The 60948-nt window shown below is 34.0% G+C and overlaps 2 protein-coding genes and 2 long non-coding RNA genes across 6 annotated transcripts in view; 1 reads left to right on the top strand and 3 right to left on the bottom strand.

Moving 5' to 3' along the window:
• Positions 1-419: 419 nt before the first annotated feature.
• LOC113699374 (uncharacterized) lies at positions 420-5313 on the bottom strand. Of its 3 annotated transcripts, none has more exons than XR_003450408.2 (3): positions 4915-5313; positions 1267-4174; positions 420-859 (listed from the first exon to the last, which is right to left on the bottom strand). It is a non-coding gene; the product is annotated as an uncharacterized lncRNA (long non-coding RNA). The 3 variants fall into 3 exon arrangements; XR_003450409.2 differs by having other exon boundaries at positions 1267-1409; positions 4915-5034; XR_003450411.2 differs by having other exon boundaries at positions 1267-1421; positions 4915-4929.
• A 1416-nt stretch (positions 5314-6729) lies between these two features.
• Positions 6730-7739, bottom strand: LOC113698399 (uncharacterized). Its single transcript, XR_003450194.2, has 2 exons — positions 7458-7739; positions 6730-7253 (listed from the first exon to the last, which is right to left on the bottom strand). It is a non-coding gene; the product is annotated as an uncharacterized lncRNA (long non-coding RNA).
• A 2817-nt stretch (positions 7740-10556) lies between these two features.
• LOC113698988 (uncharacterized) lies at positions 10557-21199 on the top strand. The gene is made up of 14 exons (XM_027219002.2): positions 10557-10972; positions 11351-11427; positions 12081-12239; positions 12775-12988; positions 13692-13778; positions 13862-14001; positions 15374-15454; positions 16937-17001; positions 17929-18104; positions 18538-18668; positions 18762-18849; positions 19540-19753; positions 19932-20038; positions 20289-21199. Exons 1-14 carry the CDS (start codon positions 10805-10807, stop codon positions 20790-20792), a joined length of 2211 nt encoding a protein of 736 aa, XP_027074803.2. The 5' UTR covers positions 10557-10804; the 3' UTR covers positions 20793-21199.
• Positions 21200-58849: 37650 nt separating this feature from the next.
• The window catches only part of LOC140010505 (homeobox-leucine zipper protein ATHB-16-like), a 3158-nt gene continuing 1059 nt past the window's right edge, over positions 58850-60948 (bottom strand). The window contains exons 2-3 of the mRNA XM_072057762.1: positions 60439-60812; positions 58850-60290 (exon numbers count right to left, since the gene is read on the bottom strand). Of these exons, the coding sequence (XP_071913863.1) occupies positions 59646-60290; positions 60439-60812 (1019 nt within the window). The 3' untranslated portion in view covers positions 58850-59645. The remainder of the gene's footprint in view (positions 60291-60438; positions 60813-60948) is intronic.

Below are 60948 nucleotides of genomic sequence, written 5' to 3'. Positions count from 1 at the left end.
GTAAACCCTGATGACACAAATTGAAATAAGTTAAAAGACTAATAGCATCTGTAACTAACACTTCTAGGCTAACTTGTGAATGAAACTATCAATGCAACTAACATCAACGTTCAATAGGTTAATTGTATTGACTAGTGCATCGATGAACAAGTAACTAAACTTGTAATATATGGACATCATTTGTTGGGTAAACATGTTCGTGGAACCAATAACAAGAAACCAATTTTCTTAGGCAAGTCTGGCAGTCTACAAACGAGTCAAATTTGAAAGAATTAAAGGGAAAACAGAAAGGAAAAACTAGAGGCCAGTGCAGCAGAGCAAAGTATGAAACGAATGGCAAAAAAAAGGCTCAAGATCGACCAGCCCAAAGCCTTTGATTAGCTTTATTAAAGAAGGAAAAGACGAGCTTTCCAATCAGCTACAAGGAAATCGTGTGTAATTTATTTCATTGTGAACAAGGGCATACATAGAAGGAACAGAGGGTCCTAATGTCAAATAACACTCGGAAGCCGGGACATAATAAGGGACCATGAATCAGTATTCATAAATCCCACTCCCCCTTCTTTTTCCTAGGGATGAGTAGAGATAACGTTTACAACTTTTCCGTTTGGTGTACCGGACAAAAGTCTAAATCCTTAGTTACTTAACTATACTAATCATATGAATACAACCTCTGTAATACATTGTCCGGAAGAACATACTGCTGGTTCAGATCACGCATCTCATATTTCATGGTTTCCAGCCGAAGATGATTCCACACTTTTCTGCACACCTGGGCTGGCAGAAGAATGATTTGTAACATCAGGATCCAAATCCAATCAATCATGTCTCAGAATTCTTGATCCCCCCTCCTTTACTCCTGAAATTTTTACGTACATATATATATACACATTAGCTCCCAGAAGCCAAAACCAGATGATAAAGGAACCACACCGCGTATGAGTAACATTTCTGACATCAGCTAAGGTTCAGCAGCTAACGTGGTTGTCAATTTTGATTGCAAGTCAATCTTGGTTACATCCATGCACGTATGCTTGTTCTTTTTTCTAGTCAATGAATGACAGAAAACTAGGAAAATTTTTATAAACACGAGTCATATAAAGAAGTAGAGAAGGGCAAGAGAGATTTGAACCAGAACCTCTAATTCCCGAAATCTTAACCCCAGGAAATGAGCGAGTCTTACTTATATCTACAATCAAATACGTGCATGCCGGAAATGTAATGAAGTTTTGGATTGTGATTGATGAATTTAGAGAGAGTACGTACCAGTTATAAGGACTCAATGATGAAGTCCAAAATGTAGAATGCAATACAACTCACAGCTGAACTTTTGCTGTGCGCCTAAACTGTGCTTCGGACCGGAGTGCCTTTTATAGGCCTCTGAGTGGACTTCAAAGCCCGGATTTCATCTGCACCATACACTAACAGCACCAATAATGTAGCACAACAATATAATAATTTGGATAGCGATTTTATTTATGAAATAGACCAGTTTCCCGTGTGCGCAGTATTATTATTTTTTTTATGTGGACAGTATTAAAGGGCTCGTCCCTGTCGTGCCTCTTGGCTTATCTGCATTTACAATGATGAGTTGGTGAACTTCCTCCCACTCAAATATAAAGGAGGGAAACAAAAAGGTAGTGATTCCTAATATATTCAAGTTTTCTTAATCTCTCGTAATGTCCTCTAATTTTTTCTGATCCGCAAAGTCCGATTCTTTATTCTACGCAAAATTTCGGGTTTATCCGGTCCTATGAATTCTTGTCGCGTCCATTTTAGTCCATCCCACATTTTTTAATTGAAACCGATATTAAAAATTTTTAACAAAAACAAAAAAGTTAAATGAACAACAAAGATGAAGCATAAAAGAACATCATGACGAGTTAATTCATTAATGTAGAAACTGTTAATTTGAGGGCGAGCTAATTCATTTTTTCGAGCTTTCATTACGAATCTGTCGGTTTCGAAAGGACAGCTTCAATCATCAGACCACTGGGCCCGCTTGATAAGAGATCTGAATTTTGAAATATTAAAATGAAGTGCGGAAGATAGTATATTAAGTTATTGAATTGATTAGGTTATATAGTACCTGTTTAATAGCTAACTGAATTATAGTGAGTTTGTTTGGATAAGAGTTTATTTGGATGATTTATTTGAGATATTTACTGTAGCACTTTTTGTGATGTGATGTATGTGAGATAAAAAGGTGATTGGGAAGATAAAAAGGTGATTGGGATTTGTGAAAACAAATTTTGCAAACCAAATTTGGCTTGTCCAAACAAACTCAGTGTTGAATTGAAATATCGCAAAAATACTACTATATATTTATGTCTTGAAAAATTACATTTATTTGTGCATTTAGAGAGAAAGAAATGTGTGTGTGCGCGTGTTTGAGAGAAATAGAAACTTGTGCATATCCCATTTCGATTAATGTAATTTAATTTTGAATTGAAAGCAATTAAGATTAATGATCATTGATTTAGCAATGTTAAAGTAGTGCAACTTCAAGTATTAAATCTATTCATCAATCAAACATAGCTACACATTAAATAGTACAATTCATGAAACTAAATTATTGCACTCAAGTAGCTATTCTAAAGAGTATAAGTCTCTTTTTTTTTTTTTTTGGAAACTAAGGAATATAAGTTCAATTTATACATGTAACTAATGATAAGATCCATTTTTTTTTTAATAATGAATCACTAAGATGTTCAAAGTACTGACTTTTCCATGCTAAACTTTTAATTTAATACAAAAAAATCAATTCAACCATCTATATTACTTCAAGCAACTATTAAACAGTTGTAAAAAATATTAGGTTTAAGCACACCATTGGAGGTTCAAATCCAAAGGATTGAGGAAAATTAACTTGAAACTTGGAGCTTTTATGCATTTATTAATTGGTTATGTATTTAGAGAGATTTGAGTTAAGAGAATAAGTTTTTCTCGGGATAACTAAATAATAACAAGATGAAGGTAAAAGTACGTTGTATGGGCTCACATTTGGATAGACCTGGTTTTTAAAAATTCAATGATTCAAATTATGCTACATTATTTGATGAAGTGGTGTGGCACAATTTAGACTATTGAATTTTTGAAAATCGAATTTACCCAAATTTTAGCCCACTAACATAACTATGGGCAGCCAACTTGGATAACACATACCAGAAAGAGAGCCTAGATTCAACTTAATATATAATTATCAAAGACTCAAATATCATCCCAATAAGTACAGATTATAGAAGAAACAAAAGGTATAATTGACTTATAAGATTAACGTAGTCGCAAAAAATATTTGGACCATATTCTGTCTCACATGATCAGAGTTGAAACTAACCTTGACCAATAGCATACACAATTGAATTCACAAAATTGTCCATCCACTCACTATCATCCCAATCAGCACAGAGTGTAGAAGAAACAAAAGGTATAATTGACTTATAAGGTTAACGTAGTCACAAAAAATATTTGGACCATATTATGTCTCACATTATCAGAGTTGAAACTAACCTTGAACAGTAGCTTACACAATTGAATTCACAAATTGTCCACCCACTCAATATCATCCCAATCAGTAGGGAGTGTAGTAGAAACAAAAGGTATAATTGACTTATAAGGTAAACATAGTCACAAAAAATATTTGGACCATATTATGTCTCACATTATCAGAGTTGAAACTAACCTTGACCAATAGCATACACAATTGAATTCATAAAATTGTCCATAGGGGACCAAAACCATTGGGTTAGTTTGGACAGCTTTCTATATCCGTAATTTTATTTGCTTACACCATCTTCACAATTTCCAATACACCTTTTTATTTTCCCAATTACTTTTTTATCTCACATATATCACATCACAAAAAGTGATACAGTAAAAATATTCCAAATAATCTCAAATAACTTACCATCCAAATATTGCTAGACTAAACTCCCTTATTTTATATGTAAGATTAGGATTTCTCTTGACTTAATATTTCATGAATAGAACTTGTAAAGCTTTTCTGGCAGCACATACTCGGGAGCCAGGCCTTCCATCTCATATTGGATAATCATCCGCTGAAATCGTCTCGACGCTTTTCTAAGTGCCAAAGCTGGGGTTGTTAGAATTATTTTCAATACAATTTGCCAAAGCCGAGGCATGATGTTTCAAAATGCTTGATCGGCTTCTTTACCTAATCGTTAATAAACACCACCTTATATAAGTAACTAATACAACAAAACATAACTGTACTGAAAAAAAATTATTATGACTGTGTGGATAACACGGCCATGGTTGATTGTTAAGAGAAACGAAACTTGTACGAAGATGCAACCTCATCTCGAAATCATTACTAATTCTCATCCAAACGCAATTAGCTAGCTAAGATAGAATGCAGAGAATTCATATTGTTTTGAGCTTAAAATTCAAGTACGCTCTTGATACGCATAGTTTGTCGTCGTCGCCCTCTTAATAAAGAATGGCGTGAAATCTTCATTTTTTATTTGTTGGAATTTAGGAGCGAAGGGAAAGGTGAGGATTGGATCGCATGTACAAAAAATGATAAGAAAATTACGAGTAAATGAATTGTTTGGAACGCAAGGGGAGAGAGGTGGCGGGAGAGAGGGGAGAAGAGAGGGAGAGGAGAAAAAGAAAAAAAAAAAAAAGAAAAAGAAAAACTGTCTCTGCTGCTGTCAGCACCGGAACCTCTGCTGGCCGAGTTGTGAGGTGATGGAGAAGGAGGAGAGAAAAGAAAAGAAAAAAGAAAAATCTAAAAATTTTTTCTACCTTTTAAGACAAGTTGCAATAAAATTTTAAACAAACATAAAAAAAAATCCATTCGGCAAACGGGGCCAAAATTTGGTCAATCACATCTAACTAGTAGTCGTACAACTGAATTTTGTGACGTCCACTGAGTTTAGAAAGGAATCGTACCTGCAAGAGCCAAGTGTAGGTAACGACGGTCTTTGAAATGAACGGACAACAAGTTTAGAGAGACAGGTTTGAATCGACACGGTTGCTCTTCTTGGCAGAAACTGTTAGTATAAGAGAACAGTAAGAGGGCCAGCGGGGAAAAGGATCATCCAACTATATGCAGACATGTAGCCTCAATCGGTACGGAGCTCCTCAGCGGACTCCAAATTCCGGACTTCACCCTAAGTTTTAACCGCATTTTCTTGATTTGGCTTTTGCATCAATGGTCCATAACTGCCCGGACCTACTCCTTGTCCTGTGGCTTTTAAGCAATTGGATTGGGACACGGTTAGAAAGAGACCGGGAGATGAACGCCGCGTGAGGCGCGGTGGGATTATATGAGGTTGGCAATTTGGCATGCCCCGCCGAATGAAATTTTTGCAACCTGAAATCATCGTGATTAAATGAAATGGAGTAAATATCTTGTGTAAATTGTGGCTCATTTTGGATCCATCAATTTTTCAAAAACTCGTTTTTTAAATACTATATAAAAATTTTTAAAAAAAATACTCTAAAAAATAATCTAATTTTTTTAATGTTTTAAAAAATTTCCAAAATATATTCTAAAAACTTTGTTACAGTTAAATTTTCCAAGAACACCCCAAAAATTAGCTATCCAAACGGATTAGAACATTTTGTTAAAAAATATATCGTAATAATTTAATATATGTAAAACAAAAAAGGTAATTGAGTAATATGTCAACAAAAAATGTAAAATTTTCTTCAAAAAATCACAATCCAAACAAACAATTGAAGGGCTCAATTCAACGTGCTGGTTGCTTTTTTTTTTTTTTTTCTTTAGAATTATTTATTGAGATAAATCACCAATTTAATCCTCAAACTTCTTTATTTAAACCAATTTCATCCTTCATTTTTTATATAGATGTTTTTAGTCTTTCAACTTAAATTTAGTAGCCAATTTCATCCTTCTGTGGCAGTACTACTTTTTGACATAAAAATCACCACCAAATTAAGGGCAATATAGAAACTACAAGTTAAAGATCAAAACAAAAAAAAAATTATTAGATTATAAAGTTGAAATCATCTCATCTTCTTCAATGAGCAGCCGCATCTCTGATTTTTCTTCTTCGGCTAGCTCTTGCCAAACTTCCAAAGACAATATTTTTTTTTATATATAAAAAAAAGACCTTCATAAACATTTTTGTTTTTGTATATCATATGTCTTGTAATTTTAACCTACAATTAAGACTTACTAACATATAAATTTTTTTTTGATAAACTCAAGAAAAGTATTCAAAATAGCAAATGGATTAGCTGCTTTCTAAACATTCCCTTGTCGATAACTAATCGTCATCGTCTCATCAGACCTTGGAAACAGCTTCCTTAAAACCATCATTTTAAATTGCATTGTCACTTTGAATTTTCAATTTCCAATTCAAACTTTTTCATCGACCTCTTTACATCCTTATCCATCCCCTCCTGTTGCAGTGAATTTTGTTGGAGTGGATTTTGGTTGCAAAAAATAAGGGTTGGCTTTTGCAGTTTGGTGCCAGTCAGAGGTCGAGAAGAAGAACAATTTGATTTATTGCACTTCTTGTTTTACTTTCCAAATTAATGGACAATTGGTTTTCTCCCCAACGTAACAGAAAATATTTTGCATTCATTGTTTTAAATATGATTCCTATTTCATAATTTCTATATTACCCTTGACTTGATGGTAATTTTTCCATCGGAAAGAGTTTTACTGGCGACGCCATTGACTTTAAATTAAAGGACTAAAATTACCTAAATAAATAGATGAAGGATGAAATCGCCTTGAGAGTTAAAATGTTGGAGGACTAAATTGACCATTTCCCCTTCTTCTTTATTGCAATGATGAGTAGACAATTTTGTCGTAAACCCAAAAAGAAAAACGGTGTTGCTGCCGAACGCGGATCACGGGAATCCACCCATACAGTGGCACTATAGTAGCTAGAAAAGTCACATAACTCTGTCTGCGAATTAAACTCCATTAACGCTGTACAACGAAGAAGAAGAAGAAGAAGAAACAAATTCTTCTTGGCGTTATTTATTATTTCTATTGACTTTTATTTTCATGCATAGATCTTCTCTGGCAGAACATATTCGGGATTCAGGCCATTCATCTCATATTGAAGAATCATCAGCTGTAGTCGTCTCGCAGCTTTTCTAAACGCCCAAGCTGGAGGTCCTAGAATTTTTTGCAATACAATTTGCCAAAGCCGAGCCATGAGATGTTTCTAAACGCTTGATCGCCTTCTTTACCTAATCGTTAACAAACACCACTTCACATAAGCAGTACCTAATACACCAAAACAAAACTGTACCCAAAAAAACAAAAAAAAAATTTATTATGAATGTCCGTCACATAAAAAGAAAATTCCAAGTTAACGAATTGTCATTACATTAACATAAACTCTGCCAGAATGAAATTCGATCAAGCATATTTTTAAGTAGTAGTAGTTTATTACTACACCTAAACCTAAATTTTGTGATGTCCATTGAGTTTATAAAAGGAAGCATACCTGCGAGGACCAGTTGTGGTGTGGAGGGAGACAGCAACAGTTTCGAATTGAATGGACTGCAAATGATGGGGAAAGGATGATGCGCCCATATGTATATATATGGACCACTCGTACACCTACCATCGGACTCCAAATTCCGGACTTCACCTTAAGTTTTAAGTTTTAACAGCATTTGCTTGGTTGCCGAGACCCAACCCTTTTCCCCAGAAGCTTTTAGTTATTGAATGGAAAACACTTTTCACGTTGATGATCCCATAAAACGCTTAACGGTGTGGATACGGTCGAATGAAAGGGGTTGTCGTCTTCCCATTTACTAGATCTCGATTCTGCCTGTCAACGCCCGGGTCTAGACCCGGTTTCGAATCGGATCCATCAAATTATTTTAGATACGAACAGGAATTTAATTTTGTTATCGAGATCCGGACCCAGATCCATTTTGTCAAATAAAAAAATGGATTAATTATAGTATTTCGATCATTCGATCCAGATCCAAATATAAATGGATTAATTATTTAAAAAATATATATTTATCAATATAATTTGATTAGGCGTGATGTATTTGAATAAAATCAATTTGATTTCTTTTCTTATTTAGTTTTTTTGTATTAGTTAGAAATTAGTTTACACATATATTTTTCTCATTTTTGTTGCAGAAAATTGCGAAACTTGACATGATGTATTTGATATTTAATATTTGAATGGACCTTTTAAAAGTTGTAATTTGTTGGATTTCATATTGACTTTGTCGTTTTGGAATGACTTTTGTAGATAGATTTGTGGTTCACTTTGAAATGACTAACTATTGTGAGTGATTTGTGATTTTACTTTGTAATTTGTGACTTAGATTTGTGATTGACTTTGAATGTGTTTGTAATTTGCTGCAAAACATGCTTCGTTTTAAATTCTTGGCAAGTTTCATTTTTAAATTGTTGCAAAACAAGTTTTGATAGATTTTTTTTTTCGGATAGACCTGACGCGGATCTGAGACCCGTCAGATCCGAATTCGAAATATAGAGTAGAAGACCCGCTGGATAAACGGGTCGAATCCATATTCAATATAGTAGGCGGATCCGGATTCGAAATAATGAATTCTGGTCCGGACCCGACCCGTTGACAAGCTTATTAAAGTGCTCCGCACTATTTGACTATATGAAATTGATCCTCCTTTAATAAAAAAAAAAAAAAAAAGATACAAAAGTTTTTAAATTTGTTTTTAGAGTTTATTAGTGTGAATGTGAAAAACAAAAATAATTTAAAAAAAATGTTAAATCCAACAGAGCCTGTACATCCTTAAAGTTGGACTATAATTATGTGGCAGCCCAACCTTTTCCAAGTCCAATTGAATGGGAAAAAAAAGAGGCCAACTACACAACTCCAATAAATAAATGGGCATGAAAACGAAAAAGCAATTCTGCAATTGCTCAAATATGAGAACTCTACATGTTTGTGCGCATACGAATAATCAAAGATTCACGTTCGTTGGTAACGTGGTATGGCAACCGATTCGTGTTCAGCTAGACCGACATCTGAATGACAAATATACAAATTTTAAGAGCAATATAAAATGAACCAGGTTAAGTAAATATAAAATTGTTAAATATATACGGCCATGGATATAGTACCAACACCCAATGTTGGTCACAATTGTCAATTTTAATCAAATGGATAGCCAGCACAAAAATCTAGTATTGTTTGGATTGCAAACTTTTCATAAAAAATTTTTATGCTTTCCGTGAATAAATTTGCTAATTATTTTTTTAGCTCGCATACATTAAATTAATACAAAAAATATATTTTCTGTAAAAACTCGAAAAAACAACAATCCACAAATGGTTCTGATGCATTTTGGATTGTAGTTTTTCAGAATTTTTTTATAAAAAAATATACTATAACAATGTATTATTTATAGAAAAATATACTATAACAATGTGATGCACGTCAAGCAACAAAGTGAATGAAAAAGGCGTCAAAAGATTGCTCCTAAAATTTTTCTACGAAAGCAAAGGTGATGACTTCATGCATTTGGAAGGAATAAATATGTTGACTTTGAGAAGACAACTTCTTACATGTACTTGGTCGGCGTTAAATTAATTTTAACTTGCTTTTTTTTTTTTTTTAAAACACAAACTATGATTGACGTTATTATCATCTACACGATATTGACACAAATCTAAAACTTAATTTGACTTGTTCGAATCTGAAATATGCAACTCATTGACAAATGGGGTGTATGAAGAATTCATTGCCCACATGATATTGACACAAATCTAAGCTTAGAGCCCGTTTAGATTGTATTTTTTTTTTTTAAATTTTGGGAAAAATTTATTGTAATAATTGTTCAGAATGCGATATATGCAAAGTAAAAGGATAATTTAAAAATGTGTAGAAGGAATATTTACGTAAAACATTCCTCTAAAAAATGGCAGCCAAATAAGGCTTTCCCTTTTGAGAAGATGTTTGGTATAATCAAGCACTTAACTTATCAATTGTTGGTAGATCTGACCGTTAACATTGAATAACATTTTTAAACATGCGGTTCAAGGTCCAAACACATGCTATGTTTATTTATGTAGCTTTAATCTTTTAAATAAATTAGTTTGACAAAATGATTTTTAAGTTGACAATTGACAATTACCGTTTAAGGGTATTTATATTGAAAAAATATGTTTAAACAATAAACTAAAAAATGCTTATAGCTAGTTACGGGGACAATACGTATTTGAGCTAGTCAGTGTAATCAAAATTAGTTTGTATGAGAGTAAATATGAAAATACATAAAGTGGGAATAAAATGTTTATACTAAACCCTCTCCACTCCCTTTCTTTATATATACTGTAGTAAGTATAGATATTTCTTCACCTGTAATTAAGGGGTTCTTTTCCCTTTTTTTTTTTTTTTGTAAATAAAAAAGTTAATTTGATCACATTAGGATACAAACCCACGACTAACATTTACTTGCTGCTGAAGTTGTCATAAACTCGTGTGGACGCTACCGCTTTACTTTTTGCAATAAAGTCGTTCAAGCGTCTGCACGACTTAAAAGGAAACTAGCATTCCCGGTTGGGATTCTTAAAATCCCAGTAAAGTCCCGGGAACGTGGAGTGTGGGAGACGCGTAGACTGCGCGCCAGGCCCACTGTAGACGAAATAGAGTAGCAACGGAGGCGCAGGATTGCGTCCGCCGTCGGCGACACGGCACACATTAGCTAAACTCAGCTGCACCGGAAATTCACAGTGATCACCGACAAATTCAAGCAGAAAACGGGATTTTAAACTCTAATTTTCACCTCCAATTTTGTAAAAAGCCAGTTCAATTTCAGGATCATTGTTAGAAAAAGAAGTAGAAAAATGTGGGTATTCTATTTGATCTCCTTGCCGCTAACCCTAGGCATGGTGATTTTAACACTAAGATATTTCGCCGGTCCAGACGTGCCCCGATACGTGTACTTTACAGTAGCGTACACCTGGTTTTGCTCAATTTCCATCATCATCCTCGTCCCAGCCGATATTTGGACGGTAAATTTTTGTGCCCTATTCTGATTTGGAAAATTTGCGTTCTTTTCTTGCTTTTCTGTATGGAAATTTAGCTTATGTTATCGATCATGTCAATTAGGGATCAGTTACTTGTTAGAAACATGTTATTCTAGCTCGAATTGCATGTAGTATTTATGAGGAAGGTTATTGTTTTTCTTCCTTATTTTTTATTTAGTTTTTTTTTTTTTTGTGTTATTCATCTTCCCTAATTTCTTGCCTGTCTCAGCTGGAGCATTTAGCTTTCTGGTTTCTCACTCTGCTTTTCACTCACCATTATAGGATTTAGCAATGCTTTTTGGTTATTGCGTGGTCGGTCTAGTTTTATTAATCTTTTTTTTTTCTTATTTTTTTCCGGTACAGACTATTATTGGCCATTATAATGGAGGAATCTCTTTCTTTTGGAGTTGGTCATACTGGAGTACATTCTTACTCACTTGGTATGCCACTTTGAAGTGTTACAGCCTTGTTACATTGGCTCTCTCTTTCGCAGATCGTTTGGAGCAAAAACTTAATCTTGATTTGTAGTGTATAACTGTTGAATAATTCTGATTTTGATTTATAATCCAATTCTGGAGCTATTACCTTTTTAGTATAGTGCAAATTGTTGAGTTAGTTTCCTGGCCCAAGAAAAAAGAAGTGCAACTAGCAAATAGCGGAAAAAAGATATCTTGGGGTTATCAGCAATCTTCCCTTTCACTTTTACATAATTCTGATACTAATTACCAAAGACTTCTTGTTCGGGATGACTATGCATCATTTTTTGAAAAGTAGGAAAGATGTTTATTGAAGCACCTCATCTTTCTTTACTTGTTGACATCCTGACTTCTTAATTCAATTGTATGTCTTTCTAAATCTTTGTCTGAAGTGATTTCTACAATTTGTTGTTGAGGCAGGATTTGAGCTCCAATCTAACCGATCATTTAATGTTGACATGCATTTAGCTAAATGCCTTGGGAACCAAAATTGTAGTGGTTTAGTTTTATTGATGAATAGGTTTTCTCTTCTCCATTTAATAGTCTATACTTTGTTCCGCTGACTCTTTTTGATTTGTCTGTCTAACTTGATCATGCTCTTTTATATCACTGAGTAGGATTGCAGTGCCCCTTATTCAGGGTTTTGAGGATGCCGGGGACTTTACAGTTACAGAAAGATTGAAGACCAGCATTCATGTAAACTTAGTGTTCTATTTAATAGTGGGGTCCATTGGCCTTCTTGGGCTTATTCTTCTTGTTACTATGAGCAAAAATTGGTACGTTCTTCCTCTTGAGTATCCCATTTGTTTTTTCGTCTACATTCTCTCCTGTGTCTTGCTTTAGGCGTGTGTCCTGTTGTTTAACAATCTAGGTCTATAAAAGGTTCAGTTTCTTGGAAAATTACCCATGGATATGCCAGCCAAAGCCTTGGGAAAGAAATTGTGTATCTCTTTCTACCACGTATTAGTATATAAAATTCTTGTGTTCTATATGCTTTTCTATCGCCTACTTCAGGAATTTATGAGGAGGAAATGACCTAGTTTGCATATTATGTAGTTTCATTGTTTGAGACAATGAGTATGGTTACTTAGTAGAGCATTTCCAGTTCGGGTGGGTTCAATGACATAATTGATTAATAGTAATCTTTTTAGTGGTTATTATGTTTCTATTACTTGATTTCCTTGGATTAAAAACTTGGTTCAAGCATCTTTGTTTAGGCCCTTAATTTTAGTGACGTGCTATTGATTTTACTTACAATCGGTCTTGGCTCTTGTGCTGTTGAATGTTTCTTAACAATACTTTCACTGATAGGGACCGAGACTTGCTAGGTTTTGCCATGGCATGCTCAAATACATTTGGGCTTGTAACTGGTGCTTTTCTTCTTGGTTTTGGTTTGAGTGAGATTCCTAAGGGCATTTGGAGAAATGCTGATTGGACAACTCGCCAAAAGGTTCTGTCCCATAAAATTGCCAAAATGGCTGTGAAACTTGATGATGCTCATAAAGAGTTATCAAATGCGATAGTGGTAAGTGTTTTAGTACCAGTTGTGTGTATATAATTTCAATTAGGCTTTGTATTTCTGTGGCATTTCTATTGGATGGTACAATGTTTATAAATGAGTTTGTTTGGATAAGAGTTTATTTGGATGATTTATTTGAGATATTTACTGTAGCACTTTTTGTGATGTGATGTATGTGAGATAAAAAGGTGATTGGGAAGATAAAAAGGTGATTGGGATTTGTGAAAACAAATTTTGCAAACCAAATTTGGCTTGTCCAAACAAACTCAATGATACTCAAGATTCTGACCCTTGAGCAGCTGCAAACCATGTGTTCTGGTTGTACTGTAGAAATACTATTTGGAATAATTTGAAAATGTTGGGGAGTAGTATACTAGTGTAAGTGACTAATTGAGGAGAAAATGAAAAACTTAGACAGAATTGCGAGTTCTGTTGCTGTGGCTAGTGGCTACCCTTTCTGAGAACTAAGCACATAGAAATACACTCACATAGCACATTTATGCTAGTAGAGAAACAAGGTTAACTTCCTTCTTCTGCTTTTTATGGGAAGCAAGTAGCAAATCATATATAAAGTTATATCATGGTAAAACATTTTTAAAATTTATCAGAAGTGTTTTTGAATTTATGAAAACGGATTAAATTTCTAATTAAGATCTGTTGTTGTTGATGGCATATTTTCCAAATTTCTTGTGAATGGTCGTTTCATTAGGTTGCTCAGGCAACATCAAAACAGATGTCCAAGCGTGATCCCCTCAGACGTTACATGGATGTTATCGATAATATGTTGGTGCAGATGGTATTTCTTCTCCTCTACTTTCCCACGTAATGAAGTTATTGTGCAGATTTTTTCTTTCAGTTTTTACATATTTGATATTTCAGTTTAGGGAAGACCCATCCTTCAAACCACAAGGTGGTAGACTGGGTGAAAATGACATGGATTATGATACAGATGAAAAATCAATGGCAACATTAAGGTGTCATCTTCGGGGGGCTAGAGAGGAGTATTATCGGTGCAAAAGGTAAAGTAAATACTTTGATTGCTCAGTGAACATCCTGGCGTTGTCTTCTTGCATATTTTTCCCTGCTTTATTACCTCTTGCTCTGTCACTCTTTCTGTTTGTCACATGATTGCCTGCTTGTTGCAGTCCCTGTGGCTATGTTTTGAGTTCTTAAGAAGCTCAACTTACGTGAGGATGAGATTAGATGGAACGACAGAGAATACTTCAGGAAACATTATAGAAGTCACAAATGAACCTCTTCGTAACACATCTGCATATTTGTTTTATGAGCCAATCTATGCAGAAAACCGGAATTACATTTATCAGATCTCTTTCAGAAAAAGATAAAGCAATGGAGGAACGAAAGGAGACTGTTTCCGAAATTTAAAGTTTCAGCCAAAAAATTTGAGGATTGGGGGATATGTGCGCATTACTGAGAACCACATAATTTGGGGAATAACATCATACTGGAAATGGAAATAAATCAATTTAAAAATTAGTTGAAGATGTGGAAAAAATAGAAAAGTAAGACAGCTCGGAGGTGGAGTTTTGAACTCCCATGTTGATTAAGAAACAACAGAGTAACATTCAGCCAATGAGGCACGATACATTTAATTCTACCAAACCAAACAAGTTAAGATGATGTTTAGAAGATGTGTCTAAATTTATTGGTTCAATGAGGATTGGAATCAGTCATTGGTAGATAGTTAGCTGTAACTTCTTCAAAAATTGGGATTATGGAGTTAGAAAATAGCAGTCAAAGTCCCTTGAAGCAAAATGGTGGAAAATGAAGTGAAGATACCAAAGAGAGATCTCAATGTGTTAAATTAAAAGTTTTCGTGTTCAAGATGAGTGCTTCTGTTAATTGTGCAATAACAAATTCTTTATTCTGGCAAATGGAGAAAAGAAGATGTAGGAGATGCAACATCACAATCCAGCTCTCGCACCTGGTTTCTCTCTCCCCCACCCCACCCTTCCGTTATTCTGGTCCTTCTCCTCTGGTTGGCATTTTAAAAGTGTCAGATAGAGCTTTTCACAAGGATCCTATGATGTTTAATTTCTCATTGTCTAATGTTGGAAGGAGCCCTTAACTGTTTTTTGTGACTTTTTAGGATATTTATCTCTTGACCTAACAGGACAATCATTTTGATTTGAAGCTTGATTTACTTTAACTCTGAATATTCAGATGAAACATTTAACTCCAGATTGGTTACTTAAGTGAACTAAAATTATGCTATTTTTCTCCTGTTCCTTCTCTGATCCCATTTCCTTTTTCTGTATCAATTGGCAATATCAGAACCATTTCTGTTCTGTTGTTATCATGACATGAGGTATTGACTGTTGGCATATCACCTAGTTGAATTGGAATGAATTTTTTATTCTTGTGTTGCAGTGAGTACATGACTTTTGTCTTGAAGGCTCTTGAATTGGAAGATACCACAAAGAATTATGATCAACGGAGTGCAACTGGATGGTTTGTCCTACTCCTCCTTTTTTATCTTAATGAATTACGTATACGTTTGTGTCTAAAATTACTTACGGGTTATATTGTGCAAAATTGAACTCCAAGAAGAACAAGGGCTCACAGACTGAGACGTTATTGTGTGTATATGCATTTGTCTAAATGTATCCGTACAGACGTGTGTATTTATCCAAGTAATTTAAAGTATCTACACGACATGAATATGTGTAGATGCTTTGATTTTGGTTCCTTATTCAAGCGTTTCCGTCAAAGCTCTTGGGCTTTGTTGTGCTTTTTCACTTAATATAGTTGGTTGCAAATTCACAATCAGCTGAGCAAGTAGTATTGGACTGCTTTTTTATGTACTGACTGCAATGGCTTCTTGTCTACATTTTTAATTACTAATTAACATAGATAAGTTCGGTGAGTGTGCATGACTGGCTCTGAAAATAGCTTTAGATATTCTTTGCAGGATTTATTATCTTGGACTATGGTACTTCTTTTGTCCATGGAATGGCTTGCTTGACTATCATAAGGATTCTTTTTATCAAGCTTTGATTATACTAGAATGTTGAGCTTCAGTAAATAAGCCATGCAGATTCCTGGGAGGGTTAGGTTGTCATACTGTTAGCTCTGCACTAGAGAGATTTCTGTGTGGTAAACCTGATTTCCAACCATGCCTTTGGATCTTTCATGTGAGGTGCTTTTGGTTTTATGTTGGACATAGTTTCTGCACTCTAGCACTGGTATGCAAAAGCATGCCAAACTTTTTATCCCCAACAGCCCACTTGTCTGACCTTATAGTATAGTATATTGGATACTTGGACTAATTTTTGGATGATTGAGAAGATTGTACTCATTCTTATGCTAATAAGTGAGAATATGACAGCCTGTTGTGACATCTGTTTAGAAATTTTGTTATTACATTATTTTGTGAAAAAGGTTTCTGCTTGCAACTTACTATACTCTTTGACATGCTTCCCTGTTATTCCAGGTCATTTATCGGATTAAGCTACGTACTTCCTTTTGATGAATCCAGATAATCTTAGATTAATCAATATATAATTTGATATTTTAGATTGGGTGTATTTAAGTTTCTGAATCTCATATTGCTTAATGAGAAATGGTTAGTATTCTGATGCCTTTAATTGTTGATTTTCTTTATTTTTGTAATACATATGCAGTTGATTTGAATGAAAATATAGCTCTCATTGTGATTTGGCTCTAATCTCCTTATTGAGTTTAGCAAGATATGTCTCTTTTGCATTCCTTGCTTAAATGTCTCATCTTGCAAGGTGAAAATACCCGTTTTTCTTGTCTTGCTAGTGCTAGTGTTTTTTTCCTTTGCATTATATTTATGGCAAGTGTTATTGTGCATGTTTAAAATCACATGTTATCTTTGAATTTTGTTATCAATTTTATATACTTCTAAGTGGTTCATATTTATGTCTATAAAGCTGAAATGTGAACACCGGTTGTTTGTTGTTGTTGCAGGAAGTATGTCTCCAGCCTCAGACCTGAGCGGAATGGATCATTTGGATCCTTTCTTGATACCTTGGGTAATTGTCATGAAAGTTCAGTTTGTCTTTTGAATTTGCTCTTATACCCAGTTACTGAAAGAAATCAACGAAAAATAGCATTTGGGAATTGGTGTACTATTTCTAGGACAGTAAGGATTAGTTTTGAGGTGCATTTGTTATTGCTTTTAAGATTTGTTGTTAAACTTCATGTAATGTGTTTGAGAAATTTTCATTTAACATTAATGGAATAAAAGCATTCTTTTATTAGAATAAGGAGTTGAATGAGATTTACTTGTGTATACAAAATGAGCAAATGATTGAAGGAGTGTATTCATATAATGGGAGTGAGGGATATTTGAACCACTTCACTGATAAAATATCTTTCATAAAAGGTGAAAATCAAATTGACAAATATATCTAACGAGTATCATTTTGTGATGATCCAAGTTATACTTGGTAGAAATTTAATTTTTTGTTCTTTTCTTAATTTTTAGTGAGTCTTTATTTCTTCTAATTGGAGTGTTATACTGTTTGCAAAGTGACCTTGTAACAGGTGCATTCTTACCTCTGGATTTTGAAATTAAAACGACTTATGAGATTGACAGAATTGGAAAGAGTGGAGATTAAATTGTTAACAATTTAACCTATCTTCTTTTGGAAATAAGATTCTTTGAACATGTATAAAGATATGATAAAATGGATTCACAATCTGCTTTATAATAAATCAAATGATTTTATCATTCGATAGTATTTTGATCTACAATAGGCACAGAGAGTTGAGAATCATTAGGAATTTCAATCTGGCAGGAAATTAGGCAAAAGAAAACCTAGAAATTGAAAGTCCTGACAATTTCCAAATTCATATTTGAACTCCGCACAGAGACGGACTATTGGAGTTGGTATTTCTGTTTGTTGGTTACACCTTGTTGTTAGTGTTAGGTTGAAACCTTGACCATGTTTTTGCAGAATTTATCTGGCGGTGCATCCTGGAAAAGCAATTTGAGAAAGTTTTGGCTGTCATTCTTGGTTGCATGTCTGCGGCTATTCTTTTGGCGGAGGCAACCATGTTGATTGGAGGAGTAGATTTATCTCTATTCTCAATACTGATAAAGTCTGCAGGAAATCAAGAGGTTCTTGTGCAGGTGCCAATTTTATTTTCTATAGTGTTCTCTAATTGCACCAAAAGTGTTCAAAATAGTCTCAGGGGGATTCCTTCTAATAGCATCAGATCCTAACTAACAGCTGCGCTTTTAGTCTGCTTAACTTCTTACTAAAGAAATATTGTAGAATCATTTGTAGCATGAGGTTGTGAGCAGCTGTCATAGTAGCAATATCTTCAACTAGCTTGCATTCTCTGAAGCACAATTTCATGATTTTTTTCCCTGCCAATTGGTAGTGTTGATTCCTTGTGTGCCTGTGCATGCATGTCACACCTGATTTTGTTCAGATTGAGCATAGGATTTTCCCTCCTGCCCCAGCCCTCCATGTCCCCTGGCCACCAAAGAAAGTAAATTGCCACCTGAATGCATGGTCTTCACATGAACTGTAGTCTAATTCTTTCTTCTCCATCATCAGGTCTTTGCATTTGTTCCTTTGATGTATATGTGCATTTGCACTTACTATTCACTATTTAAAGTTGGGAGGCTGATGTTCTATTCATTCACACCAAGTCAAACAAGCTCAGTCAGTTTGCTAATGATATGCTCGTAAGTTTTCTTGTGGCAATACTAGAATAATCATGCTTGACTAATACCCTTAAAAAAGTTGTTCCTAACAAGACTTCCTTGCATGTCTCTCAGGATGGTTGCTCGATATGCGCCTCCGATCTCGTATAATTTTCTCAATCTCATTAGTCTTCACGGGGATAAAAAAACTATATTTGAGACGGTGAGCTTCCTTATAGCCAGTAAACCTTTTTCAACATTTATTTGCCTTTTGTTTTTGTATATGATCAGATTTTTCAGACACCAAACTGTGTGTGATACTATTTTGTTGTTCGATCTTGCCTGCAGAAATGTTTATTTATTTATTTATTTTTTTGCCTGCATTCCTTTTATATACATTAGAAAGCCTCGAAGTAAATTAGTTTGAGGCATGGTCAAAAGTTGTGATGAAGAAGCTTTATTTTATTATAATGTGCTATTTTCTATTTCTTCAGTTCCTGAATTGTCAAATTGGTTTTGCTTATAGATGATAAATTCAACGTGCAGGGAGCTCACTCATTTATGTAAATCTTCTTTGCCATCCATTCTTTCACTTTAGTTATCGTACAAGGTCTGTTTCTAGAAATCAAAATTAACAATAATGGGAATTAATTAACAGCCTTGGGCTTCGTCCCCTTTCCAAGAGTGGTGGAATGGTTTGCCTTTTGATATGTTGATGTGATATTAATGTAACATATTCTTTATTAGCCTCTTTCATGGTCTCTGCATCACTGGGTATTTACTCCTTTTGTTTCTTCCTTGAGTTCATGAATAATGGCATATCCCATAGCAATGTCAAATTTGGTTTTGATATGATCTAAATCTCCATCACTGTTGAATAGTTTGTTGACATGGAACAAATTTCTGATTGCAGCGGATGGGAACCATTGACAGTGCTGTCCCATTCTTTGGTAAAGGATTTAACAATATATATCCTCTTATCATGGTTATATACACGCTGTTGGTTGCTAGCAATTTCTTTAACCGTGTCATTGCTTTCTTTGGGAGCTGGAAGAGACTTAGACTTCAGACTGAAGAAGATGATGTGGATGGTTTTGACCCATCAGGATTGCTTATACTGCAAAGAGGTGAACAGAGTTCATATGCATTTATTTCAACTGCTGGATATCAAAATCAGATTCTTGTCTATTTTCTGTAGAATTGCCTCTCCCTCTCCCCTTCTCTCACTCAGATACAATACAGCTTATTGTTTCTTTACGAATGTCATTACCCTGTGTACACCAATTTAACTTCCTACTTTTACAGAACGAACTTGGCTTGAACAAGGCCGCAAAGTTGGTGAGCATGTTATTCCTTTGGCCAGGAACTTCAATGGCATGAGCACGGATTTGGAGTCTGGCAGCCATGACATGGTATGTTGTCTTCCCTGTTATAGTGGCTTTTGTGGGTCACTTCTTCAGGATAACCTCCACTATATGTCTTTTAATATAGAAGATGAATGTGAATCTGATGAATTTGGATATCGAATTGCTCCAACTTGTAAAGTTTCTCACTTCAGAACCAGCATAGTCAATATGTCCTATCAGTAAATCTTGTCTGCTCTCCTGCTAGGACTACTTGGTTGTATCTAACTAAGAGCTAATGCAAACTAAAATGTTCCAGGACAGGAGTACTGTTGAAATGAAGGTTAAGACAGATGTGATCGAGGATGATCTGAAGGGAAGTTCATCAAAACCTTTGAAGGAGGAGGCCCGTAGTAAGTATGGGGGGAGCAAAGAAGCCATTAGCAGCAAATATGCTTCCATGAGGGAACAGAGCAAACAAATACCTAACCAGAAGCTAGCAGAGAATATGGCATCTGCAAAAGTCTCTTTGCTTGATGCCGGAAGCTCGAAATCTGGGGGCTCAAGTGGTATTAAGTCCGGTTTAACCTCGAGGTGGGCATCTATGAAGGCAGGTTTTCAAACTTTTAAAGCAAACATGGAATCAAAAAAATTTCTGCCTTTGCGTCAAGTTCAAGAGACCCAAATTTTATCTCGTGCATCCTCGTCAGAATCTCTTGATGACATATTCCAAAGACTGAAGCGACCTTCTGCTGAACATGGAAATCATAGCGATGAAGATGAAGCTGGAATGGAGATCAGAGTTGATGGTCCTACAAGATAACATTGTTGGTTGTCCCAGTATCCGGGGTACATATTATACTCATTGACGTTGTAAATGAAGACACCAAAGGAACCAACATGATGTACAGGTTGGGAAAATGTTTGACCAAGTTCTTTTCCATTGTTGTAGAATTCAACAGAAGTGGCTGTGCAAGAGGAAAGTTGATGAGGGTGGTAGTGTCAAGCAATATAAATGTCCAAAAGCTGATGGCAGAATTGTCGGCCTGCAATCCGATACCTGACATACATGTATTTTCCACTAGGTGCAGAACATGGATGCAGGGTGTAATTTTTTTTTTCTTTGGTACTGAATTGATGTTCTAGCATATTTAGTGACGTACCTTACAAGCTCAATGCCAACGTACTTTTTTCTTGGTTGAATATAGAAATGGAGGGTTTTATGTCTAACATCTATGTAGTCATATACATTGTAAGAAAGAATTACGGCTTCGGGTTCAAAAAAAAAAAGAAAAAAGATGTGTTGATTTTGTGGTATCCCATGAGGAGATGATAAAAGCTAAGGAGGCAGAGGTTTAGGTATATCAATATGAACAGGTAAATGAATTACAATCTTTTAGTATATGATTACTATAACATGTTACACGTAACGTTTGGTCGACCAGTTACTAGTCTTGATTTCTCCGCTTAAAGAAGGAATTTGGTATTCACCTGTCACCCTACCCAACCCTCTTCCTGATTCTTCCTTGATGCCCTTTGCTTTTGAATAGCAATCAGACGATGGGGTGGCTTGTTTGTTGCATGTGGAATAAGTACCAACTACAATAGAGGTCCACCAAACGGAGGCTTAATTAAGTGAAAGCAACATCAACGACTTTCAGATTGACGTTGAATAAAAACATGCATATGCCCATTGGAGTAGTCTAGCAGCCACAATCTACTTTACAAGCCTCGTTTATGTTGCTTTCGATCACTAGGTCAAGGGTCAGATTGCTAACGTGCCTCGACTAAACTGTGAATCTTCTCTACCTCAAATACTAATTCGATCAAACATATCCTGATGGAACTTCGTTTTCGACAACAGAAAATTTTAGGGTCAAATGCCGAGGGAGGGAGGGTTTTTTTTTTTTTTTTTTTTTTTTGGAAATAATTGGAAGATCTTGAATTCAGAACCTCTTATCTACAATTCTTTCCACTTTATCATCCAACTCAGCCTTCCTTCAAACTAAAGTAAATTTGGCACGGTATATTTCTGACTCACAATTCTAAAATATGAAGGCCTCCTCCCTCACGAGTCACAACTACTTGTATAAGACAATGTCTAGTGATGTATGCACGGACTAAAGCATGGAAGTATGAACTTCAAGATTCAATCGATGAAACCCTTTTACACTCTGAGTATTTTCAAAGCATCAAACACGCTTGAGATGATCAAAATCTAGGTATTCAACTAAATAAACGAAAACAACAGAATTTAAATGATGAATTAACAATAAGTAAAGAAAAGAATAAGTTGGCCTGTGATAATTTCCCAGAATTCTCATCTTATTTAAGATGTCAAAGATACGATATACACTAGAACAAAGATCTCCATTTCTATTTGAAGCTTTGATTTGTGATTTTTGCAAATAAACACAGGTTAGATCCTCAGGTTGAGCCCCGAAAATAGAAAGGTAAAACTAGAAAATATGAGTCTTCTTTCTCCCTCTTATGATATCCCATCACTGATGCTCAAATCTTTCTTTACCAGTCTTGGAACGCACTAAAACCCCTTTAGTCTTCACACTCGTGGATCGGATCAACTTGGACCAAAACCCTTCTTTCTTCTTTCCATCCAAGCCACTTCTAGCTCGTCTTCTCGCAACATAAGCTATTGATTTGCTCTTTCTCATCAGCCCATGTTTGCCATGAATCATAAAGGGATTAAACCCTGTTGAAGTGGTTCGATGATGATGATTTGCACGATGATGAGTTGGGGATGTACATGTGGATGAAGATGCAGAAGAATTGAAGGCAGGTGATGAAGAAAGTGAAGAAGAAGAACGTGAAGGAGCCATGGAAAATGTAAAAGATGGCAGCTTGGCAAGTCTTTCGTTTAAACAAGATGAGCAAAATCCGGGCTGTTGCCTTTGATTTGGATGCTTCTCGCACATAATTTCTGGTTCACACCAAGCCATTTTTTGAGCAAAAAACCCACGAAAAATTTGGAGAATCTTGTACTAGAAATACAACTGATGCATGCAACAGAAAATGGATGAATAAAGAGCAGTATATCTATATATATACTAGGTACATGGGATGTGCATAGATAAACAAAAAAACCACAAAAATACGTGTTTCCACGATCGTTCATTGGCTAATGTGAATTTTAGAAAATTTATAAGTGGACAATTGGGGCCACGTGCGGCAGCAGGCGCCTTGTCCAAATCCAAGAACTGGACAACTCTTACCACCGTAAGGGGCAAAACCCCTTGAGAAGAAGGTTGCATAAATCTTGAATGGAATTTCAATAGATGGGTGCCAAATGGGATTTGTTAATGGTCGTGATTTTGTGACACCAACCGAAAGATTTAATTATGGTTCAAGAGGTGACATTTAATTAATTGGTTGACTAATAATCAGTTTAGCAACAAAATACAAGTCAAACAAGCAGAACTATCCAGCACACACGGCCTGGTTTTTGGTTTTGTTTTCCAGTATGGGTTTCACATTTCACAATCGTGTAGTGAGAATGATGCCAGTCGATTAGCCAACAATACAAACGATTGCCGTCTATATGATGATGGTGATTGAACATTTGTGTTTGGATGGTCGAATGGGAGCAGAACAAGGGAAATATATAGATTATTTTCCAAGTTGGTAGTTTCAATATTATGATGAGATATCCTTTAGCATATTAACTAGTATTGGGAAAGAAAATATATGCAATCTCGTTGGATATACCTCAGAAGTTCAGTAGCATAATTGATATCCAGCACAGTTTTTTGCTTAATAAAAGAAATATCCAGTACAGCTCACTTATAATTCTTTTTGGATTTAGCTATACATGGTGGATTAATATAGTGAAGACAATTAGCATAATCCCTTTTGCATTAAGTAGTTAGGTGATAGGTGCATCCAGTCTTTAGCATGCCTAATTAAGATGATATATAAAAAATATTTGACACACAAACCATATTTTTATTTTTCTTTTCCACTCGGGCCGCATTTTGTCTTAATTCTTTTTTCAATAGCATGTCGGTCCATAACATCTACACATGTAGTTGTTGCAACTTGCAACGCGTTTTTCTAGTAATTGTGGGAAGCATTCTGTTTGGTTTGCAATTAAATTTGTGGCAGAGAACATACATCAATATGAAGATATTATATATTCAAGATATTGATTGTCTTTTCAGAATTAATAGACTTGAACTGTAATAAAGGTGCAATGGAAGTCCTACGTAGTTCAATATTCCCTCTACAAATGTTGAGTTATCCAGCTACATATATATATATATTTCAATTCTTGTAGTCACTAGAAAATTTAATGAACTGTTTCAAAATTGTTATCTTGGCATTTTCATCTTCCGCGGGTTAATACCAATTTTGATGCCCACTACTTACTTAGGTTCGGTTTGATAAAAACCGAATCCGAATTTTAAAATCTGAATACTGAAACAATTAATTTGCTAAATTTTAAGCACTGAAAAGAAATAGATAAATATTTGAATTTTAATGCTAAACCTATTTATATTGTTTGATAAACCTTTATAATTGAATGCTTAATAAGTTAAATTTGACAATTTTGCCCTTATATCTTTTCATCCAAAAAAGAAATAGAACCTATGATTTAATTAGTTTAACATTGTTAGGTATGAAAATGACAATATTTATTTTTAAATCAAATTAATATAAAAGATGAAATATATTATATGAAGAGTATGGAGAAAATATGAAAGTCAATAAAAAGGGAGAAAAGAGAAATAGAAAACCCTTAGATAGAGAATATCAGATTGTTTAATTAGATAAGAATTTTGAATATAATTAATAAACAAGGGTAGATTTGGTAGATAAGATAAGATAGATGAAATAATTCTATTAATTCTTATCAAAATTAAGCATTCAACTAGGATTCTTGTGTTGAAAAAAATACACATAACTTCAGCACTGCTTCACAAGTTCAGCAGATGGATTTTCATTTATCAAACACTCAAAATATCTGAATATCTGATAAAGTTTAGTTTCAGCACTTTTTAATGTTATCAAATAGAACCTTACAAATATCTTATTTTGCTCCCAAGTGCCAAGTGTGGTCTGAGGAGATCCTGGTTGTGGCTAGTTTTCCCTCTCTGGCAGTATATTTCGTATTTTTCTTTATACTTATGCCCAATGAAGTGCATGCAAAGATATAAGACGGTAGCAACACTTTTGTTAGGCCCAAAGACAGCAGCAAGATTTACTAGAACGAATTATTTAATAAAAAAACAGATTTGCTGTCATTGGAATAATATAAGAAGCAGTACAAGAACGAATTTGCTGAGAATCTTCGCTGAACTCGAAATAGATGCTTGGCCTAGTATTGATAAGTTGATATTTTGGGTGATAATTGATGAGACAAAATTTAGTGGTAAGCCGATTTTGATATCACCTATGTTTTCCTCAATGCCGACTTCGATTGTTGATAGTCCAAATTATGGAAACAAACTACCAAAAAAAAAAAAAAAATCTTGAAATAACGAAAAAAGAACTTCTCATAAGGCAAGAGGAGATTTGATAACTTATGATTGAAATTAATCAGAATATTATCTTGATTCTAGAACAAATGACAAAATCCGTCGTCTATGATTCTTGAGAACATTAAATATCGTGACAATATATATATATATATATATATATATATATATATATATATATATATATATATATATATCATTCACAAGAAAATATTGGAATGATAAATCAAAAGTGGAATGGTTGAATGATCAAGAACATTCATCAACTTAGAAGCCTAGCATAATTGTCAAACACATGGTTCATCTAGAGGTTTCAACATTCATGTTCATGAATCATGACTTGAATTTGGCTGCCGCTCGAATTCTGTATTATAATATTTAGGAAGACAAGACATGCAATTCAATGGAGAAATGCATTAAATCTAAGATGCGATCATATTGCAAAAATCAGCCTACGGCCGCACGAGCGGTTGTCTTATGAACCAGCGACCGTGGGAATGATGGAAGATCATATTGAATTATTGATTGTTGTTGGTGATGGTTCAAACAGTGTGGAAATTAATACAAATTGTTGTAATCTCAGAAACCGTGCTAAATGCTAAGTAAGTACCTCTTCATCAGTTTGTCCTTTCTTCACTCTTTTTTTCTTCATTATTTTTTTTTTGGTAAGTTTTTTCATTTTTTGTATTATTCAAAGAAAAAATGGATTTGGGAAAAGAAGAAGCAAGAAAAAAAGAAAGATTAAACAATTATCTGGTTAATGGTTGTATCCGTACAGCCTAATTGATGCTCCTATAGTATGAATATTTTGGTATAACTTGGAACATAAAATTTCGAATCCGTTACCTTTTCATTCTACGCAGAATTTTAAAAAAAAATATGGAAAACACATAAAACTAAGCAATTATTTGGTCCAAGATTTCGTGAAGCTTCAGTTTTCATCTTTTATTTTGTTTTATCTTTTTGGTTGTTGTTGTTGTTTTTAAAATGGATTTTGAGCGTGGTTCAATGCACATTGGGACTCGTGTATGGTGGCACATTGCGGGGCATCCCCGTTGTTTTAATGGGGTTTTGATACTCATAGACTACCGATCCTCATTTTATTTTATTTTTTTTTTGCTTGGGAATATTCTTTGCAGTTTGCACCCCTAGTTTTTTTGGTTTGTTTGTTTGATTAATTTTAAAAGAAGATGCTGTTTAAGCCAAAAGTTGTTTTTTTTTTTTATAAAAAAAGATCATTTCATCCAATAAATCAGTAATAATAGAAAACATATTGAGATTAAAAACTAGTTCAAGTTTAAAGAGGAATTTAGATCCAGCAATAATGGAGAATTGCATATTTCAGAAATTATAGATCTACAAAATATCAAAATTTTCAAAAAATGATTAAAAAAAAAAAAACTCTCCCAACGAAAACCTCAGGAGATAATAAAATTCCCACTAAGAGATTTTAGGAGAGAAGATCTCTCACTAGGAAACTTTAGCAGAGTATTTATTCAAATAAAAAAAACTAAAACATAAAGAAAGACTAGATTGTCTCTTTCCCATCCCATGGGAAAGATGAATGAGTGGTTGCTTGGAAGTTCTACGTTGGAGGAAGAGAAGGATTCTAGAGAGAAGGAGGAGAAGATAATTCTGCAAGAACTAGAACAATCCAAAAATTGTTAGGTGCACATCTCTCTCAAGGGTGGATTAGTCAGTAATTTCGGTGCTGATTATTTTCTCGATGGGGAACAGGTTTTGATTGCGAACCATTAACGAGTAATAAAACTGTTTGATAATCTTCTTAAGCGGCTAAACAAACCCTACGGCTTCTGCTTGGATTCGAGTCTGGCGTGTACGATAACAAACTTTAAAAAATACTCCTTAAAACAAACAACTCCACATATATATATATATATATATATATATATATATATATATATATATGTATATGTGCATAGAAGAGAATTTCGTCGTCATCTAAACATTTTCACTAAAACCAATTGAATTTCATCTTCAATGAATTATTCTAACCAATTTACCTGACCCAAATTTCAAGCAATTGATTGGTTTAGAAAAACAAGAAAAAAACAATTGAATAGAGAAGAAGAATGGTATTGCTATTTCTTTCTTCTGAAATTGCATTTCTTTCTTCCGTGTTTATTGGACACAATTATCAGACTAATTTGACTTTGAATTTTGAAACTGTCAGATTTGCATCAATTTAGACTCCGATAATCTATCTATCTATCTATCTACAGCTTCCAACAACTTGCCTCAAATACGTAAACAGAGGATGCACGTGTGTATTGACTAGACCTTGAAGTGGACATCATTAACATTTGGCATCCGGTCCAGCTTTGTCATATTCCAGACTATTCCAAATCCAGGCGCCTTTGATTAATCGTCTAGCCTTTCAAACAGCTCTCCATCGACGCATGCTCCTTTCTATCTGCAAAATGAAAAACTAATCGTTAGTCTCAAAATCAATAATGCATCTCTGTGAACTGTTGAAAATGTCACTCTTAATCCTGTCGACAAAGGAGAATGAATTTGGATGTTTTGCCCTGTACATTTATTATATCTTAAAATTAGGCACAGATTAGTTATAAGTTACGCCAAAACATGAGTGTATATATGAGTGTCTCCACACTTCATGCATGTATTTTGCGTATGGCATTAGGGCCCCAAAGATGTTAACTAATTAGTGACCTTGAGGATGAGCAAAGTTGTCCTTAATTTGATCCATTCTTGCCAATTATTTTTTTCCTGGTTGATTTCCATCCTTTCCCCTCTCAATTTGTTGAGAGATATTTTGTCTTACATCTAATCATAAAAAAATCGTAGTCTTTTTTTTTTTTTTTTTTGGAAACGATAAACCTATTCTATCCTACACTAAGGGGAGGGGGCGGACCTAAGGAGGTCCAGGGGTAATCTGGAGGGAATTGAACCATCACCGAACCAGACGGGTGCACAGTACGCCTGCCTGGATTTTTTTTAGAAACAAACCACTTAGATGTGGCATTTTTTGGTGGGAGGCAAGGGTTCACCCCACCCACGTAGGTGGTGGCCACCAGCCCAAAGGCTGGTGGTTTATAAAAAAAAAAAAAATCGTAGTCTCATGTTGTTTGTCTTTCCTCTTGGGTTTTGGTATTTGATATGCTGTTCCTTCACAACTTTTCAATTTTAGGACCAAATTTAGAAAGGAGGAAAAAACAAAGTAGACAGAGTCAAGTAAAAATTATGGTATATGAACATATTTTCAATTTCAACAAACTTGTTCAAGGATATGAATTCAAGTTGGGTGACGAAGAAAAGCAATTAAAACTTGGGACTCATTCTATATATTTATCCCACGGATATAAAACAAAACTATTGATTTCCTTGCAAAATTTCACATACATGTAGCAATTAGAAAGGCAAGTATTGTGTCTGGTACTTCACTCTTAACATTCTATTAGGTGAATTAATGAAGGTGAAGTGCCAATATTAGGTTATTTTATAGTGCAAATATTTATTTGTATGTAAAAACGAAAGACAAAGGCAGAAATACATTGCATCTGGGTATTGTTCTTGACCTTTTGGTGCTCATTCCATCACATATATTTTTAAGTTAAGCACACAAAAATAATTTCAAAGGGTTCTTACAAAAATTTTTATTTTTAAATATTGTATTTTAATATTTAAAAAACGCTTTTCATTGCATTGAAGACCAACATTTCCTGAAACCACAATTTCTTACAATTGAAGCAACTTTAGAAGGACTAGTAACTTGATTTGAACTTGCTGCACTTTTTTTTAACAAGCATTCCCTAATACATGTTCCAAAGAAGGGCCCTGGTAAATCTGCACATCACATCGCAATCAATTGCAATTATCAGAATTTGCATTTGGTTGCTCAAACGGAAAAGAAACTAGTATCAACGTTACAAGAATTGGTGCTTATGACTTTGCTAACTTCATAATTTATGTATGATGGATGCTTCGCTGGAGAAAATTTATTCTTCTTGTCTTCTTTTTCCTATATAAAATGAGAAGCAGCATATGTCATTATTTTTTTTGTGTATGAGACGATACAAAATCTATGGATGTATTCATTTTCAATTAAAACAAATATGTTCGTCTATTCTCTCTATTACCAAGCGTAATATAATCAGTGTTTGCATTTAAAATGTAGGCTTAGAATTCAATACAATACCCATTTCTTCTTGGATAGGCAAAGGCCCAAGTTTTAATATTAGGGATAATATTAGAAACCTCCCTCCCCTAAGGTTTATCTTAATATCACCTGATATCCCTAAGGTTTTAAAAATATCACTCACCTCCCTTACTTTTGGTATTTGTGTAACAAAATTTTTAAAAGCCCTAAACTGTCCCTTCACTTGCTAAATAATACTATTCCTAAACAACTTTGTTCACTTCAAGAAAACCATCATTTAAAAAACAATCTCTTATAGTACTACCACATCATAATGCTATACCCCATAAAAAATAAGTTTTAAAAATAAAAAAGATATTTGAAAAGAAATACACTTGCACAAATTTAACTCTATATGCATAAAACAAATTTTTATAAACTTTACATTTTTTTTCAACTTCTTCTCAACCCTTGCCCAAACTAATTAAATTGTACCAATCATTATAAAAATTAATTTAAAATAAGCAAATAAATCGTACCCTACTTTATCACAATCACAAAAAAAAAAATTAATTTAATTTGTTATAATTTACAAATAAAATATTGCATAGTCATCCAAAAAATGAGTAATAGAGAATGATGGAGAAAAAGGAAAATGAAGAAAGTGACTTTTGTCTTCTTTTTTAAATTTTTTAGCTTTATTTATTTGATATGTGAATTATGTGTCAAGTGAGGGTTAATATAGTCTTTTTACAATTATTAGAAGAGGTAAGTGATATTTTAAAAACCTCAAGGGTGCCAAGTGATATTAATTAAGAGAAACCTTAAGGAAGGTTTCTGATATTGTCCCGTAATATTACGAAAAAATTGAAGCCACTTAAGAAAAATTTCTAATTCAAAGGAAGGTAGATTTAGAAGAAAGAATGACTTGATTTCAGCTTTGCTGCATGGAGGTAAACAATCAGCATTGAGGTTGAGTGATCCAGCGGCCTGTAGAGGACAAGTTTTAATGCATTGCTTAATACAGATTTTAAAGAAGATCCCAGCTGAATTAAATCTCGGCATCGCGAACAATGCATTTATCTAAATTGCCCTTTGGTTGCTCAATCTCAAAAAGAAAAGACATTATCATCAACATTACAAAAATTCGTGCTAATTAATGACTTTGCTAATTTCATATTATGTGATGCTTCACCAGAGTAAAAAAAATCTCCTTTTTGTTTGCTTTCCAATTATCCAATATATACAAAGAAGAAGGCTTATCATTATTTATTGGCGCAGCAGCGTAAATGCAAGGTTCCCCCAAGTCCATTCAAACTTCATACATGTAATCGCTTTAAATCAAAACAAATCTGCTCATCTATATTCTCTATTATCAAGTGCAATATCAAACCGTACTTTGCATATTTGCTCTATCTTCTAGCGATTAAGGTAGCAAGAGTGTAATACAATCTTTTCAATAGGATTTAATGCAGTATCATTGTTTTCTGGATTTGTCTAGCCCCAAGTGTAGTATTTGTAGTACGTGTATAAATTTTTTTTTTAAAAAAAAACCATATGTGTGTGTGTGTGTGTGTGTGTGTGTGTGTTTTGGGGGGAGGGGGAGGGGAGGTTAGATCGAGTACCCCGTAGGTTATTAATCTTGTGATGCTAATCCGCCCTACATATAAGTGGGTACACAACTCTTTTTTGATTTGATTAAATAATGCGGATCAAATACCCTATTTTTTGGATCGGATCGAATAGGATATGACATCTTTTCGAGTTAACGAGTGTTTTCGTTCACCCCTACTGTTAACGTTATTTCCTTTTTGTGGCTAAGCTAGTATAGTACCATTGAATTGAGAAGGTCAATCAACCCCGAAACGCAAAGGAATCTACTCCAAATTCGTGCAGCATTATTGAAATAATTCTTCATATAGCTGGAGAGAATCCAAATGCTTTAGATTAAAGTTAAACATGTGTAATTAATGCATTCAGATTTTGGATTAATCTTTTTATACATTATGCATTGGATGAATGATAATTAATCTAAATTTAAACTTGAAATTGAATTCTTGGATATACGTCATGTGTATAACGGTGATAATATATACGCTATCAATGCATATAAAATTTACTCATTCTACAAAATTTCTATCCAAAAAAAAAGACCAAATAATTTTGTACACATGGACTTGCTTGAGAAGCATCACTTCGGCCCTTTCTAATGAGACGGGCCTTTTAGTACAAACAGGGCAATAGAGCCGCTCAGTCGAGTCCTTGTCTCTGCCAAAGATAGAGTGAGAGTGAGACTCCCAATTAATTGGCCCCTTGGATTTGCTGATCGTCCGCCGGTCACTTGGAATTGGGCTTCTCTTGTACGGCCAGGTCTTAGCTCAAAATTGTATACGGATTTGGGCTGACGGCAATAGGCAATAGGTACATTTCCTGCATAATTTGGCTTTGCCTTCCAATAATAATAATAAAAAAAAAGGTAACTCCGAATTAAAATAGTTTGTGCATTTAATTGAGCTAAATTTTGTGTTGAATGTTTCCAATGAAGCAGTAAAAATTTTATCAGTAAAGGGCCAAACATTTTGTAATTTCATTGAACACACAAGGAAATCAAGTTTTGGTATCAAAATTAAATGGAATACATGATTATCCTTAGCAAGATATGTAAAGCTAGAAATTACTAGCTAGATTGGAATTAATGATAGAATTGTAATTGTGGACATGCATTTGATGACAGATTCACTGAACCAATCGTGAAGTTAATTTTGACCGAAAATTAATTTATTTTTTTTTTGGGTGTAAATTTAGTGGTCTATCACTTCAGCTCGGTGCATTCAAAGTCTGAGCTTTCATTTTGGAGATATGGTTGTTGAATTTGGACTTTGAACCATTTAAGAACAGCTATCTTTGTCAATATCGAATTGCTTTTACTGCCATTTTGGACCACTAGCTTTGTCTGTAATGTTTTTCACCTAGCGAATTTTGTGAACGAAATTATTGAAAATCATCCAGTACGATTTGATTTGATTTGATTTACATTACAGAAGGCTACACCAATACCACGGTACTTAATAATCCAATTTTTACAGCATATTCCGTGAACTACACTTTCACAAATCATCTGGGGATGCACAACAACTACTGCATGGAAATTTTAAAGGTAATTATGAACAGAGTAAATCCTGGTTTCTTCCATTCTCAATTTCTGGAAGGAAGGAGATCAGACCATTGGTCCCAGGTGGGTATTAACGTCGACTACCTAAACATCAGGCTGAAATTAATTGGGGTTGGTTATGCCTTGTACTATCAATTACTAGTATCTCTTTCACTTGATTAAACTTTACGAATCTTGTGCAATTCCAAAGAGTTAATGCAACATAAATCGTCAACTTTTTTGCAGTTAAACTAAGTCATCAGTGCCACAAATTTCAGTCGTGTGTTTTTCAGGCATTGATCTTGTCGGATGATACCTAAAGTCACAAAAATATATGGGACCGCTTCTCTGCCTCTAAACAAATTTTTAGAGCTACTTCAAAGTAACCCAAAAAAGGGAGAAAAAAAAAAAGGTGCTTAAAAGATTGAAACATTTTTGTGTTCTTCTGAAAAGTTGAACACTGTTTTGGCTTAAACCATTTCAGAATGATAATTAGAATTTGGGAAGTTACTATGTATTTATATTAATGGTTCTCCAAATTATTCAAGTCCGTTTGGATTGGCCATTTTTTCAAAAACAAGTTTTTCAAATACAATAATACACAAATAAAAATAACTCAAAAAAATCTCATCCATACAATATATCAAATATTTCAAAAAATATTTATAGTAAAAGTTTTTCATATACACTGCTATACTAAAATTTTTCAAAAACACCTCCAAAAACAGCTAATTCAAACGGATTTTTTTTACACACCTACTCTATTTAAGGTAAACGGTACAATTTAGAAAAAAAAAATTGATCTTTAATCAAGGATGTACCAATACAAAGAATTCAGGCACAAAATATGACAAATATAAACATTAATACAATGAACATGGACACAACATAGATATCAACAGACATGAGACATGCATTTTCTGTTTGTAATCTATTTTCTTAGCTTGAAAATAAGCTTAACGCAGAATTCAAAATAAAAGAAGAAGTTTGGACAACAAGAATTTGGAATAAAAATTTCAGATTTTGTTTTGCTTGCATCATACACACAATTTCAGATTTCGTTTGCTTGCATCATACACACAATTCCCAATCACCTTTTTATCTCACATACATCACATCACAAAAAGTGCTACAGTAACTGGATCAAATAAATCATCCAAATAAATTCTTATCCAAACAAACTCATAGATATAGGTATATGCCCATTTAACTTCAAATTGAAGAAAGAAGGGCCATGCTCGCAAAATACCCATGCACTAGGTATAAATGAGGTAGCTCCAATGTCCTGTCAATGGAGAATTATCAAGAACCAAGTTGTGGCACTGGTGCCCCCACCCTTCCTTGTTGAGTCCGTGTTCAATCAAGAAGAAGGGCCTCTGCAATGCAATGGGGCTTTCGTCTACAACTACATTTTCTTCAGTGGATGGACATCTGCTGAATTGGGGACGTCAAAGTACTGTTTCAGCAGCGACCTCAAGAAACAGGCGCCCCAAGTTACATCCCAATGTCTATTCCCAGCAGCTGCATGGTGCTGCTGCCAAGTGATGCTAACCTCAACTGGTGTCACAAATCCCTAAAGTAGCTAGCCTAGCTGGTCCAATGACTCCATCAATTCCCAACTTGTATGGCCAACAAAAAGCGACGAAATTGAATCCAAATATAGTCATTAGTCAGTGAATGACTAACCAACAAAAGAATAAAAGATAAGGGCAAGCGAAATTTGGCCTCTTTTTAAACAAAAGATTATGCTCGCTCTAGGTAGGAGTGGCTAGGGACCATTAATTTCCTCCTGGATTTTATAAAACTCAGTACGAATTTATTGCATCATCATCTAATACTACCAAGTCTACATCAGTCCAATCTTGTGGGCACAAATTGAATTAGTAATAGTGTTCATAATTCGTAGTGTTGCTACCTCCAAATAAATGTGAAATCTAACTTTCACCCTTTCGCTTCTTCTTCTTTTAATTCCACATTTGTCTCTTCGAGCCATTTCATAACGAGTTGCAAAAGTCGGAAAAAAGTTGCTTCAAAAGCATAATGGTTTTGCCTGGTGAGACCATGAGGTCCATGACTCATGGCCAACGCTTCGACATCATATACGTGCATGATGCATGTCAAAAGGGTTGTAGTTTCCGCATCCTTTCGCCGGGCTGCTGCGCAAATTAATTCTTATACGTCCTTTTATAACAAGACAGATGTAAATTTATGACAAGTACGAAATTTACGTGTTAGTTACTAGTTGATTGTAGCAGTCGGATTTCCTTAATCCTCCGTTCTTGAGAAAAAAGAGAGCGAAATTCTATTTCTATCCTGCATTCTGCAAAAAAGTGGGGGGGGGGGGGGGGGGAAGGTAAATTGAGAGATTGAATCTAACAGTAAGAAGAATGCCAAGTTGACTGTAACTCATTGTGCAGCCAAATTACCCATCAAACACTAGGAAAGCAAACGGAATTGGTCCGTTAATGGTTAACGTCTAATACAAGTATACTATGTAGCTTAAGCCAAGAAGAATTATGAGTATACCGTGTACCTTAAGCGAAGAAGAATTACGAACTCCAAGGTTCACACTTCCATATATGTGAGTCTTAGAGGTAGAAGAACTCCAGTCCACCCAAGAACTCATGCATGCATTTCATGCGGGGAACATACTTGTTCTTTTACTTTTCTATAAAAAACTATTAGGCAAATTGGGCATGTGGGAAGATTTGATTCTTCAATATTCAGCCATTGCTGCTGTCTAATGCGCAGTCGGCTGGTCAATGGATGCTGTTGTCACTTGTCAGTCTGCGAGAAAAAGCTTTCTTCCAGTAGTTGCATTTTAGTTGCACTAGTCTATTCTTCCATGGTTGCTTTCCCACCAATGGTCCCAAAAATTTCTGGAAAGAAACAGTATCTTAACCGTTTCTCTTCTGCTTCTTAAAGGGCCTTCGTATCCGCGTTTGGCTTATGGCATAAGCGATAAAGAAACTGCTGTGCCCTCTACCAGACACAGGCCAGACACATTTTTCCATCTGACTTTTTCTAGGAAAAATGCACGTTGGTGCTATAGGCAGGCAAGTCAAATTTGGCATGAACAAATTAATTAACCAGTGTCCTTTCTTGCAACGTCAGGAACCAGGGGAAATCTGAACCGATTGAATACTAAACGGCTTGTATATGTATGATGTTCAAGAGAAATCGTGTGCAAACTATGAAGTTCAGGAGCCGGATGTTTTACGACTCCTTATCAGTTCTTGAAGGAAATAGATGGATATTGTGGAAAATGTCTTCCAATCTCAATCACAAAATTTTTCCACTATCTGGGGACATGAAATGGTAGACCCAAGTCGTTAAAAATCATGGCTAAACGGGAGCAAACGAATCATAGCCTAGAAAATAGACAATTAACTCCTCAATAATTTTTAAAAAGAAGATCAGGAATCAATTATACAATTGAATTAATGTAGACCACAAACTTAAAAAGAGTATGTTTCGACTAGAAAGTTCGACTTAGGCTGAGACGAGGTTAATCAAGTTCTAGAATTTTTTTTTCATATTTTTCTTACTAAAGAACCATAAATAAATAAATAAATTAGAAGTGTTACCCTATTTTATATTGTTCAAGGATAAGGACTATTTTATATTAACCCCTCTATTGTTTCAAACTGTAAGCCAACGAAAGAAAGAAAATAGGGATCATGCATGATAAGGAAAACCGAAGAACATAAGTTCAGAATGATGCAGCTGGGTAGACCCTAATTCCCTTAGGTTGTGTGTGTGTTATTTACGGTTGTTGGTGGATATGGAAAATCATGGAATGATAAAAGTCGTTGGTGAGCCTTTGGCAATAGTTTTAGTGTTTTCCCTCTCCCTTTTTCCTCTATCCCACATCGATTGTGAGTAGTGTGTATGTACTATTTAAGATCCTCAGTGTAGCCTGAAAGTCAGCATACCTTTTGGGTTGGATCGTGGGTTTCCCTTAGATAGTGTGTGTGTGTTATTTACGGTTGTTGGTAGATATGGAAAATCATGGAATGGTAAAAGTCGTTGGTGAGCCTTTGGCAATAGTCTTGGTGTTTCCCCTCTTCCCTTTTCCTCTATCCCACATCGATTGTGAGTGGTGTGTGTGTACTATTTAAGATCCTCAGTATAGCCTGAAAGTCAGCATATCTTTTGGGTTGGATTGTGGGTTCCCCTTAAATAGTGTGTGTGTGTTATTTACGGTTGTTGGTGGGTAGACCCTGATTAAATAGCAAGACGAATTTAAAATTTCAACTTAAGTCAGAGCTCAGGAGCTGATGTATCATCCCACAAATCCAGGCCCCAGTATGCTAGTCCAAACAAAGGGTAGCCCAATTCATTCATAGTTCAATCCAACAATTAGCAGGATAAATGGAACTAGTCAGTTTTTTTCTTTGGGTTGTGTTGGGGGGTGTGTGTGTGCGTTAATGTGAAAAATGTCCAGCTATGGAATTTTAACTGATAAACATCGGCAAATACCTGTGCAGGTTCCGGGAAACTTACATCCCATATTCTAACCTAAAATAGGCACATCAATTCTCTTGTGTCGTCATATACCATAACTTATCTTCACATTTTTTTAGTATAATCATACATCTTATCTGGCTGCTGTATATATTAAATGATCTACTCGGATACCTACAAAAACTAATTTCCGTGATGGTACACCGAGAAGGGATACATTTTTTCTTTTGGAGTGAAACGGTTGCATTTAGATTGCTAGAGTTTCTGTAGAACAATATAATATATTGTAACAATTTGATGTATGTAAAGTAAAAATGTGATTATAGAAAAGATAAACTCACAATCCAAACAAGGCCAAATCAACAAAAGTGATCCGTCCCACATCAGTTAGATGTGGGTTGTTCAACCCAAGTTTAAGGTCCATGGAAGCCCTCTCCTACTACCAATTGACTGGATGTGAGTTTTTTGTGGGTTCCCCTTAGATTTACTCCTTGTGAGTCCTCTAACTATTAACCCCCGAGTGTTTCTTAACTATGTGAGTGTGTGTGTTTCTCTCTACTGAAAGAAAAATACCATTTATTTGGTGAGGGTGTGCTCGGGGTGAGGGGGGATGGGCTTCCGATGTGGGTTCTTCAACCTAGATTTAAGGTCTATGGGTTCTTCAACGTGTGTTTCTTAGATGTGGGTTAGATGTGTGCTCGAGTGTTTCTTAACTGTGTGAGTGTGTGTGTTTCTCTTTATTGAAAGAAAAAAAAAATCAACAATAATACATAAAAATAAATAAAAAATAAATCTTTTAAATGTAATATTATAATAATACATAAAAAATAATTCAAAAAACATATCATTCATACAATATATCAAATATTTCAAAAAAATATCTACAATTAAAAATTTTCATATACACTAATCTAGTAAAATATTTTAAAAACACCAAAAAAAAAAAAAACACCGCTAATCCAATTCCAAGTGTTGTTACTATTGTTGGCACAATGGCTTGGCGGCTCAAGCTGTATGGTCCAACAGTCGCTGATGCGGCTAGTACGGGTGCTAAGATAGGCATCAGATGAAAATCAGAGAGGCACAGAAAACACGGAGATGGCTGAGACTGGATTATCATCATCATCATTCATTCATTCATGGGGATCTGAGCTCGTTACAGACTGCAGATAGAGACAGGCAACTGTGGAGACAGAGTGACTCAGAGGGGGAGAAGAAGTTGTGGCCTCGGAGTCAAACAAGGGTGACGGACGCGACTGCTGACTAAGGACAGATCCATCCATCGATCGATGGATGGCTGTAGTGGGAAAGCAAAATGTAGGACCCCATCATTTCTTGAGACAGGAATTTTGGGCCCCAATTATCCCCTGCCCGCCTGCTTCACTTTTGTTGTATCCGTATCCTTTCGGCTTCAAATTTTTTTCTCAGTACTTTGTAGTTGCGTGCTCTCGAGTCTTCCCACGGCTCCACTGAAAGCTCTGCTGCACTTGAACCTATATTACTACTACTCTATGGCATGCTGTAAAGTGCAAAGTGCAAACCAGGCCAAAAAGCCCCATTTGCAGGACAGATATATAGATGAATGACTTGGCTTTCTATCTGTATCAATTTGTACTGTCTCCGTGTTCAACAATCAACAACATCATCATCTTGCAAAATTGAATTTGTATAGATGCCCCTTAACTGCCTTGTTTGGATTGCGATTCGACTTTCATTGTGTTTTTGCAATTTGTAACTTGTTTGGATGGTGATTTTTTGCAAAAAATTTTTTTATGAACATATTTTTCAATCGCTTTTTTATCTCGCATACATCAAATCGTTACGATACAGTTTATACAAAAAAGCTCCAAAAAAATAGCAGTCCAAACTCCTAATGTGTTACTTGTTCTGCTGGTTCTACTGTGTTGATAAGTGCTGTTACAGTCATGAATCACGAGGAATGAGCATTTAGGCATTACTAAAAGAATTACGGCTATATTACTTTACCATTTTATAGATCACGAGTCACCTAGACCAAGGTAGTTTGGGCCGCCGGGTGAGAAGGCTCCGCTCTCCGGGCAGCCAATACTTTAATGACATTTTCAAATGTATTTTTAATAATTGAATTTTATTCCTCAAGGGAAAAATTGACCCAAAAAAAATGGTAGGTTTTTATGGAATAATCTTGGGTCAATCACCATATTCACCAATTTCTCCTCTTTTTTTTTTTTTTTTTTTTGTTCTTTTCTTAGTAGTATTACAAACTATTAACTCCAATATTCCCGGAAAAGAAAGCAGAAAAAGAAAAGAAAAGATGTATGAATCATTAATAAAATATACAATTTATTTTTGATAACGATGGGATTGGTGGATTTGGGGTTAATACACTTCCCACCAACCACGTTGTGTCACAGAGGGATCCCACACTAACATTATGATAAGTACTACGAGTAATGCTTTGCCTTTTCACTCTCGCCGCCATGCTCCTTGAAGCGTACTCTCCCCATCTCAGTATTCTCCAAGGCGTTTTAAGGAAATTAACCCAGCAGCAAAGATCACCAATTTTAACACATTTAAGCATACTTGTCAAAGCATGTCTAATAGTAGCTTCTACATACAGACAACAACAAAAAAATGGTCGAAAATTGACACTTTTTTTTGGAACCATTTACTTATTTTGATGTATCATACCTAATATTATTATTATTATTTTCAGATGTCAATATACTTGTCATTTTGGTCGAAAATTTAAACGAATGAATACCAGAAGCTATATTTTCGAAATTTAATGCTTAGCCTGATTCCTTTTTTGCAACTAGAGACCTCAATCTTGACTACGTTACCAGCTCCACAAATTCACTTTCCAGCAAAGAAATGCTTCTTGCGTGAAAACGAAAATGGCAAAAATTTACTTGGTATAAAAGAGATTTAATATTCGGATGACGGTGAACTGCAGTCGCTCAGATTGCGAGTGGCAGCTGCTCTTCTTGGCGGCCCCATACCCGCTGTAGCCGTTTCTTTCATTGGGCCCTGTTGTCCGGGCACCTTGGGGTTTTTGGGCGTGTGTGTGTGCTGGTTGTAGGTCCCATGTAAAATGCTCCCTGTGCAACGGACCCACATAAAGCCTACTTTTCTTCTATATGAACTGGTGGCCCATCTCTGGCCCAGCCCAAGGAATCCTTGGGTCCCTGTCATCCAAACGGCCATCACTACGTGCTGCCAAAGCTGTCAACCATTTGGCCCTTTCTACTTTTTCTTCCTTTCCTCACGTTCTCTTCTCTATATTTTCCCATACTTATCTTTTCCATCACTTGAGGCGACTTCTAGAGATTAAATCTTTAGGTAAATTGTACTACCTAACGGCCTAAACGATAATCTTCTAAGATTCCTATCAATCTAGTTTTGTTGAAACTATCAAATATACACAAACATAAGCATATACGAGATCAATTTCTTTTTATTTCGTTAATAGTTCTTACTGTATAATTAATTAATCTGGTAAAGAAACTCAATCGACTCAAGACACTTGAAGTATGTGCAATTTATTGAGTAGAATTTGTTCAAATATAAACCAATTGATCATTAAATTGCATTCTAGTTCAACTTATATACTTTTAATAATCTTATCCTCAATTGCATGAAAAAAAAAAGAAGGGAAATAGTCTTGTCCTAAGTTGTTTAAAACTTTGTATAACTAACAAGTGGTCATCACACGGAGAGTATCTATGCACGGACAGTATATACGTTTAAAGTGCATCTTACGTGCACGGGCAGTATATATAGTGTTACAGTTAGATGCATGATACACGCATGTAAAATTTAAAATTAAAATTAGATGGCGTGTATTCAAACTTGACGGTGCCTATAATATTTGTCCAATAATTAACTTGCATTGGTTTTGAAGAGGTGGATTGGAATTGGAAGGACAAGAGGAAGACGAGAACCCTTAGCCATCTGTAGCTTAACGTCAGGATCTACTTTATCTACTTACATTGGCATATAGACCAACGTTACGTTATTGCCCTCATAATGCAATTTGCAATTTGCAATTTGCTGATGGTGATATGCAGAGATGCATATACGAATGACCGTCTCAATCTTTCTCATACTTGCGTGGTTATATTGCTTGCGCATTTTTGTGAAAGAAACCAAACCAAAAGGCACTTGTCATATTGCGTACGTACTTTCACAAGAGAAGCAAATAACAAAAAGTGCCTGCCAAGCGAATTTGTTGATTTCACGTTGTCAGCTTTTATTTATAACTTTGAAGCAACAAATAGCCCCTATTTGACAGCATTGAAAAAATAAGCACATTGCTCAATTGCTAGGCTTGCCTAAGTTGTCTCTTCTTAAGATCGAGATTTGAAACGGGAATTTTCAAATATATTTATTGGGAATCCAATGTTCTTTCAAATAATTTAATAATAAAGTTTTAGTAAGAAAGTATAATTTAAAATTTGCAATTTGGATGGAGTTCACATGGGCCACGGGATTATGAAATGTCGAGGAATGACCGGACCTAGGATCAGCTGCAAATGAGCAAACTCAGTCTCACATCAGCCGCAGAACAACTCAATAAATACTACTCTTTTAAGAATTCAAGAGAAAATTGGAAATGAAAGCATTTCGATACATAGGATTGTTATTTGAGCAAATAGATTACCACTGGATTGTTATGAATGGAATTCCTGGCATCAGCAGTCTTTGTTTTGAGGTTTACTTAAGAGATTTTCTCACTTCTTCATCAACAAAATAAACATTTACTTTCCCATCTATATAGTTAGCCAATAATAAGATTTGAGGCAACTTATTCATAGTCGTACATCAACCTAATAATATGAGCACACACAGTAGTACATCAACAAAAAAAAAAATTTTCTTTTTTTTTTTTATAAAAAGAGAATTTTCATTACTAAAATTGCTGGAAATCGTCTAGCAGCAAACACGATTGACAAAAGTAAGTAGAGAATTCCTGATGGATTTAATAAAATCAGAAGATTTGACACAGTCGTACATCAACTTAATCATGTTGCTAATGATAAACCACAATAAATATTAGAAAATCCCATGATTAAACACCCAAATGCAAGGTACCTAGAAAAAAACTAAAAAATTATTTTTGTCTAATTAAGCCCACAAGGGCCAATCACCGTGTCTTTGCATATTTATAAGCCAAGTTGAAAGTCACAGGCATGTTGGTTCCCCTGAAACATTTTTTATCCTCAGTCCAACAAGCAGAAACAGACCTCACATAAGAGCCACCATCTTCTGTAGTCCGTGGAATAAAACGCAACAAAATTGACATCTAAAGGTTAATGTTCTTGCCTGAACATGCAATTGTCATAAAGAACAGGAAGCACCATTTGCCGTTAAGTAGAAGAGAAAGACGCATTATTATTACATCCTTAGATGCTCTAAAATGTTTCCAATCATTAGATCAATCTTAATATTAAATTATGTCCAAGTTAACACAAAGCCTTGTTAGCAGCACCAAGATCCATTAGAGTGTCTGTTTCTTGTTTCCATTGAGGGCAAAATGCAGATCTATGAGAAGATCTTTCTTATGGTAACACATTACATATTAATATCCTCTATCTTCTTGCATGAAAACAAGGCACTCTTCATTAGGACTTCAATTAACATCATCAGAAATCTTTTACTTAGTCTTGATAGTGGATTTAAACTTGTACTTAATAAAGAATTAATCTTGATCATGCTTTAAACTTTGAATTCTTGTTTTAATTTATACCATGCCATGCTAGAGAGTGGCCATTGGGTATATGGCGGAGAGGAGAAACGATATGTATGGCACATGGCTTTTCGTCAACTGGCAAATTCTTAAATATATGGGTTGATCCTTCTTCCAATAGCTGCATTGCTCGAAATGTAGATTCAAATTAGTAAATGGTAATAGCCACAAGAAAAATATGAAACCAGCCCCGAGTTTGTTCCCGGGATTCCAGCATTTTTTTTTTTAATCTGAAGATGAACTAATATTCACGTTAATTGTTTCTATTTACCACTATTTGTATGAAGAATCTAGGACATTATGCACCAGATTAGATCCGAAAATAAACAAATCATCTTGTTCTCTCTCTCTTCTTTTTTCCTTTTTGGTTTTATGTTCGATTTGACAAAAAGGTTATATGCACCCACTGTCGGGGAGGGAAGTTGAACTCTATATGAACTTAGCTTGGCTTGTTTGTTTGTGGTTGTGCATCATGTGAAGGAAACTGACGTTGCATTTGGATTTGGATTGAGGGATTTGATTAAAATTTTGAAATTCTGTCAAACAGGGCCTTAGAAGGTATTTAAATTTGTGAATCATCAATTATTCTAGTGTTTAAAATATATTTTCATAATTAATAAATTACAAATCAAAATATCTCCTAAATAATCCAAACAATTGGAATAAATTTCAAATCTTTCGTCCAATTCCTTAATCGAAAACGAAGCCTAACAGCCATTGAATCTCGACGAATTAGTCATGTTGATATAACTTCGTACGCATAAATATGAGTTCCCTTTTTACCGCAAAGAAGGAAAAAAAAAATATTTCCAATTTTGGCTTGGCAGCTATTATCATTTGTGCGAAAAGAAGGTCGAGACTTGAATGACTTGAGTCTCATCTTCCCTAAAAGTGAAGCATGAGTGACCATTGCAGGGAACTAGTGGGAGAAGAAATTGAGTGGACATACGTATATATATACTCATACAAAAAGCTAAAAAAATAAAAATAAAATAGTCTGCAAAGGTAGGAAACCACATAAAATTAAATCTCGTACTACAGAAATGATTTGTACAACAATTTTAATGCTTGAAAACAAAAGAAAACATTTGAGAAGTTTCCCTTGGATCTCTACCATCAATTGACACATTTCTTTTTTTTTTTTTTTTTTGTATAGGTAATTCCTAAAATTTTATTAAATGGTGAAATATGATTGGCATGATTTAGATGTATGCAATCATTACTCCCTTAATTTATAAGCTTTATTGACATGTTATGCCATTAGCCCTAACAATCCATAGCAAAACCCCCAAAACTGGAAGCCCCCATAGAAATCATGAAAAACCCACCAAAGAAAAGAAAAGAAAAGAAAAAAGAGAATAGTTTAAACTGAAAATCACAACCCAAAAAAAAAAAAAATTTTTTTGTTTTTTTTTGTTTTGAAGTTGTAGAAAGTTAGTGGCTACAGGATGGTCAGTGAAAGTAACTGATAAGTGCAATATCTTGTGATCACCATATAGAGTATAATTCTAGAACCTAAAAGCCGGCTTAATCTTGATTTTGGTCAAGCTGAGCCCATGGCTAAGCTGATTTACATGCTTCATGACAGCATTGATGGAGACCTTAGTGTACCTTTCACCTTTAGCTAGCAAATTTCTCGATTACTGTTGAAGATTAACAAATATACCATACTTTATTAGTAGTAATGCTAAGAATTTCACTGTCACGTCCCCACTTTGCCATATCGTGCAGCAATATAATCAAACTGAAACTTATAAAAAGAAAAACTGATAGGGATAGGCAGTAGTTTATAAAATTGCAAATGGAAGGGAATCCTCCCACTGCAAATACTGTTCCAGGATAGGAAACCAGACCAATCTCCAATTAAAACCTATAAATTTGGCTTCATTTTGCAGTTTCTAAGTATGGCAATTACGTTAATGGTTTCTGTTGTGATTTAGGTATCCCTACTTTTTCAATTGCAAGTTGACAGTTTCATCATTTCATGCGGAAAAGTGATTTTCTGAAATCGAGGGAGCACTAATTAATTCATGCTCCAAAAAGAAAATGAAGTAGTAATTTAACGTCCTTTTATGAATATCAAAAGTCACGGTGTAGGAAAAGCTATATTCGCATCAAGCTGCTCAATTTCCTAATTAATTCAAACTAGCCGCAATAGGGGGAAAAAAAAAAAGAGGACACTTCAGTATGCATGCGGCACTTTTGATTTTCTACAATTACATTTGTTGATTTTGCCCGCTTTGTCTTCTTGGCTGAATGACATTTCAACTGGGTTCGACCGTTTTATTAGATCGAGAGCTCCCACAAACTTTTCACCCAAGTTGTTTCATTACCGTGTCTTGGGTCAAAAAGAGAACACTTTAATCAGGAATCATTTGAAAATGTAACAAAAAAGCAAGAACAATTGGAAAGTGACCATGCATATAAACTTTTCAACTGGTTTCGTTTGAATAGAGAGATTTGAAGAAAGATTTGAAATTCATCCACATCGTTCTAGTTGTTTGAATTATTTAAGAGACATTTGAATTTATGATTCACCAATTATCAAAATACATTTTAAACACTATAATAATTTGTGATTTACAAATTCAAATACCTTCTAAATAATGAAAACGATTAGAGGGATTTGAGATGATTTCAAATTCTTTATCAAATTCTTCAATCCAAACAAAGCCTCGCCCCAATTTGGCTAAAAAAAGAAAAAAGAAAAAAGATGAAAGTCAAATAAAATTCTTCAAAATCAACATACTACGACTACCAATGCGGTAGAAGAAATTCTCAGCATCTCATAGAAAAAAGTATAAATAACCAACTCCAAGTTTAGAAATTCATTTCTGCCGATTGCTCGGACTATTTCTTTTTAAGAATCAAAAAGATTTGCGCCACAATAACGGATGCCAAAAAAGAACGAAAGGTTTGGACAAGCAATGGATCTTGAAGTAGTGTTTCTACACCTCCCTGACCAAATCCACCCACATTGACGCGTGGGATTCAAAATTTTGAGTCGAGCTTCATCTTCTTGGAAAAATTGTATATTGGGTAGCCGGGACACGCAAAAGGTTACTGGAAGTTCAAACATTGACATCGGACAACCGTACATTTTCTTCATAATCCCTTAGGCTGCCAATCTTCAAATTTCAACTCTTAAAAGTTGGTGTCAAGAAACTATTTGCATCGATCGCTATCCTTGAATTTGCTTCTGCTATGAGGACAAAAATGAAGAAAATTATCTCTACTTTAGCTCCTTCTCTTTGTTGTAATTCTTCAGCTTTTAATTCTCAAAATTGTCTATCTTACTCTCACACCATGTCGAGTTTTGGTACGCATTCAAGGCTGCCTTTGGATTTCCTTTAAAATTGGAACACAAGAACCGTTACCATGGAGCATTTTAGTTCTAAATCACTTGAATTTTATGATTTTGGGAAAGCCTACAATTGATAAGTAATATGTTTTGATTAGTTCACAGTACTTTGTCAACAAAATTAAATTGCTGAGAGTCTCTTATGTAAAACTAAATTTGAAAATTTTCTAATGTCCCCACCTCCCCCCCCCCCCCAACTACAAAAAAAAAAAAAAAAAAAAAACGAAGCCTAAGTGTACCAACTATTTTTTATCATTTTTTTTTGGTGTATTACGATCATTTGTGGAATTTAGGGGCCGGGTACGAGTTATAGAAATCCGAGGTTTCAGCAATTTGCTCAAATTTCTGACGTGAACATTATAAGATACATCCTCCCTAAAGCTAGATTTTGTCCATCACCAATGATACCCTGTGCAACTTGCTATTAAAATCTTACAAATAGGGTTGCGAATTTCTACTACAAGACTTGACAAGTTGATACTGTTGAATTCGGAATAAGTATCATACTAGCGTTCATCCATGCATTTCCGTTAGATTCATGATATAAATTGATAGTATATACTTGAATTCACAATATACGTGCAAAAATTGAAATTAAAATTTTGAATATTTATTATTTATCCGTCACTGATTGTGTATACACTAAGAAAATATAATTAATCCTTATACTAATCTCCAAAAGTGTGTTTAGTAAAAAAAATCTTATGTTAAGCGACAGAAACAAATTAATGAATAATCCATCTCTTTGATTTTAGAGATTTTCATGTTTGTATTTATCGTTCAGAGATATTTTGTGATTTAGAGTCCTTTTTTGTAGGTGGACTCTTTAGTAAATTTAGTTGGATAAAAACAAAAAAAACTCTATAGTATGTACCTATACATATCAGTTTTGTTGAAGACCTCTTTAAGTCAATTTGGATTGCATATTTTGGAAGAATTTCTACTGTAACACACTTTACGATGTGGTGTATCTGAGGTCTAGAAATCTGTTTAAGAAATGTTTCTACATTGTCCATTTTTTTGGAGTAATTTTCTTGGAAGAATTTTTTTCTTTTTGATTTTAAGACCTAAATACAAATCGCCATGAATATGCCGACATGGAACGGGTAGATGCTTGATATTCTTGTGTTCGGTCCCACGTAGGAGTTGTTGAAGTTATTTCAAGACAGGACTTGAGTGGGTCCCACTTAAAAAAAGAAAATTTTTTTAATATTGAACACTTTCACAAACTACAAAAATTGAAACAGTTTTTCCAAGTATACACGGCAACTTTATAAAAAGACGAAAAAAAAATTAAATAATCCTGTGTGGAGCCCTTTCATCCTTTGTCTGGAGCGGCGACGTCGTTTTCCTGCTTTGGAATATGTCAGCTTTACTGTCGCTATCAAGCGTTGTACGTCCTTCCACGCCACTATGGCGGAAAAACTGACCGTTGATTCGTTTTATTCTTGTTTCCTTGCGTTTACCTGTTGACTCCTACATTTCTCCTCCTTTGCCTTCTTTCTAACTTTCCTATTGTCTCCAATGTTCCATTTCCAACTAATTTAAGGAAAATTTTTTATAGATAAAATGCTACTAATAACTAATTATATGGAAACAGTACTTTTTCCTTTCATTTTTTCTTAAAAGAAGTTTCAGTTGGCAAAAAATAAAAATAAAAGAGCTATTGCCTTGACAATTAAGAAATAGGTACTGCAAAGTCTGTTTTTTTTTTTTTTTTAACTTTATTTGTTTTGGGGAGGCTATGGAAACGTGCATGCTAATTTCATATTTTTTAAACTAGCATTGAAGATCAAAGGTTGAATAATGAAGTACTTAGAAAACTAGAAAAGAGAGTTTAAAGGATGACTAAAATTTCAAAGAAAGCACTTCATCTGTTCCATGTTTTTTCCAAATTGGAAAGGGAAGAATGTTGACTACCTTTGAGAAAATATGAACTTCAAATTTCAAACTAGATTAGGTCATTAAGGATGGCAATGGGTACGGTAAAATCTGATATCTACGTGTATTTAGCCCAATGATTAATCCGATTAGACGATCTATAGGTAATCCGTTAGGATTTTAACATTGATGAAAGGTAACCAATAAAAAATCTAGTAGGATTTGGTAAGAGAATCTTGAAAATCTGAAACACGACGCACACACACACATATGTATATGGGACATGCATTTTACCCTTCATAAGATGCTAAATTCCTCTCGTGTAGGTTGTATGACTCTATAAAAATTTAAAATTTAACTTAATGTGTTTAATTTTAGTTTGATAATAGCTAATTATCTTTTTCTGAATTATTTATACTAGCAGGTAGAGAGCACCTGATGAATAAACCAAACCCGAGAATGAGAGGATTTGGTAATGGGGGTTAAAATCCGAAGAGTTACTCGATAAGGTTTGATAAAAAAAAAAAAAAACTTAAATATGCGGGTTATACTTTGATAAGAGGGATTTTTGAAGGTATTGACCAGCTACCGTCGCTAACCTATATTGGTTAATTACGAAAGCGCTAAAGGTTTATACTTATGAGGTGAATATCGATCGTGGACCATGGGACGTCATCGGATTTAGCCATTTAGGTTAGTACGTATTCGATTATATTGTGAACTAAAACTAGGTCATTACTTAGTACACACTGCATATCTGCAGATGCAGAATTAGTAATGACTACAAGTTTATTCTAATAAGCTCAGAGATTTGATTATAATTATTCTGGTTAACTCGGTCGTGACTCCTCTTTTTTTTTTATAATGTACTATAACATAAGTTGTATGCCCAACAGTCACCTAAAGTTGGGCATCGCTTTTTCTTCTTTTTCACAAAGTCTTCTGAAAATGGTTGGTTATCTACTAGGGATTCGAGAAGGCATGAGATCAGTTCAATTCAGGCGATCGCAAAATCCTTCAAGGTTAACTACGAGATTATTAAAGTAAGCATTTTCTAGGGTAGGGTTGGATTGAGCGATAAAGCAAAAGAAATTGTAAATAGAATATTTTGAATTCAAAATGTCACATTTATTATTTTTTTTTAAAAAAAATAAGCAATTTCCAAGCTTCTAGGGGTTAAGTGGAATGCAAAAGTTAAAATCCAGGGTGGGTGCCATCATTTTATACAAATAAAAAGTTGTCTAACATACTGTCGTAGCACATGATGATATTAGCAGTATCAATTCTGTGGGTAGACACAAATCTTGAATCAATAAAATAACGAAAGATTATGAAATAAAGAAAAGGAATAGGTTATACGGACTGCCGTTGTGTTGTCCCTCAAGTATGACAAGTTCACCACAGTAGCTAACCACTACTTCTAGAAGCTATTTACTTTGTACATAAAACAAAGAGGACGCCGAAGCTAATCTTGGAGCGTATCCTAAGATTCCCTGTACTTAATAACGTTATCAATTTACCATTGCTTTTTTTTTAAATTTTTTATTTTTGGGGTTTTCAGAAGAAATTTCCTCATTCAAATTCTATAACATGATCTTGATTATGTGTCATTATCATACGCATAATGATAATATGATCAGTAAAGCAATCTTCATATATATTCATGTAAAACTCAAATACTACTATAAAGACAACTACTAGATTGTGAATTGATGATGCAAGAAAAAACTCAAGCATCGTGCCAATTGAACATGATCATCATCATCTTCTTCTTCTTCTAACTTTCTTGGTGAACAATTGATTTTTACTTACCATCTAAAGATTTAATTTACAACCCTAGTTGATACAGAATATTTGTTATTGGTTCTTCAACCCTTTTGATCGCCAATAAACTATATGGTTTTAATGAAGTGCAAAGTGTAATGTACACAAAATCATAAAAAAAAAAAAAAGGTACATATCAATGTACCATGAATCCAACATTCACGAACGATGGATCCAAAATATCAATCAACATTTAAGTGCCCTACAAATCAAGCTTAACATAATAATTTCTCCCATATATACATACATACATATATACATATACATATACATATATATATATATATATGGTCGGAATTACTAAAAAGTATGCAGACATGTATTCCATTCATGCACAAAAGGCTATAGGACAAAAAGATAAAGTGAATAAAAAAGCTAAACTATGAAAAAGAGAGAAGCATTTGCAATGTATAAAGAGCCCAAACATCATCGTATGAACAATGAGTGAACTGAACGAAGTGGAGCATGCCACCTTCTTTACTAGCTGCCTGGAACTATCAAATAAAATAGGAAAAAGGGGTTTGTATGATGAATGTAAACGTACTAATCAAAACTCTAATAAAAAAAAAGGCGTAATTTTTAACTAATTACCCAGAAGTGGGGGCTCGAAGCACCCATTAATTAATTTCTTCTAGCAAAAGCAATACAAAATGATACGTGGGGCTGCAGGCAGATAGATTCCATGCTGCCCAACTTCAAATATTTGGAGCCTATAACTCTTCACTACTGTTTTTTGAATATAAAGAATCATATTTATCTGGGTATTGACGCATTCTTCACTAATGAGAATAACAACGCTTAATTATTCTTGAAAAAGCAAAACATATTCATCAAATTAACTAGAATTCTGATATAGAAAATGGAAATGTTTCTGCCATGTCCAAGTACACACGATTTAATCCTGTTCCTAGTAACATTTGCAACAATTTTACGTGTTATATGTCGCGCGTACATTAACTGATAATAATAATTAATGCAAAACTTACTACAATTAGTCCGTTAATTGTCATATGCTTATACCAGTATCATTATTGTACGTTGGGGCCAAATTAAATCTCATTTGCAGATGATGTAATAGAATCAAGGACCTAATACTTGTTACTTTCTCATCTTCTAAAGCATGATACCCTTTAATGGATCGGGTAACCACAGATGTTAGCATCACAGAATAATCGGATTCTTTAACCGATTCGTTTTGGTACTACTACAATAGTAGTATATTTGCTGTAGCAGCAAAATTCTACTAGTAGTATTAATTAACAATGGCCTTTTTTTTGAAAAAAAAAATTCTATTTTTATGAATTTGTCCCATCACCGTAGAAGCTCAGCTGTCACCTAGCAGGTCATGCAAACAACAAAATTTGAAAAAGTATAATAAAACAGGGGGTTTTGATTAAAAAAAAATTTTTCTCTGACGCGTACCCTTCTTCTGCTTCCCATCCATCACCTTCAACTTTGTGGTGTTTTTTTAAATTATTTTTGTCTGCGACTTGACTATCACGATGACGACTTCTTTGATACATCGTGGACCCACATCACATGCCCCCACCAAAGACCCTGGCATGGTGGGGTCAGCTATTGGAAGGTGGGACCATATAAGTTTGAAAAAGAGGCCACAAAGGTTCGAATCGGAGACCTGGCAACAAGCTGGGAGCGGGATGGATTGCGATTTGCAAATACATAAAAGTGGAAGCAATAAAATTTTCCCACTGCTTTGCGCTTTGCTTATTACAAAGCCATGCTTACGGTGCAAACGGCCGCGCCGAATCGAATTTTAATTTAATCAAGCTGAGTTTTCAATTTAGTTTTATAAAATTCAAATTCAACGAGCTCTTAAAAGATGTGTTTATAGAAAAATATACTACAGCGATTTAACGTGTATGAAATAAAAAAAAAGTGATTTAAAAGATGTGTTTATCCAAGGATTTAACAGAAGATTTTCAACGTTGCAAGGACAAATAAATCAAATCTAATAAAAAGTTCTCCACTGGCACCTCGCCCCCACTTTTACTTCTGTCATTTACAAATGAGACTTGATTAGCTTGTGATTAGAAGCAAAGAATGGACAAGTGAAATAGATCAAGGTTATTTGAAAAAAGTGACTAGACTAGAACCTGAATTGCCCAATGGCGTCCAATAAAGAAGACTCTTTACATTGTAGGCAACTATAAAGTTCTGAAATTCACTTTTAATTTTCATCAAAAGCTACGTTGAACTTAGGTTTTGCAAGATAAGACAAGCCTTTTACGTCATGTATGTAGAAGATTTTGAGATTGGCTTGAATGTTGGATGTTTCTTGAATTAATTTTTGGGATAATTGTAGAAACCTCCCCTGAGATTTCTAACATTTGCATTGACCTCCCTATGGTTTGAAAAATTACACTGACCTCCCATAAGGTTACTAATCATTTGCAAATTCAGTCCAAACGATTAAAATATTGTTTTAGGGAGTGAAATTAGAAATTTTTACTAAATTTGTCATTTGTACTACATGCCTAATGAATGACAAAATACTACAAATTAATTAACGATTAATAAACTTTAAGGAGTATAGTTTATAGGCAAATACGCATTACCTATTTAAAATACCAAATCTTTATGGGTAATTTACTTTAAACAAACATTTAATTTAATACAAATATTTACGCTCAAATACATATTTGTATTTACTTCCAAATATTTAATTTTTATTAAATACAAAAACTACCAATCTCTCTTCCGTAAAAATATTAATATAATACTTTTTCAATTTTAGTTACAAACATTTATGTATTTAACATAAATTAAATGATTCAGAATAAAATACTCATAAAGAGCCAATACTTTACTCATGTAATGGATGAAAGCCATAAAAAATTAATACTTTATTGGCCATTTTTTAAAAAAATATTTAATTTATATTAAATAAATAACCTAACGATTTCCTTTTTGCAAGAATATTACTGTAACATTTTTTGAATTTTACTTACAAACATTGATATATTTATCATAAATTAAATATTTGAAAGCAAAATATCCGTAAAAAGCCGGTACTTTAAATGAATAATGCGTGTTTGCCTATAAAGAGTCGGTAACTATTTAAAGTACCGGTTTTTTAAAGGTATTTTACTTTCAAACATTTAATTTAATACAAATATTTACGCACAAATATAGATTTGTATTTACTTTCAAATATTTAATTTTTGTTAAATACAAAACCTACCAATCTCTCTTTCGTAAAAATATTAATATAACACTTTTTCAATTTTAGTTACAAATATTTATATATTTAACTTAAATTAAATGATTCAGAATAAAATGCACATAAAGAGCGAATACTTTACTCGTGTAATGGATGAAAATCATAAAAAATTAATACTTTATGGGCAATTTATTTTTTTTAAAAAATATTTAATTTATATTAAATAAATAACCTATCAATTTTCTTTTTGCAAGAATATTACTATAACAATTTTTGAATTTTACTTACAAATATTGATATATTTATCATAAATTAAATATTTGAAAGTAAAATACCCGTAAAAAGTCGGTACTTTAAATGAGTAATGCGTGTTTGCCCATAAATTATACTCCTTAAAGTTTATTAATTGTTAATTGATTTATAATACTTTGTCGTTCATTGGATATGTAGCACAAAGAGAAAATCTGGTACAAAATTCTAATTTCACTTCCTAAAATAATATTTTAATCATTTGGACTAAATTTGCAAAGAATTAGTAATATCAGGGGAGGTCAGTGTAATTTTTTAAACTACAGAGGAGATTAGTGCAAAGTCAGGAACCTCAAGGGAGGTTTTTGCAATTATCCCTTAATTTTTTGCATCACACTCTTGTAGCGAGTGGGATTCAGAAGAATCACCCGTTTTAATTGCAGTATGCAATAAATATGAACTAATAGAATAGATGAAGATACAATGCAATAAACAAAAATGTAAAAATATAATAAATTGTTTATTTAAAAATATGCCTCACAATTAATCTGAACCAATTTCAAATGAAACTTATATACTATTAACTATTAGGGTTAAAAATAAAAAAGTCCCATTTGAAATACTTATTATGTAGAAAAGTTTCTTGTGATTTCAAAACATATCAAACGACGTCTCATATTTTGAATTAAATTGTAAATTAATAAAATTCGTTAAACTTAACGAAAATAACAGTCTTGGCTGTTAAGTTTGCCGGATTTCATTAAATTTTTCGTTAAGTTTATTGGATTTCGTTAAGTTTATCGGATTCTATTAGTTTATAATTTACTTCAAGATATGAGGTGTCATTTTGTATATTTTAAAATTACGAGAGGCTTTTCTATGTATTAGATACACCGCAAGAATTTTTTTGTTTTTAACCCTAACTATTAATTGAATTTCCATAGTATCAAAAGTTAAAAAATATATGTGTTTATTAAGCACATTATGCTATGCTAGAGCAGCCTAGCATGTCTCGTAGTGTAGGTACTAACTTTTAACACAAAAAAGCTAAGTATGAAATGATGCGCCAAAAGCTGCGGCTGTAAACAGACACACGTACTTTTGGGATCCAATCATCTGGCACTACTTTTCATGTCCCAACCACTCTTTAAATTTCCCTTTAATTATCTGTGTCTTTTCCTTTTCTTCTCTCCACGACGGCACTTAATTCAGCTGGCATTCCTTTTAATTTTGTTGAGATCTTCTTCCGTCATTCCAGAGTTTTTAGGATCAATCTGAGTTTTTATTCCATCACAGGTGATTTGAGTACGTTCTATGGGTAAATTTATCCTGTGTATTTTCTTGTCTTGGACTAATTAAAGTTATCTGTTGTAATGGCGATTTTTTTGCTAGAATATTTGAAAGAAGTGGTTGACGCTGTACAATTTTTCCTCATAATATGTCAAAGACTATTATTGTAATGAAACCTTAGATCCTTTGGTTGGGAATTTTGACAGTTTTTGTAGAGACTATATATATATATATATATATATATATATGTGTGTGTGTGTGTGTGTGTATTTGTGTATTTATATTTATACTGTATCAATTTTTTGAAGATATGCTAAATGTGGTTGGGAGATGTATTATGGAATTTTTTTAAAAAAAATTTTCAAAAAGTTTTTTTTAAGAACTAACAATCCAAACAAGGCCTTGACTTTTATTTGGACTTTATTTTTTATGAGTTTTTTTCGGAATGCGGGCTAATTTCACTTTGCACCATTTAATTATACCAAAATTCTTATTTGGATTTTAAACTTTAAAATGAGACAAATTAGTCCCTAAATTATAAATTTTGCCCCATTTAATTAAGATCATTGAGGAAGTTGAGTAGATTTTAGACTTAAGTGGATATACTTTAGGGACTATACTAGAAATAATTTTATATTTTAAGGGTTAAGGTGGAATAAGCTATATACTTGAGGGGCTAAGGTGAAGCAAATTTTATAGTTTAGATACTAAAGTGTTTTTATTTTAAAGTTTAGGACCCCAAAATAAGAGTGTATGTATAATTTAAAGGTGCAAAGTAAAATTAACCCAAAGTTTTTTGCAAAGATAAAATTGAGAAATAATGTACGTGATATCAAAAGATAGCTAGTATAAAAGGGTGTTGAAGGAATATTCTTAAAATTTACTATTGAAACAGGACCTTGGATTTTTTAGTTTTCGACATCACAATATATAATAATTACTATTTTAGTAATGTTATCTGGGGAAATATGATCATATAACAGGCCACTGGCCAGAATAACTCTAAGGGTGGTTTTTTTTTGTTGGCTTGAAATGAGTTGTAAAATGTCCAAGAGGTTAACGTAATTTATCGATTTTAATTCCCCTTCTGTGAATGGGCACTCGAGTCGTGAATATGTTTTCATTCTTGAAATAAACAACGAATTGAAAAAGTTCAAAATCTTCTTTGAATAAATACGTTTCAAGCTTTATGGGGACCAAACAACAGTTGATGGGTATATTTCAAGTTCAACAAATTTGAAAGAATGTTTCTTTACAAGAAGAGTTAAACTGAAAACATTTTTTTTATAATGAATTATTCCAAATAATTATTTGGAATAATTACTGTAATACTTTTTGTGATATGATGTATGTGAGATAAAAAGTTGGTTAGGAATATTAAAAGGAAAGGTGAATTGGGAAATGTGTTTATGATGCAAGCGAAAAATTTTTTTGGAAAAATTTACTATCCAAACATAATTGAAGTGAAAATTATCCAAAACATAAACCGGTTAAAAATCAAAACCAAGAGCTTATGTCTAACTATATTTGGAAATTTTTCTTGTGACTAAAACAGTCATCTATATGATTCTCTTTTATCTTATAGGCATCATTATTCAGTAAATTCGACTTTTTTTTTTATAACCTTAATCACGTATACAACTCTTGCACCTTAAAACAATTCCTTTGAAGTATAGCAGTTGTTTCTATGTATGACTCAGAGATAGATTCATCGGCCTTTGTTCACCAGATTAGCACATTACCTTATTGATGCTCCAAGATATGATTCCAAAGACAGATACTGATCTGATTGCAAAATGACAACACAACTCCAAATTTAAAACTACAAAATAATCTCTGCTTAACCAAAAGTTCAAGGCATCTCCAAACATGATTAGGTTGGTATTATTAATTAACAAAATGATTTATGTTAGTATAATAATGTAACAGTTGAATTTTCCCTCTGCAAATAAATCCATGTCGGTTGACACCATCCCCACACAAAGCCTGTATGATGAGATTTTGGGCTGAACTAATGATATATCGTTTTGGTTGACAAAATTAACCTCTCATAGGATTATTATTATTACTTCTTTTTAATTTTGGTTGGAGTGCTACATGAACATTGCGAATTGGGCTGAAATTGATGGCTTTTTTTGACCTAAAGCATTTTATCAGAAAAATTCATTGGTTTAACATTTTTTTGAAAATGATAGATATAAATAATCATAAAAGATTAGGATGATGTAGAGCGGAAGAATTTATTGGCTCATGCTTGTATGTTGAATATCATCGTTGTAGGATAACTGCAAAATTGTTTGCAGAATGACTAGAAGTTGGTGACAAAATATTGGGCTTCATCTAAGAAAATTGTTTATTTTTTTTTTAAATCAAATCGGCGACTCCTACTCCTACTTTATACAATATTAAGGGAGAACTAAACTGCTCTAAGAGAGGATCGTATCTCTAAACCAAAATGGTGCAGTATCGCACATCCTTTAAAATTTTACTGTAGGTGCAGGGTTTAGAAAATTGATTCGATTGCTTAAATCGTTAACATCTAAGATGATTAAATATTTTGTAATGAAAGTTTGACCAAGCAAAACCAATGAATTGGATCCATTTAAGACCTAGACAAAAATTGTATATATGTATATGTAAAGTGTAGTTATTACACTACATACACTTTTTTTCAAATTGCTGTTTGTCTTATCTATGTGTGAATTGACTACACTTTTGTGATGACATTTAGCACGAGGCAAAGAAGGGGGAAAATATATGAAATCGGAAAATGCAGCGCACGAAAGTGCTACAGTAAATACATTGGTTAAGCCTACATTTTTCGCTTGTATCTGCCTTTTTATATTTTTAATTATTTTTTTATCTCACATACATCATATCACAAAAAGTATTACAGTAATTATTCTAAATAATAATTTGAAATAATACTCTATCCATAGAAAACGAAGAGTACTAACGAGTACTCTTAATTCTTAACAAAGAGCCAATGAATAGTTATTTGCTACACGAAGTATTCAAATCAATGTAATTCCTTGTAATTTTTTGACGTGAATATGTACTTAGAACTTTAAAGCAAAATATTGGTTAAGCCTGATTACTAATCAATTATATAATTTAAAGGTGGCAAAAATTTTATAAGCCTCATATCTGACAAACAACGTAAATGGTCAAAACTGTCTACAAATTTTAAAAATTTAGGTAGAATACATATGAAGTATTAAGAAAATAATGTGTCAAACACAAGTTTTTACAATTCTTAGAAAAATTTTCAACTTCCCGAATTTTATCTAACATGCTGTAGTAGCACAGTTTTCTTCTCTAATGAATCCTACTGCATTGTTTTTTTTTGTTTTAATTGTTGGTTTACACTCGTATTGATGGGACCAAAAGAACATTTTACATTAACCAACTCAAATTCAAACGTCACTTTGGGAAGAATATATATTTCTTGTTAGTCCATTAAACTCAACTAATTCAAGTTTGCACCCTCTTTTTATATTATTGTATTATTTTTTACTGTTTCTTGTGCCGTGCACAGCCAAATAAATTCTTTTAAACAAACCATTACCGTCCTCCTCCTTTGGCTGGGCTTCTAAAAAAAAAAAAAATTGCTCTTGCAAATAAGACGTGGGATAATCATATCTTCATATAGCGGCCCTGAAAAATAGCAAAGCTAATTTGAAATTTTTTTTGAATAAATCTTATGTACACTGATTTTGTAATATACTATATATAATGGTTGGATGCATAATACATATATAAAATCTGAATTTCAAAATTTAAATTCAAATTACGTATCATGTATTCAACTGTGAAAGTGTACACATTACCAGTATATAAAAAATTAATTTAATTTTTCAATTACATTATAAAAATGTTTTCAATTATCTTAATATATTTTCAATTATTTTTTATATTATATACATTACATCATAAAAAATAACGTAATATTAATTTTTTAAAAAATTCTCACATGATCTTCAATCGAAAGAGACCTATATTTGTTCTACCCTAGTTTTTTTTTCTCTTTTAGACAAAATAAAATAACCGAAAGAAGGCACAAGGGGAAGAAACCAAATATGAGTAGAGGCCAACACACAAAACACAAAACACAAAACACAAAACACAAAACCGCAGCAGGCAATGTTAAGCTTCTTTTATTAAAGAACTACGTAATTTGAAGCTAGGTTTCACGAGTCTCATGAGTCTTTTTGCTTATTCTTTCATGCACTTAAACAAGTAGCAAAGACAGCTTAAACATTGGATAACATATAATATAGAAGATGCTAATAATAATATGTTACTACTTTAATCCATCTTTTACCACTTTCCACCATCATAGGAATTCTCCATCATTCATCATAATTTACATCTCCCTTGGAACCCTTCTTTTTTTCCACTCTCTCTTTCTCCAATGGTAAGCCAAAAAGCACAGGAGCGTGTGAAAATGTTGATCAAATTACGGCAAACCTATTACCTAATCATTCCCAAACAAAGGCCAAGGCCGCTTTTACCCGAATCCACACGCTTCTTTCTCTGTCACCTCCATTCCCACCTCTACACTGTCCGACTACAACCCCACGTGAACTTTGTATGTCATCTCTGTCATCTATCCGTGCCCTTCCTCTCTCTCTCTCTCTCTCACTCATAATCTTGGATCCTGATGGAACTGCATTTGTAACTTCATTTTTGTACAATGAAGAGACCTTCTTCTTGATTAATTACATGATCATATTCAACTAAAATAAAATTACCACTATACAAAACTTCTTTCCCCTTGGAAGCGGGCATGGATGGGTTCAGAATTGAGATATATCTTCTTGATTTCTCCTTGTCTCAAGTATCATTAATTATTTTTTTCCCCAAGGGTGGTTTTTTTTTTCTTTTTTTTTTTTTATTGGACGAGGGTTTTTCCTTTTTTTTTTTTTCTCTTCAATTCCACTCTTCAGGGCAATACCAATGAAGAGTGGGAGGTTGATCATCTGAAAAAAAGGTACTGCATGAGTCATCACCGCTGAAAAAATTGTGCTCCTCAATTTTCACAAACTGTGGCTGGTATGCGGCTGCTGCTGCTGCTGATGATGATTTGTGAGCTTCTCCAAGAATTGCTGCTTTTGAGTCATGACCAAACTGGAATCCATTACTAATGGTTGTTGATGAAGAACCACCAACTCCTCCTCCTCCTCCTCCATTGGATATCAAGAACTGGTGGGGTACTGTTTGAAGAACAACCCCTCCTCCAGATGAAGAAATAGCAGCATTTGGGCTGCTGCTGCTGTTATTGAGATTCTCCTCATTCAAGATTGCGCTTGAGTCACTATCACACGATCCATCTTTAAAATCAGTAAAAATTGAGGCACCATTCATTACTCCATTGCTGCTGCTGAAGCTCTCAACAAAGTTGAGCTCATTTGCATCATCATCTTCATCACATTCAGCTAGAACATCATCCGTTGATGTTTTTGCTTGATGATCTATCGCCTTATCATCATCACTTTCAGACACCATTACCTCTTCTTTAACTAAAACTTTGCCTTCGCTTTTGTCATCTTGTAGCTTAGATTTCAGCTCACGAATCTACATAATAAAAGAGAGAGAGAGAGAGAGAGACAGAGAGAGAGAGAGAGAGGCTAAAAATTATTCTTCTATCTCGTGTGAATATTATCGACGACAACACATAAAAATGGAACTGAGCAAGTACGATTTAAAAAAAAAAAAAGGTTACCTCTTTGATCAGAGCTTCATTGTCATGCTGGAGATTCTCATAATTGTGTTTGAGGGTATCATAATTGGCTTTGAGGACGCCGTAATCTCTCTCCAACTGCTTAGTTTTCCACCTAGCGCGGCGGTTTTGGAACCAAACAGCAACCTGTCGAGGCTGCAAACCAAGTTCTTGAGCAAGCTTAACTTTTCTCTCTGGTTCAAGTTTGTTTTCAACCTCAAAATTCTTCTCTAATGCCTTGACTTGATCCACACTTAGCCTCCTCTTTTTCTCTGGGACATGGCCAGATTCCTCCACACAGCCTTCCTCATCTAAGCCTTCCAACATGGATTGAAATTCCCTTGGGTAAACATGGCTGTTTCCTTGGTTATGCTCATCTATAGTGACCAAATAATGGGGAAAAAAAAAGCACCAACAATCAGTAAAAATCTTAAGAAAAAATTTTTTTTTGCTGCCCATAACAAAGGAGCTAGCACTAAAACTAGAATTTTCTAAAGATAAATTGAAGAGAAA

The sequence above is a fragment of the Coffea arabica genome, chromosome 7c (assembly GCF_036785885.1).
Source record: "Coffea arabica cultivar ET-39 chromosome 7c, Coffea Arabica ET-39 HiFi, whole genome shotgun sequence".
Classification (NCBI taxonomy): domain Eukaryota; kingdom Viridiplantae; phylum Streptophyta; class Magnoliopsida; order Gentianales; family Rubiaceae; genus Coffea; species Coffea arabica.
This window is presented reverse-complemented; position numbering and strand designations above follow the sequence as displayed.

Bases quoted from the DNA above. Each gene is read 5' to 3' on its own strand.
- LOC113698988 (XM_027219002.2), top strand. From the start codon at position 10,805: ATGTGGGTATTCTATTTGATCTCCTTGCCGCTAACCCTAGGCATGGTG. The intron at 13,779-13,861 runs GTATTTCTTCTC...TTGATATTTCAG, and splicing joins ATAATATGTTGGTGCAGATG to TTTAGGGAAGACCCATCCTT. The intron at 18,105-18,537 runs GTGCCAATTTTA...CTCCATCATCAG, and splicing joins ATCAAGAGGTTCTTGTGCAG to GTCTTTGCATTTGTTCCTTT.